The sequence below is a fragment of the Leucopleurus acutus genome (genome assembly GCF_964270905.1).
Source record: "Leucopleurus acutus genome assembly, chromosome: 8".
NCBI classification, from domain to species: Eukaryota; Metazoa; Chordata; class Mammalia; order Artiodactyla; family Delphinidae; genus Leucopleurus; species Leucopleurus acutus.
Genome location: NC_139151.1, coordinates 14,551,509 through 14,621,648, shown reverse-complemented (window position 1 = coordinate 14,621,648; position 70,140 = coordinate 14,551,509). Strand labels below are relative to the sequence as shown.

The window sequence follows — 70,140 nt, the reverse complement described above, 5'->3', positions numbered from 1 at the left end:
TATTGCTGATCCCTGCAGGGAAAGAGAAACGGGGGTCAGGAACCGCGTGCACCCAGCTGGGGGAGGGTGCAGAACTCAGTCCTTCCCCACTCCCCAGCCAGGCTGGTACCAGGGCTGAGGGCTTTCACCGTTGTCCTGCCCTAGCTGTGAGGGAAGGGACTCCAGGCACTTAGGTGAGAAGCCAAGAGGCCCAAGCTCTGGCCCAGCTGGCCAGGGACACATCAGTAGGTGGAAAGACCACTCCAGCTTTCCAGGCTTGGCTTCACTGAGCGACAACGAATGGGAACTGTGTCCTGGGACACCCCCCCCACCCCCTGCCCCGACGCCCAGGGCTCTTTGGAAGCACAAAAAAGCCAGCAGGACCGCAGGGGCAGCCGCTGGCCGTGGCAGCTCTTCCCACTCCCAGTGCCTGCATCAGCTCTTCTCCCCGCGGCCCCTCCCTGTCCCCGCACCTGGCCCAGAGCCCTGCGGTGGTGGTGGCGGGGGGAGCAGGGGCCGGTCGGGCAGCAGCTCGTCGTCTGAGGTGGCGATGGTCTTGATGGCATTGTGGTAGAGCGGGGTGGAGCTGGGCATGGCGTACTTGGACATCTGGGACATCATCAGTGACAGGGGGTTCTGGGAAGGCGTGGGGTCTGGGGAGGAAGTGAATGGCAGGCTGGGGTTCATGAGGCCGCTGGGAGGGTTGGCGGGAGGCGCTGAGGAGCTGCTCCGGGGGCCGCTAGGCGGGAGGGCACCTACAGAAGCGGGGAGACAGAAAGAGCAGGGGGTGACTGGGGAGGGGAAGATGAATTTGGCTGCCCACACTGGGGGCTTAGGAAGAGGTCAGCTCCCAAATCTCCACCTGACCCCTCCAGGCACAGACGTCCCACTCAACACAGGCCCCCCACTGTCACTACAGCCCACCTGTCTCCAAGAAGTTCCTGCAGCCTCATGGCCCCAGGCAGTGGGGAGATCCCCAATATGACCCCCTTGACATGCCTGGGAGATGAACATTGTGCTCCCTGTGAAAGCGCACACACAGCTGCCAGCGTCTGCCCCTCGAGCAGAGCCGTCTACCCCTGGGCCCTGGCACAGATGCCTTAACTCACTCCCCTGGCCCAGCAAGAACACCCCCACCGGGGAGGCTCCCTGCGCCAGAGGCCAGAGCCCACTTGCCCGGCCCCGTTGACTCACTCTGTTCCACGTTGCCCAGGGTGCTGGAAGAGTTCATGTTCAGAGGCGGCTGCTTGTTCTGGGGGACTCCGGGGCTGGGCATGGCTGTCTTGGGCGAGGCGACCCAGCCTGGAGAAGGCACCGCCATGGAGGGAGACTTAAGCCTGCTGGGCGAGCCGGTGGGCGAACGGACGCTGAGAGAGGAGCTGAGGACCTGGGGTGACTTGAGAGGTCCTGGAGGGTTGGCCGAAGGCAAGGGCACCATCTGTGAGGGAGTCTGGGGTGACTTGAGGTTGGCGGAGGGCGAGGTGACCAGGGGTGAGTGTACCTGGCTAAGGGTGGGCGACTTCAGATGCCCCATGCCCGGCGAGCCCATCTGATTAATACTGATGGTGAGGTCTGAAGGCCGTCTGCCCAGCCCCCGGTTTGGGGCTGAATGCACAGAGCCGGAAGGATTGGACGCAGGAGGCAGGGGCATGTGGCTGAGCCGGGTGGTACCCACGTTGGCCATGGGCATTGAGCTCTGGTCGGGGCTGAACATGTCTTGAGTATTGCCCATTTCCTGGGGCATGGCTTGGTAGGGTCCCTGGCCCCCAGAGAACCCCTGCTGGCCCTGGCTGGGAAACTGCGAGGGCATCAGCATCTTCTGCGGGCCGCCCATCATGCCGCTGCCGCTCTGGGCCCGTACCCGGGCCATCTCCTCGGGACTGAGGCCCTGCGGCCCCATCATGTCCCCGGGGCCCCGCATCTTCTGCGACATCAGCATCTGCTGCTGTGGGGTCATCTGCACATTCAGGTTCATGTTCATGTTCATGTTCACATTCATGTTCATGTTGAGGTTGCCTGGCCCCATGGGTGGGTCCACCTCCCTCAGCCCAGACTGCCCCATGGGGGGACTCAGGAGGCCCCGACCTCCACCAAACTCCATGCCCATGGGAGTGCCCGCCAGGCCCTCGCCGCCAGCTATCTGCCCGGGAAACATGGCCGGATCCATCTGCCGGTGCGCCTGCATCATCCGTTCCACCTCCATGCCCTGCCCCATGCCGCTGCCGGCCATGCCCAGGGGGCGCTGCATGCCCATCGACCGCTTCTCCAGCAGCTGGTGTCGCAGCAGCTCCTCACGAACCCGAGGGGTCATAAATCGCTCGGCTTCACCCTGCCCGCCTGGGTAGGGCACCGCGTTCTGGGCAAAATTGCCAGGCCCCCCCATAGGGGGCAAGTCTTCAGTCCAGCCCATACCCGGCCTCACAGGCCTCTGCATGGCATTCATGGGCACCTCCATGGGCATACCCTGTATGCCCCCAAACCCAGACACCCGTTGCATCTGGTTGCCTGGGAAACGGGGACCGGGGAAGGGTGGTCCACCCCGGAGCTGCATGGGATCTTGGACATCCATGGGCCCCCGCAGCTGGGCTCCCATCCCGGGGGGCCACTGATCGCCAGGCTTGCTGTGGTAGGGAGGCGGTGGTCCCCTCACCATCATGCCCCCCATGCCCATCATGTCCTGCAGTGGGCGGCCCCCATGCAGCCCGATCTGCTCCTCCTTCCGCCGTTTCTCCTCGTAGTACTCTTCCTGCAGCTTGCGCCAGGCCACCTGCTCAGGTGTCAAGCTGTCCTGGCCCAGCCTCTGCATCATCATGTTCATCTGCTGCCCCATGTCCCCACCCGGGGGGTGCCCAGGCACTTCATGCTCCAGCGGGGGGCCCCCGAGGCTCTGTGTCTGCGAAATCATGGACTGCAAGGGCTCCTCGTACTTCTTCAGCCCGCTGGTCGGGGCCGTGGGTGGCTGCTGGGGGGCGGGAGGGGCTTGTGCTGGTGGTCCCCCCTCGCCCGCTCCTCCAGGGGGCCCCTTGAGGAAGGGCTCAGTCTCCCCGCTGCGGAGCAGCAGCCGTTCAATGTCTCGCAGCGTCTGGAGGGAGCGCTCCCGATGCTCCAGCTGCTCCTTGGACAGGCCCTCTGAGCCCACCAGGCTCCGCTGCCCATTGCCAGTGGGGGCCTCCCCAAGCAGGGCAGGGCCGGGAGCGCTGCTGGGCTCTCCTCCAGGAGGCAGCGGGTTGTTGGCGGTGGAAGCTGTAGGGGTATTAGGGTGGGTACCCCCAGTGCCACCACCCGTGCTGGCAGCTCCCACCGAGTTGGGTGTCAGGTCCTGACTGGTGTCCTCAGGAGGCCCCTCGGAAGGCAGAGCAGGGGGGGCGCTGCCTGGGGCTGGGGGTGGCGGTGGCGGCAGTGGAGGAGGCTGGGACTGAGGGGTGCCTGTTGATGGCGTGCTCAGGGGTAGCGGTTCTGGGGTGGGTGGCACTTTGGGGGTCTGCAAGAGGACAAAGGCAGAGCACATGACAGGTAAGGGGATGCACTGGCCAATCCGCTGCTCACAGAGCACCACGCCCAGGCCAGGTGACACACTCACCTGGTCCAGCTTGGCACGGGGCACGTTCTGCTGGTGGTAGGCGAGGATGGAGTCGGCCCGGCCCTGCAGCACTGCCTCCGCAGCCCTACACAGGAGGGTCGGGCACAGACAGCTCAGAGAGGCGGGCAGGAAGGAGCCCTCAACCTCACCCAGCCCAACCCAAGCCAACCCTGGCCCCCTGCAGGCACTCACTCAGAACCCCAGGCTGAGGGGTGCTAGGCAAACAAGGGCTGAGGCACTTACGTGTTGGCCAGGTGGGTGGTGAAGACATACACAAACTGTGAGGGAGGCTTTCCCGGGACACCCCCGCCTCCACCCCCGGGGGCGTCGGGCCGGAGGCCTGGCGGGGGCCCATGCGGGGGGCCTGGTGCGCTGCTCTCACTGAGGGGCAGTTGGGCGGCTTGGCCAGGACCCAGCTGTGGGGCCGCCATGGCTGGGTCTGCTACATTACAATCTGCACAGGAGAGGAGAGGGAAAGAGGCCCAGATTTAGAGAGGAGATCCAGTGGGGGGACAGCCGCCCACCCCCCTGCCGCTACCGTACGATCCCAGAGATGCCCAGGGACAGAGAGGCTCACTGCTTCATAGCTCGTGTCCACAGGGTCATCTGGGGCCCCAATCGGGCATTTTCACTAGTCTAGTTTCTATACTTGCCCTAGACCTTTGAAAAGGATGGAAATTGTGCAGACCATGTGGAGAGGAGGGAGAGGGAAAATGTGACCCTTATGAATAGGCTCCCGCATGCTTGGCACCCTGACGGATGCTTATGGATGTGATTCCATCTAATCGTCACATCCCTGGGAGGAAGCTGTCGTACACTCCACTTGTCGTATACTCCACTTGACAGCCTCAGAGGGATGACGTTACTCACCCAAGGTGACACAGCCAGGCAGTGCAGAGCCAGGGTCTGCACCAGGCAGGGGCTGCAGAGCCCCGAGCGTGGCCCTGCTCCGACCCCTCGCCGTGGTCTGTGCGTGTGTATGCACGTTGGCCAGGTGAGGGGAGAAGGCAAAGAGCTTGTACAGCTGATGATTCAAACGCTGAATGGTTTTCATTCTAGCCCTACCACTAACTGTTCTGCAACCTATGAACAAGATGTTTCCTCCTTCTAAGCCTCAGTTCCTTCATCTGTAAAATGGAAACACTAACTCCAGCCCTGCAGGAGGGGGAGGGGCTGGTCAAAGAAATCTATTTTTACAGCAAGTTCACAACCATGTCACAAACTAAAAAACTGTTTAGAAAACAGAGAGTTACAAAAGCCTGACATACTGGGTTCACTGCCAGGGTAGACTGGCCATCCTCGGCACCGAGCGAGGTTTTGTTCCATGGTCACAGCCCTGACTGTAAGTCCTCGCCTACAAAAGATCTACGCTTGGTCATTCATAGGTCTAGCGAGTGGGTGGAACTTTGCCACCATCAAGTGCCTGGCCTGCAGACAGTAAGTGAGAGCACCTACTGCCCCAAGTTGTCTCCCTTGAGCTGGGGCAGCAGCCACCTTCCCGCAGGCCCACTGGCAGGCTCCTCTTCTTGAAGAAATCTTCTCTAACACTCCTACCTCGTTAACGGCCCTGCTCTGGACCCTGTCTCTCCAGTTTTACATAGAATAACAAAGCCAGAAGTTTGTGGGGGGAGGGGAACTTGAGAGCTGATTTCAATGTGTGAGGGCTGCCCTGGGGAAGAGGAAGGTACACATTCAATACACAGAACTAGGACTCCTGAGGATGAGTTATGGGGAGAGAGGCAGGCTTTATTTCAATAAAATAACTTCTAGTACAATGATAACAATAAAAGCTAAACACTGGGGACTTCCCTGGTGGCGCAGTGGTTAAGAATCTGCCTGCCAATGCAGGGGACACGGGTTCGAGCCCCGGTCCGGGAAGATCCCACATGCCGCGGAGCAACTGAGCCCGTGCACCACAACTACTGAGCCTGTGCTCTAGAGCCCGCGAGCCACAACTACTGAAGCCCATGAGCCTAGAGCCCACGCTCCGCAACAAGAGAAGCCACCACAATGAGAAGCCCACGCACCGCAGCGAACAGTAGCCCCTGCTCACCTCAACTAGAGAAAGCCCACGTGCAGCAACAAAGACCCACTGCAGCCAGAAAAAAAAAAAGCTAACACTGTTCTAAGTGTGCTACATGTCTCAACTCATTGACTCCTCACAACAACGCTAAGAGAAAAAGATTATTTTTATAGATGAGGAAACTGAGGCCCTTTCCCAAATTTACACAGATAATAAGTGGAAGGCCCAGGATATAAACCCAGGCAGTCTGATTGCAGAGTCTGTGCTCTTAACCTCTACATTATACTGCCCTGCCATCAAGAGCCCTTCGAGAATCTAATGGCAATGTAACTAAAACGGTAAGTGCTTGCCTTGGTATCGGGTATGGGGTGTTAACGATTTCTTCTTTGATTTCCCTGTGTTTTCATGTTTCTACAACAGTACAGTCTAGTGTTATAAAAGTGAATTGAGGAGGGTCTGTCCTGGGAAGCAGTGACCACCCCCATCTATCACTGAAGGGTTTGGCCAGGGGCTTGTGGACCACCAGTGAGTCCCCTGGGGTGGGGGTGGGGGGTGGCTGGGACCAGATGACCTTTAAAGTGCCAGCCAGCTGCAGAGGCTTCCGTATTTGATCCCATACGCCACCTCCACGGACATGATCTGCTCTTTCCACAAACATCTGCTGAGCCTGTTTCCTCCTCTGCATCATAGTAACACCTACCTCACAAGGCTGTTATAAGGATTAAATAAAACAAAGTAGCAAAAAGTATCCTGCGTATTTTTTTCTTCCTTCTTTCTACAGTCTGGTTTTCGACAAGTTCACAATTTAACATCCTCTGGTTAGTTTCTTACGCATTAAGTTGTTTCTCCCCACACACAGACATAAGCTTGGAGGGAAAGCATCAAATCAATGCATATGGGCTTCCCAAGGGCAGGAGTATGTCCGTTTCTCCCCCATCCCTAGTGCCAGGCCCAAATAAATGCTGATCAATGCAAGAATGAGAGGGGGGGCGTCCACCCACACCCACTCCTTGTCCTGGTGATGCGCTCCGGGCACTTGCCAGGAGTCAATTAGAGGGTAGGGAAGGGCACCAGACACACAGGCAATGTCAGCTCACACCCAGGCTTAGCACAGCTTTGCGCAGCCGAGCCAGCTGTCCAGCTCCCAGTGATGCTGGACCCTCACCGCCCTCCCTCTAATAACCAGTAGGTGGCAGCATAGGCCAGGAATTCACGGGAGGAGGTGTAGATGTGGCCAGGAGAGGCCACCTGAGGTTCAACCTACCCCACCCTGGTCCCCAGGCAGAGGGGGCCACTGAGCACCTGGAAGGCAGCAACTGAGCTGTCACAGTGCAGGGAGGGACTGAGTCAGAGATGTGAGATGGGAGAGGAGGAGCCTGGGCTCCTGACCCTTTGCTCCCTCTTCCCAGGCTGGGCCTTCTGAAGCCCTAGATGAGGAGAGGGAAGTTCCCTTAGGGCAGCTATCCTCTGGGGGCACCAGGGGCCACAGCATCGTGGCAATGATGGGCACTCACTGTGGGTGGCCCCAATGGGCTTGTCATCCTCCTCGCTGTCCGGTCCTGAGCACCATTCGTCTCCACTGTATGGCTGCTTCCGCTCCAGCACACAACGCCGCTTACTCCGGGGTGCCACTTCTGCCCAGGCAGGCAGGGGTCAGAGTGAGTACCCCGGGATCCTTCCCAAGCCCCGTCTCCCAGATGCCCCACCCCAGGGGGCACTGCCCCAGCCATGGTGGGCACTTTGCCAGCCCTTGGCCCCCACCACGACACCATTTGTTTCTGATTTCTCTCTACAGCCCTGCTGCCTGCCTCCCCTCCCCCACCCAGCACCAAGCCCAGCATAATCCCCAACCACAACTGGTTCTAATTAGGGCTGGGGGGGGGAGGGGGAAACTGCTGCTACTCCTCCAGGCCCCAGTGCCTACACCATAGCTCCCACCAGCCAGGATACCAGGAGGTTCCTGGGAAGTGTGAGGGTCTGCTCCTCACCCCAGAGCACCTCCCTCTCCCGCTCTGGGGGCTCTGGTGGGAAAGCAGGAGAGGCATGAGACTGGCCGACCAGAGGCCCCATCACTCTGTGTGGCCCCTCCATGGGTGGCACCTAAGGATGAGACATCTCCATCCAATCCTGAGAGAATGACCAGATGGGTGGGTATAATGGGGGTAAGAGAAACGTGTCCCCGGCATAAATGCTGGAGAGGAGTGGGGGTTGAGCATTAGGCAAGGGGGCTAGAAGGATGGTCTCCCAGCAAGTGTGAGTCTAGGGCTGTGGAAGATGCTGGGGTCTTGGGGATCAGGAAATGGGATACCTTTGGCCTCCGAATCCAGGGACGGTGTCCCAGCCTCTCGCTGCTCTCCGGAGTCCACAGACACGCTCCGCTCCCTCTTCACTTTGCCCTTGAGCGAGCTGAAAGGGGGCACCCCTGCCTGGGGGTTCTTCAGACTTGAGTTGCTAGGTGAGATCTGGTTGGCCTTGGCCCCATGGTTCCCCGCCCCCACGCCCTTCGAGCCCAGGTTGCAGGTGGGTCCTTGGTTCACATTCTGGTGCTGGGATTGGGCCCCGCCATTCCCTGTCTTGCCATGATTGGTCAACTTATTTTCTGGGTGCATTGGCTTGGCTGGGGCAGGGGGGCAGTGGCCGCGGGGGGACAGCGGCGGGCTCCCTGGAGCTTCTCTCCTCCTAGGGTGGGGTAACCTGGAGAAGGTGGAAGAGACATGAAAAGTTAATCCTGCTAGGGGTGTAGCATGCCTGGATTTTAATCGCCCCATCCTGCCTCACCTAGTGGTAGGGGAGGTGGGGGCTGAGTGGCATCTTAAGACCACCAGCTATCCCCTACCCCCCTCCATGGCTCCTCAGAGAAGGGCTGATTCCCCTCTCCACCTTGGGCAGTGAAGATGGGGCAACCCCCTCCACCCTCCAATCCCCACAATTCAAACAAAAACCAGGGCCTCACATTGGCAGAATCCAACCCACCCCCAGCCCCCGGCATCCAACAGACTGCAAGCCTCCATGGCAACCCCCCTCCACTAGCACCTGGCCAACACTTAAGCATCCTCTTGTCAAGGGTTTGCTGTCTTCAGACTCCTTCCAAGGTCCCCAACCTCAACTGCCATGTGTCCCTACACCAGCATGGAAGGGGCACAGGACCTGAGGGTCACTGCTCCTGCCCCAGCCCCATTCCCCTGGGGAAGTGGGGAAAAGCACACCAGAGAGTGGTACCCACTGGTCCAGACAGCTCCCCAGAGCAGGAGGGGAATGCCTCAAGGGAGTCTACTAGTATGCCTGGCCGGCAGGCAGGAGCAGGAAAAAAAATGGGGAGGGGACTGGTGTGCAAAGCAGACTGAAGCCAAGGATTCCTGCAGCCTAGGCTGCGGGCCCTTTAAGCTCCAGCCCGCTCCCCCCACCGCCTCCCCCTCCCCGGAGACCTATTAATAGCCGCTGGAAAGATCACATCACGGGAGAGGATATTTATCCCCCCTCATTCCACACCAGCTCAGATTTATTTCAGCTCTGCTGTCCTGCTGCTGCCGCCTGGCCCTGTCTGCCGGCTTCTCCTGGAGAAGGGGAGGGAGGCAGGCACCGCCCCTCCCTCCAGCTCCCACCCCCAGCTAGACTGAGGCCAGAGGGCGCCATCGGACCCGACAGTGGGGTGGGCAGGGGTCTGCTCAAACCGTTTTTAAGAGGAAAGGGCTGGAAGGGACTAGAACAGCAGGCTTAGCTGGTTGCCATTCCCCTCTGTCCCCTGGGCCCAGGCACTAAAGCTGTGGGCTCCTGCCTCGGGGCAGGCCTTCCCATTCTGAATCCCCTTTAGCCCGCCGGTGGCCTGGAAGCCAAGTACTCAGGGGGTCTCGCTCTCCAAGCCTGCACAGTTCAGTCCCATCACCACTGGGCCCTTCCCTTCCCCTCACTCCACACACATATCCCGCCCTCCGCGACACCCACACACCTTGTCTTGTTAGCCAGGATCCTCATGGTTCCCACACACAGTGGGGCTACGGCCCCTGTGCGTGCCCAGGGCCCAGCCAGGTACTCGGTACTGGAGCAGGGACTGCAGCAACAAGCCCCAAAGAGAAAACTTGTGACTTGGGGAGGGGGTGTGAGAAGGGGAGGGGAGACGGGAGGACCCAACAGCCCTGGGACTAGGGAACTGGGTAGGGTAGGGTGTGAATGGCAAGGAAGGATTACTAGTCGGGGTCTGGATCCTAGTGGCCGCTCCTATCCCCATTCCTCCCGCACCTTACCCTCAGGGAGCTTGCAGTCTCTAGCAAGGCCCCCCCACCCGGGCCACAGGGGCAGAATTCACTAAAAGGATGGGTTGCAAAAGTGCCCACTTGGGGCGGCCGCGAGGTCTGTCAGGCCCCAGGGGGTGGGGGGGACTCCCGCCCCCAGGCACGCCCCTCACCCGGGGGGCGGGGGACCCCCTGGCGCCCCGCCCCCAGCTCTGAGCCCTGCCCCTGGGCGCCCAGGCGGGAAGGGGGCCGCGGGTAGGGGCGATGCCCCGCCCCCAGCTCGAGGCCTAGCCCGTGCCCATCCCAGCAGGCCCGGGCGGGCAGCGAGAGGCCTGGCGGGGCCCCGGGGCTGCAGCTGGGCTCTTCTGGAGACCAGTAACGCTGGCTCAGATTCCTCCCCGACCGCAAGAATGCAGGAGCCTCCCCTCCCCCCGCCCCAGCACCCCACCCCGCCCCCTTCGGCAGAGCCAGAGCGGAGAGGCCGAGCGAGCGAGCGAGCGAGCGAGAGAGCCAGCGAGCTGGGGAGCGGGCGACGGGCAGGACTGCAGCGTGCCTCTCCCGGCCCCGCACGCGCCGCCCGGACAGACCCACGGCCAAGTGCGGCGAGGAGCCTGGCGCGCGCCACGGCGGGGCCGAGGTTCGGTCCAGCGCTAGGCGCCGCCAGGCAGGGGCGCTGGGACCCACCAGCACCCAAACTCTGACTCACACACCCTCGCAGCTCACACATGGACGGGGAGACAAAGACACGCACGGAGCCCAGGAAACTAGAGGCGCGCTCACGCCGGCCCGCGGAGGTGTGCGGGAGGGCGAGGGAGGCGCTGGCCGAAGCAGGAGCACAGAAGCAGCCTAGGGCATGTTTCCAGAGGCGGCCAGAGGGCAGAGAGGGAGCGCATCGACTCACTGAACAGATGAAAAGACTGAGGCCCGGCCACAAGAGAGCCGTAGAAAGTTGAGCCCGGTAGTCACAAAGAAACACACACACGGGGCCATAGATACACCAACAAACAGACTTACACAAACACAGAAGCCTCACCCGACCGCCCCCAGCCCTGTCCCCCCCACTCCCCGCGCAGATCCCAGAAAGGGGTGGGGGGAGAGGAGTCGTCTTCGGCCAGAAGCTTTGTCCCGGTGACAGGCCCAGCCAGACACCGGCCCACTCCCTGCCCACATTCCCTGCCGAGCTGCCGGAGGCTGGGCTGGGACCTGGGGGTGGGGGGCACACCAGTGACCCTGTGGGAGTCTAACCCTAACTTAACCCCAGGGCACATTGGCCTTCCCCACCCCAGCTCGGTCTCTAGGGAGGGAGGCTCCTCAGGGGAAGATTCCAAAGTCCAGGGCCTGGCTGGGAAGCAGCCTGCTGCCAGCCCCCATCTCCTGCATCACGCGGGTTCGGGTGCGGTGGGGGGGTGGTTGGGGGGACTGAGGTGGGGAGAGCTGGAGGGCACCTGGGCTTAGGGGCAGGCCTATGGGGCTGACCTGGGTCCCAGGCTTCCACCTTCACCACCTTGCTGATCCTCAAAACTACCCATCATCTGCCACAACAGCATTATTATCCCCATTTCACTGTGAGGAAACTGAGATGGGGAAAAGGAAGTGACAGGCCCCTGGGCCACATGACCGTTACATGGCAGCACCAAGACCCCATTCCCCTGGTGTTTCCTCTACACTGCAGTGTCCTCCCCTCAAGTCATGACAGCTCATCTGAGCCTGCACCAGACAGATGGGCTTCCCACACGCCGGAGGTCACCGGACCCAGCCTCCCGGGGTTGGGGCAGGGCAAAGGCCACCCACTTTCCTCTGTTTACAGCTTCAAATATCGGGACATCTAATAATTTGGGAAGGGGCTGTTAGAAAATTAGTCTTCTCCAGGGTACCCTGTCAGGCGAGCCTCCTCTCTAGAAGAATCTTGGAGTTGCCCTCCCCTCTAGGACTCCACCCCCTCGCTCCCACCCAGCAGCAGGACGAGCTGAGTCAAGTACAGATGAGTCAGGACTTTCCCATCTCACACCTCCCCCCTTTGCCCCTCAGGGGTCTGCCCCAGATCCCAGAGATCCCCGTCCTCCTCTAGCACTCACAGTTCCCGGAAGAGACCTGGAAAACCTTGGGGATGGGAGGCAGGAGAACTGATTCCTGGTGGGTGCAGTTTTTAAACCAACAGTGAAGGGGCTTCCTGGCACCAGGCCAGGAGCCCCCGAGATGGGTGAAAGGACAGGGATGGAGCTCTGGGAACACAGTGCTGTGGTTGCCTCTTAGGGGGTAGGGTGGGGAGCAGTGACATGTGCTCACAAACAGGGAGCAGGTGCCAGTCACCTGAGTGAAGAGGCCAGGGGCAGACCTATGAGAATGGAGCCCAGGAGGCTGCTGAGACGAAGCCTGCCTGAGATATTGCCCTCCTGGTGCAACGTGGGGTGCGGGGTGGAGGGTGGGGGGCAGTGACCTAAGGGTTAAAGTGCGCCTGACCTCAGCTGGGAGAGGGAGACCAGGAAGGCTTCGACGGGGCAACCTGCCTATTTCCAGCTGCCCCCACCTTGGGAGCCTCTCCTTGGTTCACCAGCCAGCCCACCAGTCTTATTGCCCAGCTCGGAACCATCCCAAAGAGGCAGTGAGAACACGCTTGGAGGGTCCATGCTTCCACACGCAGTGGGCAGACACGTCTAGAGAGGAAATGGGCAGCTAGGACCCTGCGGTAGCTGAAAGAACAGGAACCTGCTGGGAGTATTGGTGGTGGGGTCCTCAGCCACTGACTCAGGGAGAGGCAGCACTCAAGACAACAAGGTCCCAAGTCCCCTTTCTCTTGGGTGTCAGGACTCCTTGGTCCCTAGAAGCTCTCCTCTACCACCCAGGTCACTTCCTCTTCCTGAGGTGGTGACTCAGCCGGGTGGGGAGGTCAAGGATTCAGAGCCCAGCAGGAAATCTGCTCAAGAACCAAGGTGTTGCTCTGGCACCCTCTGCGTGGGGACTTCCAGGCTTGGGGGGCCTTCCCCTCACCCTGGTTCCTAGCAGCTCTCCCCACTTCCGCCCACCTCCTGCCAAAGGAGACCATGCAAATCAACCATTTTGTCTGGGAGTTTCCAGCCCTACCCCACCTGCAGCCCCAGGGTGATGTCAAGGCAACCCTAACCCTGCTGGGACATGGAAACTCCTGGCCCCAGACCTTGCAGTCTGGGGTCTTGGAACAGGGTGCTTCTGGTGGGGATTCTGCCCTTCTGGAAACCACCAGACTAAGTGGCATTGCCTAGACAAGCCGGAGGTCACCTCACTTGGCTCCCGTAGCCAGTGCCCAAGTGGCCAGGCCTTGGGAAGCAGTCACGGCCTGGCAGTAGGGTGCCCCCAAATGCTACTGCCCAATCTCTGGCTGCTGCCTTCCCCGGGGGGAGGGGGAGGGGGAGGGGAGGGGGGGCACAAGGAAACAAGACAGGGCAGGAAGCCCAGGCAGGCAGCGGGCACTCTGGGCCAGGCACAAACAGCCAACACAGGAAACCACAGCCCACCCCCGCCCACCCCACCCACCCAAAGCTCTGGGAGAAGGGAGTGCCAAAAGCCTGGTGCCCCTGCAGGGGCAAGGGCTAGGGGTAGCCCGGGGCAAGGGAGGAACAAGCAGCCCTCCTGTCCTCTCTCCGCCCCAGACCCTACCTCGGGAAGGGGAGAGGAAGCCAGGCTGGCAGGGGTGGTGCTGCCTCTTTAAATCCACCGAAATCCTGAGCTAGGCCCAGCCCAGCTCTGGTTTCACAGGAAGGAAAGGAGCTCAGGAGCCAGCAGGGCAGGCAGCAGTGACTGGAATTAGCCCCACCGGCCCAAATATATCTGGTCTCCGCCTGCCACCCCACTGGCACTTCCTGCCCCCTGGCACCTACACCACCCTGGGGGTGGGAGAGGGTCTAGGTGCTACTCCCCACCCTGTGGGAAACCCCGATCTCCCCAGATGCCCTGTCGCTGGGTACACGTGTTGGGAGGTGGCGTCCCAAGCCTGGATTCCCAGAAGGGAGGAGTGAGCAGGGTAGCTCCCTGTGGGCCCTCACCTGGCCTCTATCCTCCAAGGGGTTAATCTGGCCCTTTTTTTGGGGGGGGGGGGATTAGGGGTGGCCCAGGAACCTCCTCCAAACTGCCTGACTGCCTGGCGGCTGGGAACAATGGGGCCATTGTGGGAGTTGCGAGTGCGGGCAGACTGCTGGCACAGGCAGTGCACCATGGGGCGCGGGACCTCACCCAGAGCCCGCCTGCCCGCTCTGCTCTCTCCCCCAGGTACTGCCAGCGTCAGAGGCATCCTCCCAGCCCTCACCTCAAAGGCCTGGCCCAAACTCTTGGCACCAGCAGCAGCTGGAGGGCCCTCGGGCTCTGCCCACATTGACATCCAGACTGCTGTGACCCTACAGGAAGCAGGGGCATGTGGGCCAGGACGGGTGGGGGTGGGGGCTGATGAGACAGGATGTATGCCTGTGATCCTCCCGCAGGGAAGACAGGAAGGCCAAATGGGGTTTCTGGTGTCAGTCCTGGCACCCTCAGGCAAGAAGGGCTTAAGGGATTGTGAGAGCAGTGACAGGCAGGGTCCCCTGACCCCAGGCCTCCGTTCCTACACTCATTGCATAGACCTGCTCCCTGAGGAGGCCCAGTCCTGTCAGCCTCGCCCTCTGGGGCTGGGACACTGGCAGTGTGAGTGATGCAGTGGAATGAGAACCGGGTTTGCAGTCAGGCCAACAAGGATGCCAATCACATCCCACCCCTTCTGAGCGACGGGACCTTGTCCATCCCTTCAGCCCTCTGAGCCTCAGTTTCCTCATCTGCAAAATGAGGATCAATACATCGAGTGAGATACCAATAGTGAAACCATCCAACAGAATGCCTGTGACATACTCGGCCCTCAACAAACCACCTCTGGCCATGATGTCCCCTTCTTTACACCCTACATGGCACCCAAATCCGTGGGCATTTGGTGAAGATGGGCACTCTCGAGATATTTGCTCTTGAGTATCCAAGGGATCGGGGCCCATGGGCATCATCCCAGGGGTATCAAGTACAAAAACTTGGCTTTTTCTCTGTCCTCACAGAGGCCAGCTCCCTCAGCTAGCACTCCCCTGGGCATGACTGGGTTTATCGACATACACTCAAACCCAGAGCATGAACCCAGAGAGCAGTTATCCACTCTCTTAGCCTCAGGGCTGTCTCAAAAGCCCAGGAGAAAAGCAAAGGGGAGTTTCCTTTCAACAGTGGCCCAAGTCCCATCCCCTCCACCAGCCACCCCCTCCCCGACCTACTCCTTGGCAGTCTCCGTGCAGGGTCTGGGCTGGGAGGAAGCTGGAGCCTACTTTCTTGCCCTGGGCCTCTTTAAAGAGTGGAGGGTCTGAGAGGAAAAGAAGAGCAACTGGGACAAGCAGTTCTGAAAGTAGAGGTCCAGAGAGAAGACCTGTGCTCTTCTCAACTAGAGAGGGCTGTCCCTCTCAGGGTGGCTCCACAGCCCCCAAAGGGTTAACAAGGCCCTAAAAATAACCTGCTCCCAGCAGGACCTGCTGATTGGAACCCTCCAGCCATCTGTTCCCATTTTCTCCTGTTCACATTGGAACATCTGAAACCAGCCCCAGAGCCCCAGCCCGATCCCAAAAATAGCCCCAGCCTGCCCAAGGAACAGGCCCCAGGGGCTGGGCAAAAGCGGCATGGCCAGCCCAGCAGTGAGGCATGGCCCAGGCCAACACGGAGCCCTCACTCCCAGGCCCATGGAAGGGAGGTGTTCCCTCTGTTCCCAGAAGGAGGTGGTCAGTAGACCCAGGGGCTCCAGCCCACCCACCTTGGTACCAGGCCAGAGAAGGTACCCAAGAGCCCTGGTATCCCAGGCACTCTGCCATATCTGAATCCACTTTCTCCAGAGATTTGGACACGCACTTCCCAGAAGACCAAACCACTTATCTGCAGAGCTTCCCTCTTTGTGGGCACACCATCCCTGCTGCCCAGTGCTGGGCTCCTCACCCAGAAGTTCCCAAGCCTTAGCCCCTCCATCATCCGACTCTCATCCCGGGGCCTTTCAGAGCCTTGCTCACCCAGAGTCACTCAGCATTCTCCCCTGGCCTGCCCCAGGGCACACAGGGTTGAAACAGAACTTTACCCAGCCCTGCCCACACTCACCCACGCCGCAGAGGAAAGGATTCTGGGGGTGTCCTCTGGATGCTGATATGACCCCACCCCTCCTCTGGGCTTCAGGATGGGCTTCTGCCCATCTGTGTGCAGCAGGTGCCAGGCATGCCCATCTGGGCTTCTATACATATCACAGGCCTGGGCACTGCCCTGCCACGCTCAGAGAAGATGCCCAGGCAGGGTACAGGGAATCCAGTGGACCCTGGGCCCCAAGGCAGGCCTAACAGCTGCCATCCATATAACAGCCCCACACTGCTACTTTTCTCCCTGAAGAAGGTCCCTGACCCCTTAGGCCAGGAAAGAGAGGAGGTGGCCATCTAAGCCATTTAAGAACAGAGTGTCTTAATGGCTGTTCAGCCTGGTGAAGGAACAGAGCATCAGGGGATGGGATGGTAGGAGGGGTGTTGAAGCTGATCTGAGCTAATAGCATGGGGGAGGGAGGGCTCAGCCCTGAGAAGTGCTGGGAGATGTGGAGGGAGACAGGCCCTAAGACCTCAGACCCCTCTCCAGGCGCATGGCTATTGGGCAAACTTGAAACCAAGATGTTAGTTTCCCCTCAGTGGGGAAACTGAGGCAGCAAGAAGGTGGGTCTGGATGGGTATTAGAATCTAGGAGTCTGAAGTGTTGGAAAGGCTGTCTCTTCCCCACCGTCCATACTCTCCCCACCCCCATCAATTCTTCCCCTGCTAAAGCCCCCGGGGGGACCATGAGTTCCTATGAAGAGCTGTGACTAATAATAACGAGGAGGATCTCTAATGTTTATTGAGCATTTACTCTGTAACATCAAGCTGTCCTGAAGGCTTCACGTGCATTATTTAATTTAATCCTCTAATTTAGTACTCTACAAGAAAGTTCTCTTGTTATTCCCACTTTACAGATAAGAAAACTGAGGCCCAGGGAAGTTGAGTAATTTGCCTGAGGCACACAGTCCAAAATTAGAAGAGTCAGGATTTGAACTCAGACACTGCAGCAGCTGGGCTATTAACCATTTCACAATACATGTTCACCCTGGTAGCAGTCCTGTGTGCTATGATGAAAGAATGGTGCCTCACCCCCTCATTCCATACTCCCTCCAACCCCAATGCACACCAGGTCCTAGCTAGAGGCCACAGTTCCTGCCCAGGGAAGAGATCAAAGAGAGGCCACCACTCCCCACCCCCTCAACACAGGTGCCTGGCCCACTGGGGTTCTGAGAGCAGAGTTCTTGGGCCACCCCAGCCCCATCTACCCGCAATCTGTTACATCGTCACCCATCCTGGTCCCTAAGAGTCTGGGGAAGGAGCAAGGCAAGTTACCATGACAACAGCACAGGCCCCTGCTGAGAGGCCCAGAGGCAGGAAGAGTCTCCGCAGGTGGGGGTCAAAGGTCAAGTGGGACTCACTAGTGACGAGTGGAGTCCCAGCCCTGCCCCCCCCACCCCGCACCTGCTCAGCCACACCTGGCACTGCCCCCCACTTTTTTCATTGCCTGAGTTGGGAGCAGGACCACTTCCTCTGTGTCCCTGAGGGGTGGTGGCCTCCAGCAGGGAGGGTGGGGGGACTCGAAGCCCCTCCCTCCTGGGGACAGTCTAGGAGAAGGGCCTCCTCGCAGTCCTCCGCTTTCTCCAGCTTTCCCTAGTCAGACCAGGAGCCTACAGGCAGGCGTGTTTGTTGTGAATTCAGGGAGTTGTTGCTAAGTAAGGAAGGGGGGGGGGAGGGAGGGAGGGAGGGAGGGAGGGGGTGGGGGTGGCAGTAGGGAGAAAGCGTGTGTGCCTCTGTGTGTGCGTGTGTGTGCGTGTGTGTGCGTGTGTGTGTGTGTGTGTCTAGGGGCCAGGGCAGAAACCACATTACTGTGGCCGGTAGCCTCCCTGGCTTTGACTCAGCCAGCTGAGGCCAAAGCCAGCAGGCGAAGGGGAGCAAGAACTTGGGACGCCCGGGAAGGAAACCGTACCTTGCCCTCCAGGGGTGACCAGGCTGGGGCTCCCCACCACCCACCCCGGCTGGTACTTTCACTGGAGCAGCAGCTGTGGCGCTTTAACCCTTCCTGCCCCGGCCCCGCCCCCATCCCCTACCGGGTTCCAGGTTGTAGGCAGTCAGCACCCTCTCCTCCGGGGGGAGGAGAATGAAAGGAGAAGTGGGGGCAGAGAGCCAGGAGGAGGGCACCCGAGACAAAAAGCCAAGCAAGAGGCAACGGCAGAGGCAGACAGAGCTGAGCGAGGAGGCTGTGAGGACACACATAAGCACACAGACCTCTCACCTCAGGATAATGCGTGTCGGGCTCAGGCTCAAGGGTGTGATCTGGGCTGGGGCTCCCTGTGGAGAGAGGGTCACAGCTAGAAGCCCCAGGCCAGCAATCTCTACCCCTGCTCCTCCCAGAGCCCCAGCCCCACCCCCAGCACGCACACCACTAAGCTTGTACACACAGACGGGCCTGCAGCTCCAGGAAGTCCCTGAGCTACTTGGACACCACCCCCCCTCCACGACTTCTGTGGATTGGCTGGGAGCCAGGCCTGACCCAGCGGCCCCACCGCACAGCTCCCCCTCCCTCCCCTGCAAGCAGGAAAGGAGAAGGCGCTGGAGATGCCTTAGAGCTCCCTCAGAGCTCAGCCCACAGGGAGAGGGGGGAGGACTCCCACGGCCTGGCCTGAGGACCCGGGTGGAGGGATGGATGGGGAGGCCTGAGGACCCCAGCTTCCAGCACCAGCCACCCCGGGGTTATCCTGTGTCAAGGAGAAGAATGGTGTGGGTCCTGTGTCCCCATGTGGTCTCTCTTGTCCCCTGAAGATGCCCCTGGGGACCGGGCTTGGCTGGGAGGGCCTAGGGTGAGAGAATCAGGCTTAGCAGTTCAGTAGGAGGGGGCTGGGTGAAGCTCCCACAGGCAGGCGGGAGGGAGGCTGGTGGCTGGGCTCAGTTTGTACTGGGGGTCAAAGGGGAGTTCTTTTCCGAAGAATTCTGGGAGAGACGCCAACTAGAGCAAGCTGCTAACCACCCCTCCCTCTCTCTCACTGCACTGGGTGGGGGGGTGTCCCTGCCAACCAGACTTAACCCTCTCCAGCCTGTGGTGCTCCCAGGCACATGACAGGGGAGCTGGGGAAGGTCCCGCTGGGCTCAACTTCCAGTTCTAGGGGGCAAGCACAGGGTGTCTGCCAGAACACGGTACCATGTGGCCCCATCTGGTACGGCCCCGCCCTGCCACCACCTGGGTGACTTTCCTGGGCTCATCTCCTGAAGGTGTCTGCAGTGATGTGTGCGCGCGTGTCTCAGAGACAGAGATTGAGAAACAAACTAAAAATTCCTTGCCAAGGCCCCCCTGGGCCCCTGAGCACTGTGCCAACCTGTGCCTCTACCCCCCTTCCTCCCACTGAGTCCTGGGACCAGAGACCATGGGAAGGGGCTTTATAAACAGACAACTTTTCTCTCTGCCCCCCACATGCTGCTGTCTCCATAGGCCCTTGACTCCGACAAACAGCCCCTGCCCCAACCCTCTTCTTCACTGATTTGCTACAAGTGCTTCAAGTATTCAATTATAGCCTGAGATCCCAGGATGGGAAACTGAGTCATAGCGAGGCATCAGGGATTCCAAGGGCCCGCATCCCACGCAGACATAACTCTACTAACACAACTCTTGCTTTGGCAAAAAAAGAAAGAAAGCTCCCCTTAGCAATCCCCACCCCCCTCCTGTAAAACACGATTAAGGTCAGACATCAAGAAGGACTTCCCAGGGTCAAGGCTACAATGGTAGCCGGCCTTGCATCCAACGCTTCATATTTCTGGGGTGGCACATCACCACCCACCCCCGCCCCAGCGTTCCAGGCCCCTCTGTCTTCTGCTCAGGCTGGAAATATGAGTGTCTTGTCTTGTTTTGCTGTCTGCCCCTAGCTAGCAAAGTCAGCTTTTCTGAACTTTAGCCACTAAGCTCCCAGGTCTGATGTCGCTGGCTGTTTCTTGTCCCCAATGAAGCAAGTGACCCCAAGGGTAGATGGTTAACTCCCTTTCCCCAGCCCTTTCTGGAGAGCACTGGGCTGCCCTGTGACAGCCCCCACGATATCACTAGGACAAGAAGAGGATGGACTGGGAGTATTGGGATCCCTTAAGGTGCCGGGTGTCCGTGAAGGGCAGAGGAAGAGAGCCCAGCCTTGGGGACAGTTTATCCCAAAGTCTCCCCACTGCACAATTTCTCTCCAAGGACCACAGAACTGCCAGAAGCCTTGGCCTCACTCCAAGAAACCTCCCTATCAAAGGACAGAGGACTCCATGTCCCAGGGAGCTATGGGGAGACCTGTGGCTACGCACCCCAGACATGTTCTGAGGGAGGAGGATAGAGGCGGCAACAGAAGCGGAGCGCACTGAGTGTGCGCACATACGCACACACGCACGTGCATCAGAGACACAATCCCGAGCACACATACTTCTCAGATACTCCCAGACGTGTACCTGAGAGAGAAACAGACACAACCCCCAAAGACACACACCCAGGATACCTCTTTAAAATAACCCAAACTCCCCAAAAATGACTCCTTAAGACCCATAGAGGCTCCCATACTCAGAGAAGGCCAAAGAGAGCTCGGGAAACACAAATGACATCAGCCAGTCACACAGAACTACTGACACAGAGTAGTATGCACATGGCCATGTGCTAGCACACAAACTCTCTCTCTCTCTCTCTCACACACACACACACACACACACACACACACACACACACACACACACACACACACACGCAATGCACAGCATGAAGTCAGATTAGAGGACTAAATTCTGGGCTAGTGGGGAGGAGGGGAGTCAGAGCAGTGGGGTGGAGAAGTACTCAGGGATTTCAAAACAATCCTGGTTTCGAAATGCTGGAAATGCTGGATTCAGGGCCATTCTCAGTTGAGGCTGGAGGGTGGAGAGTGAAGGGGAGGGGGAAGACAGGCCAGCGCAGGGCCACCAGCCCATTGGAAGAGGGACTTGGACAGAGGGCATCCCAGCCCCTGGGCATGGGGACTAGGCTAGACACCAAGGTTAGGAGGGGCAGGTGGCCCAGGGCCAAGCAGGGAGGGCCTGGGGTGGAAAGGAGGCAGAGAAGGAGAGGTCTCCACTTTAGCCACTGACTAGAGAAGAAAGAAGGCGAAGGAACCTACCTGGGCCCTTCCCCGACCCGTGGGTGGGTGGTGGTGGCCACCTTCCCCCCTACAGAGCGGCAGCTGGCTCCCCTTCCCCGCCAGCTAGCAGAGTCCCAAGGCAGGCCTAAAGCTAGGGGTCAGAGGGTGTGGGAGGACAGCAAGGGCCTTCCAGGGGACCCAGGACCACCCACACTCACGGCAGGGTGGGGGACATCTCCCTGGGAAGCCAGAGCTTCCTACCTAGGTTTCCAGAGAGGGGAGCTCTTCGGGAGGCTGAGGCACTACAACAGACCCCCACATCCAGGAAGTCACCCCTCTCCTCCCAGGGCACCAGGATGCCCTTACTGCCCCTCCCCCAACCTCCAGGGAAAGTTGGCAGCTCTCTCCCAGGGAGGGGAGGTCAAGCCAGGCTGGGGGTGGGGCTCTGGAGGCCTGGCCCTGGCACCCAGCAGAGGAAATGCCAGGCCTTAACTCCAGGCTGCCTTCAGGGAGGCCCATCCAAGTGACGTGCGGCACCTCTAGTGCTGCAGTTTTCTTCCCCTTGCCCCTCAGCTCCTAGCCTCTGGCTACCTGGCCCTCCAGCTGGCTCCAGCCCAAGCTCTGGTAGTTAGAGGGTGGGACCTGGGGAAACTTAGCGCCCCTGGAGGTGCCTCTACCAGCTTCATCCTGGCCCCTTGGCCAGTCAGAGTCTCCTCGCCCCAGATCCCTGGGGGCAGCCCCCACAGTGTGGCTTACAGGTGGGCAGCTGGTGGGGCTGGCAGGCAGGGGCACAGATGCCAAGCTAGAGCAGCCAGGTGCTCAACAGGTTGAGCCAGTCCCTGGAACAGCCAGCCCCACCCCAGGGAGAGCAGGCCTGGCAGAGGCTCCCTGCCCGCGGCACCCAGCCTGTACCCGCTTGGCTCCCACGGCTGCCCACTTTCCCACGGTGCCATCCCCTCTGCCCCCTCCCCCGAGGTCAGCAAGCAAGCAGTGCCCAGCGTTCCTGGCACAGGGAAAGGATGCCGTTTCCCCGTCACCCCTGGGTGCCCAGGCTCTTGGAGTGCCTCACTACCAGCAACCAAGGAGCCCCCAGAAAAGTAAACATGGCATCAGCCCAAAAAGGACCCCAAAGTGCCCCCTACCTCCTTGCAGGCCTCCTCCAGTCCTGGGCAGACTGGACACTCAGACACCCTGGCTCCCCGCAGCTGCCCCCCCAGGGCACTGGGACAGAACTTCAGCCGGCGGCGCCAGAGGCAGTGTGGCGGCCCCCAGCTCCTGTCTTGGACTCCCTGGAGGAGGGGCTGCTGAGCTGGGGGACTGCTGGCTCCCTCCACTCCTGCCAGAGCTGCTGCTGCCTGCAACCCTGCTCCTTTCCTTCCACCCCACTCCTGGGCTCCACGCAGCTCCATCCCGGCCCCTCCCCCTACAGGCAGGCAGCCCCCTTTGCAGGCATCTCCTTTAATCTAAAGCAGGTGCCAGGCATTCCAGCCCTTGCTGAGTCGACACTGCCACCCACTAGGCCTCTGCCCAGAAGGCTATTGCCCTGCCTCTTCATGGAAGTTGAGTCTACGGCCCAGGGCTCCTGCTTAACTGAAATACCCAAAAGTTGGGAGGCAGACACTACCCAAAGGGAATCACGGGTGCCCAACACAGACTCAATAAGCAAGTTCACTAGGTCGCACATTACCACTGCTGTGATCGATTGTGGACCACCAACACTAATCCTTCTCCAGGACTCTGTAATCTCTTCCCACCTGGACCCTCAACCTCAGTAATTAGAGACTTGGAGCCTCCATACGGACCTCCAGAAACCATCTCTAGCGTGAGGCCCCTGCTACCCCGAGCACAAGAGTCACACTGGATCCAAGGTTATATAGGTATTCTCCCCTTCAGGAGCACCCCTTCCAGCATTAACCCCTGCCCCACCCCAATCAGAAGCAACACAGGTAAGCAGAACACCTCCAGAGGCAAGTGGCCAGAAGGGTGAGCTTCCAGGCCTGGTTCTCCAAGGCCACGGAGCCTGATCAGCTGAGGGAGGGCAGCACCTTCCGTCCTGATCCCAGAACCCCACCCCCACCCCAATTCCCTTACCTTCCTTTCTCTCCCATTCTCATCCTGTCCTGAAGCTCCTATCAGCAGGCACCTCAGAGCTGATACCAGAAAGACAGGGCCTGAACATGCTCTTCCCCTGGGGCCATGAAATCATGGTCCTGACCCAGAGAAGGCAGCCAAGCTAGTGCTGGGGGGCAGCAGACAAGCCAGGCAGCCCCAGCCCAGAAAAAGTAGCTGCACCTTGGAGAGGCTGAGGAGGGAGGAGAGCAAGGGGAGTGGAAGCCCACCCACCCTGCGGGTCTCATTCAGAGAGCTGCCCAGAGGCATCAATCAGTAGGGTTACAGCAGATACTGTGCGAAGACAGCTTTCCTAGGTAAAACAGGAAACCAAGGCCAAAGATCAAGGGGGCCTCCAAGCCCCTTTCCCGGGACTCAGTCACATGCCCAGCTCACCTCTCCCAGAGCAACACTTTTCCTCCCTGTAGCAGAGGCCCCCAGACACAGACACAGACCCACACCCCAAGCAGCAGACAGACAGAAGGAGGAGGGAGGAGGGGGTGTCAGAAAAACCCGGAAGGAAGGAAGCTGGACAGACAGAAGCCAATCCTGGCTTCACTGCTCCAGAGGGACACCCTCCAGACTCCCAGACTGTAAGGGACACTCTCCTCAGCTCCCAAGAGGCAGAAGGGGAGAGTAGACCTCGGTGTCCCCTGAAACCAAATTCCAGCAGCCCTGGGACAGGGCATAGTCCAGCCAAGCAAGAAGCCCTGAGCCTCCCCTCTCTTCCTCACATTCCTCCCCCAGGAGCTCCCCCAGACCAAGGCAGGGGCTGTCTCCGCTTAGCAAGGCAGAGACACCTCCAAGGAACTGTGTGACTGCCCCCCCACCCCCCCACCCCCTGCCAAGCCCACATCACTAAGAATCCTAGGCAGGGGAGACTCCTCCAGTCACAGCCCCCGCTGCTCCTAGGCAGTGCTTGGGGGCAGAGGGTGACCCCCAGCAATCTCCAGTCCCCACGCACCTCCTTATGGAAGCTCCTATAAGCCAGGAGAGGAGTGCTGGGGTGCTGAGACCCAAGGGGTTGGTGAGCCTGTGAGGGGGACTACATCTCCCAGAAGCCCCCAGGGCAGAGTTGCTGCTCCAGCTGGCCCAAGGCCGGCCTTGTTCTCTGTGCTAGGGTGGCAGGGTCCCCTGGCTGCCCCTAAGCCCTCCCCTCTGTGCGCTGGGGCTGCCAACCTGATTGGGGGCCCAAGAGTGGCCTCCACTAATCCTGGGGGCGTCCCCGACCCCTTAAACAGCCTGGGGGTGCGTGCCAGAGGGCCAGAGACAATCAGATTGTGTTCCCCCTCCCCAATTCGAACTGGATCTCCCTCCTCACGCTTCTGCTGGCCTGGCATGACTTTCGCCCTCGGCCCCAGCCCTCCCCTCACCTCGCGCGGGTCGGGGGTCCTCACGCCAGGCCGGAGTTGGACGCCATGACCAGGTCAGGGCCGGTGGGTGGATTGGGGTCCTCCTGCTCGCCAGTTGGAGGTGAGGAGGAGGGCGGGCAGGTGGTGATCTTTTGATCCTGGACGCCTTGATCTCAATACCAGCCCGGCCCGGGAGTGGGTATCCGGGGGTCGCTGGGCGCCTGGGTTCCTGCTTTCCAACCGCGGAGCATGGTCTTGGGCGCCGGGCAGCGGCGGGAGAGCGCGCACACCCGCCCGGCCCTGGGCTCAGGGCTGGGGTCTCAGCCCCGAACCTCACGGCTCCGGCTCCTGCTCCTCCTCCCTTCCTTCCTTCCTTCCTTCCTTCCTTCGCCTCCTCCTTTCACTTTTCCCGAGGCCCGCGGGGACGGCGGGCGCGGGGCGGGGAGGGGGCTGTCTGGGCGCTTATTGTTGGTCGGACGCCGAGGGTCCGGGTTGCAGTCCCCGGGCGGCGCGGCGCCGGGGGACCCAGGCGTGCGGGCGTCCGGCCGGCTGGCTCCGGGCAGCGGCGGTGGTGCAGCGGCCCCGAGTCCGGGGCATGTCCGGCCACTGGCTCCGCCGTTCGCCGCCGCCTCCCCGGGGTCCCCTGCGCTGCCGGAGCCTCGCTCGCCCCTCCACTCGGCTCCGCTCCCCAGCCTGAATAAGCATCGGGGCTCTCTGGCTGCCTCCTTCTGCCTTCATACCAGAGCCCGGAGAGGCCCCTGTCAAAATAAGAGCTCCCCCATCTCGCTCGCCTCCTCGCCCAACCCGGCTCCCCCAGCCTCCCAGTGGTCTGACTCGGTAAGGCGCCCGGCCGGCTAGCGGGAGGCAGGTTGGCCCGGGGGCGGGGAGGGGGCTTCTATGCCACTCTCCACCCCATTCCCGAGGACTGGGGAGGAGACGGGCTAACACCATCTCAGGCTGGGGAGAGGTTTGACAAACCTACCCTCCTATCTACGCTGATTGGAAGCAGTGGGAGTTGACTCCCCCCAACCCCCAACACTCACTCACACTCTCTCTCCCTCCCTCTCTCTCTCTCTCCCTCTCTCTCTCTCTCCCTCTCTCTCTCTCTCCCTCTCCCTCTCCCTCTCCCTCTCCCTCTCCCTCTCCCTCTCCCTCTCCCTCTCTCTCTCTCTCTCTCTACTGGGTCCCCTCTTCATTGTATCCACCCACATTCATTATGCACTGAACATCTCTTTATTCACTTTATTCATCTCTCTTTCCTAGTAGACCCTGAGGATGTAGACTGAACTTTTTCACTTCAATCCTCAGCAGCGCAAAGTGGATACTAAGAAAATGTTTGTGGAAGTAAAACCTTTGTTCTCCCAAAAGAACTCTATCCTAAGCTCAAAGTGCCACACACACACACACACACACACACACACACACACACACAAGACCCTATAGGAGAATAGATCCAATGGAAAAAAAATTGTAAAGTGTTTTAAAAAGCATTTCACATGTTATTTCAGTGTTTGCCACAAACCTGTGAGAAAGATGTTATGGCCCCATGACACTGATGAGGAAACAAAGGCTTGCACTAGTTAAGGACTTCCTCAGGGTTACACAGCTAGAAAGTGGTAAGCCCAGGACTAGAGTTTGGGTCTCCTTATCCCAGGGCACTTTCCCTGTATCCCACGACCCCCACCCACCCAGGATTAATACCAACAAGTAACAACCATTGAAGGGCACTAGCAAGCCCCTTTGCTCATGCTATTTGGTTCCTCTGAGCTCTCCCCTGCCCCTCCTCACAGATGGTCCCCAGATAGCTCTAGCTCTCACTGACCTCCCTCTCTTTTGACACCTACTACATCTATTCCACCCAACTGAGTACCTAATTGTATGTTTTATCTTGATTCTCCTGTGCGTGTGTCTGGTTGCCCCAAAAGATTCTTGAGGGCCCAAACCATGTCTCCTATGCCTCTATATTCCCCACAGCACTCAAGGGCTAGGTTCATAGTAGGGATTCAGTAAACACTCACTTGATGGATTGATGGTGTCTGCAGCTGGGCACTGGGCAAGGTCTGGGGAGGCACAGGTGAAAAAGGGGGAGAAACCCTGAAAGAAGATAACATAACAACCTCTATGGGTGCCTAACATAGAAGTTTACAAAGCATTTTCATACACACTATCTCTTGATCGTGCTTTGAGCCAATCAACAAAACTTCCCCAATTGCCTATTAACTGCTATGCCAAGACCAAGCTGGGTTAGGGACTGAATCATCACAACCCTGTGAGATAGGTATTACCCTCACTTAAAGGAAAAGAAAACTGAAGCCCAGAGAGGCTGAGCTCTGGTGTGAAAGATCTCAGAGCCTAGGATAGTCCCTGACCCGTGGAAGTAGGGTTTAATCTCCTCTCCCCTCCCCAGGGTCCTGCTATAAGATGAGCCACAAGACAAGAAGGCCATTTCTCAAACAGGATTGCTTGTTGAAAGGAAGGGTCCACCCAGTTATGTGGGTCAGTTTCCCGTTACATACATGACACAAACCGCATGGGCTTGTGATGATCCGTTTGGCACGATGCCCAGTTCATAGCAGGTCCAGAAAACAATGTTTGTAGGGGTGAGTGATGGCTGTGTTGCAAGAGGTCTGTTAATTGTGGCACACAACCAAGTGTATTCGGCATGTCCTGTGGAGCAGCCATGTAGAGCACTCCCCTGGGTGGAGCTGTGACTCATTCCCCCAGGTTGGGATGCGGAGCCCGAGCTCTGGGCAGCCACGAGTTCTGGGTGGAACGCTGGAGTGAGCGAGGGGGAGAGGAGAGAGGCCGGTGGCCCATTGCTGGAATGGAGTGGCTCCCTCTACTGGCGAACTCGGGGAATCACCGTGTGTTGCCGCGTATCTGTGTGTCACTGTGTCACGAGGAGTGTCACAGGTGTGTCAGCGAGTGTCGAGTGTCGGTGGAAGTTCGGGCATGGGTATAGCCTGTTCGTGGTGCAGTGTGGGTGTGCCAGCGTTACGTGGGCCTGTTTCTGGAACCACAGAGTGTACACACACAACCACATTTTGTAATACAGTTTACTTTTGGGGTGGGGGTAGGGGGGTCGGAGGAGCTAGGGCTGCAGATTATCTGAGATTACTACCTGGGGTGACTAGGACGAAAGGATCTTCCGGCTGGTACTCATCACCGACCTCGTGCAGGTGGGATTCAGGACTAGAGAACAGTTCCTGGGAAGGCACTCTATCCCCAAAAGCAAACAAGGACCCAAGAAAGGGTTAACGTTGAGCCTCACAGTGACTTCAATCATTGGCTCAGGGCACTGTCAGTCAGCTTCGCGGCGGGGCTTGTGGGGCCGCCTTCGGACTGCCCAGCGACCCTCACTTGCCCCTCGACCCCCACTTCATTTCACTCCTGGGCTGCTGCCACGCCCCCCGTCTTGAAGGAGACACCTTCCTGGGCCCTGGAAAAGGAGCGGATCTGGGCATCCTGGCTTCCCCACTCACTCCAGCTGCCTGGCTTCCTGATAGATGGTGATTATTACATAATAGACCTGCTGGACAGAACCGTGCCAGCCCTCGGAACACTTTGCCCCTCCTCGAAGCCTGCCCCAGGGCCTGGCACCAGCAGCACAGAGCCTGCCGCGCTGCTCTGCCGGCTCCCCCAGCACCGCCTCCATTCCAGGGCGGGAGACCCCGGGGCCACCCTCCCTGGTGTCCCTGGGGCCACTTTCTGGGATGGGGCGGGCGCCAGGCTGGGAGTACGGCCGGCGCCCCGCAGGTCTCGGGGTTGGCCTGCGGAGTATGGTTTTACCAGCGCCTCGCCAGAATTGTGCGACCCAGCTGGCCCCTTCCAACCTGAACTTGGAACTTGGGAGCCAGTAGAGGTGGGGATAGGGGGCGCAGGGGCCAGGGTCGGACAGCGAAAGGAGTTTGGAAAAGATGCGGGGGCAGGAAAAGGGAGGCTGGGAGAGGGGGCCGACAGGGGCAGTGGGGGAGGGACTCTTATCCTGACAGGGCTCCCGCCTTCCCCGACTGGAGGGTTTGGAAAAACTGAGCAGGCAGCCAAGGCTTGGCTGGAAATCCTGCAGCCCACCCTCCTGGGGACACAAAGCTGGAGGGCGGGGGCAGGGCGGGGGGAGAGAGCACGACCCCAGGGAGGGCAGGGCCTCTTTTGGGGCTGGGGGCCCTGGGGCCAGGTCCCTGGGGAGGGGGTTCCTGGCGCTGTCTCCCCGCAGTCTGCTTCCCCCTTCTCCTTCTCTACCCCCTCCTTTTCCCCCTCCTCCCCCTCCCCGGCTCCAGTCTTGCAGATTGCGGGCAGACTTAACTCCTTGCGCGCCAGCCCGGTGGACTCCTAGGTGGTGACGCTAGGAGGGAGGGAAGAAGGGAGGGACTCCCGACCTTACGCCCACCCACAGTTTAACACCTTGTGGCCCAGAACGCAGTCTCGGAACTTGGGCTTGTCAGAGCCCTAGAAGGCTGCCTGGTGCTCGAAGAACGACACACAAAACCCGGCACCTGAGAGCTGCGTAATCCAGTCCGCTCTCCTGCCACATCTTAACTGTCTACCCTCCCCTGTCACCCCAACCCTCTGTGCCTCTTCCTCCACCCTTTGGCCACCCTCCCGCTACCACCCCCACTAGTTGCTGCAAAGAGCCCTGACAGACAGAAGGATGCAGGGAACCCGGAAACCTGGGTTCTGTGGCTGCTTCTGCATTCTCCTCCGCATCCCGCCTGGGAGGCCCGCGCAGGTGACCGCAGCCCGGGCCTCTTTGGCCTCCAGGGGGCTCCTTCACACATCTGTGGGGGTAGCTACCCAACCAAGGCAGAGAATGCTAGCCTCCCCCAGCTCCAGCTAGGACAAGGGCCCGAGTAGCCGGAAACCCTGACTTCACTTCCACCCTAGCCCCTCTCCTAGGCAGCACTTCCTCCACCATCAGATTTGCCCCCCGTTCGGCCGTGAAAGACTATGCCTGAGGGCAGTACCTCAGTCTAGGCAGGAAGGGGTTAATGGAGCTCCCCGGCTCCCTGTGAGAGCCAGGTGAGGCACCGCCCATCTTGGCCTTCAGGTGTACGGGTGGGGAAGTGGAGGGACGCCGACCACAGGACTGCTCTTTTGCCACCTGGTGGTTAGATCTGGCTTAGCAGCCTCTGGCAAAAGCTACGCTCAGGTGGGGATTGGTGAAAGAAAAACTTTGGAGGCAGCTAGAGTACTCCTGCAGGAATAGCACCTTTGGAGAGAAAGAGAATCCTATGGGGAGGCTGGTGGAGCTCCCACAATCCCTGCCATGCCATCCCCACTTATCAGGCTGCCACAGTCACTTCCAGATCTTTGTCCTAGGGACCCTACTTGTGGGTTCCAGGTGCCCAGACACCTGGAGGAGGAATAGAAGATATAGGCTCTATCCTGCCAGGGTCTCAACCAAATGAAGGGGAGCAATAGAAGGAAGCTGTCCTCACCTTCTTTTCTCTCTGTGTCCAGCCTTCCCAGAACTCCCATTCCCTCCGGACCCCAGCAGCAAATGCAAACCTCTAGCCCGGCTTCAACGCTCCTACCAGCTACCCGGTCCCCCATCAGTTTCCCTCCCCTCTAGCCAAGCTGCCTTCTGAGTTTCTCCCCCATAAAGAGGGCCTCTTGAGGGATTCTAGGTGCTCACAACCATTTCCTCCTATCCCAGGCAGGGCTGAGACCCTTCCTCCCCTCTACCCAGAAGCCTTCCCAGGTTAGCAAAGGCCATGACCTTCAAGGGTTCCTTTCTCTTTTTTCCCAGTTGCCTCACTTCCTTCCCTCTCCCCATTTACAATTATCTTCTATCTAAGGCTTCCTTTCGCATAAGCAGCTCACCCAAGCAAGAACAATCCTGTCCTTGGATTCCTTGACTCCTCCAAGAATCCTTTTCTGACCAACCTCACCCACTTATTCACTAAAAAAAAATCTATTGAGGACCTACTATGTACCAGGCACTGGACTAGACAATAGGTATATGTTGGTGAATGAGACAGACGTAGTTCTTGACTTCACAGAGGTCACTTGACCTCACTCTAGTTGGGGATAGACACATGAACAGGCCAATTCAATTCAGTGTCACGAAGGCTTGCAAAGCACTTTGGAGAGACATCTATCTGGGACTTGGGAGTCTGGGAAAGTTTCCTGCAGTGAGCACCATCTGAGCTGAGACATTCCAGCCTAAGGTGTGGTTCTGTCCAGGCAGACAGTACATCTAACTGGAGGTCTAAGTATAGAACAGGATTCCAGCAAGGGGTCTCACCAGATGTTACAAGAGATCGCTAAGTCTGCATTCCCAAACAATCCATATCTAATAAGTTCTCCAAGTCTCCAAAGAAAGGAGACTGGGGACTTCCCTGGTGGTCCAGTGGGTAAGACTCTGCGCTCCCAATGCAGGGGGCCTGGGTTCAATCCCTGATCAGGGAACTAGATCCCACATGCGTGCCACAACTAAGAAGTCCGCATGCCGCAATGAACATCCTGTATGCCGCAGCTAAGACCCAGCACAGCCAAAATAAATAAATAAGTAAAAATGTTGTTTAAAAAGAAAAAGAAAAAAAGAAAGGAGACTGGCCAAGAGTATGTGACCTTGGCCTAGTCAGCCTCATCTCTGGGCCTTAGTTTCTTCAAAGAACAAGGGGGTTGGATGAGTTTATCTCCAGGCTCTTTTTTATCAAGAGGATAGCAATTAAATAGAAGGCTTGGTTTGTTGAGAGAAAAACAATCACATGGCTTGGGGATGGAAGGCAGAGTTCATAAGCCCCTGAGAGGCTGTCAGAGGCAGGGCCCGGAGAAGGCCACACAAGTCACCTCCTACTCCTCACTGCCTGGGTTGCCTGCCAGTTCTGAGTCCTGGGAACATTTAATTCTTGCCGTCAACTGAAGGCAAAAGCCTTTCTGAGATTTTGCTGGGAGGGCTGAGCATTGGGGGACAGCACCCCCAGAATATATTAATGCAACTTCATTAACTTGCTCTTGTATGTAGCACTAGAAAGCTTTTATTTTGAAGAGACGGAATGTTCAGAGGTAAGGAAACTGAGGCACAGAGTGGTGAAAGGACTGGCCTAAAATCACATGGCTGGTGAGTGATGGCTGGAAGAGGTGCCAGGTCTCCTAATTCCCAGTCCAGACACTTTCCACGACACCACTGCAGCACTCACTTCCAAATTTCCATTGGACTTCTTCCTGCGTCTGGCTCATTTCCCTGGGAGGCCATAAGATCTGGGAAGGCAGGCTTGGCCTTCTTATCTGGACGTCCCCCAGAGCCTGGTGCAGGGCTCTGAACAGAGGGAGGGGTGCTCAGAACCCCCAGTCTCCCAGCCCCCCTTTCCTCTCCTTCCATGACCTTATTTACATGCACGTAGGTCTCTGGCTCAACCTAAAAAGGCATCCCTGGATTGTGGACAGAGCCTTGGGCCAGGCATATTCCCAGTCCCAACCAGGCCTAAAACCTGCTCTGTGACTTTGAGCAAGCTGATTAACTTCCCCGGGCTTCATTTTCTCCATCTGTCAAGACCCGTAACCGATTCTAACTCCTGGGGCATTTGTAACTTGAAATCCCAGATTAGGAAGTGTTTTTAAAAGCTCTAACTCTGAAGTAAGGGAGTAAGCTTAACGTTTCTGCCTTTTTGCAGGATTCCACAGCCTCAGGACCATGTCTGCTCTATCTGCAAGGACTGGGTACTGCTTGGGGTTCCTTCACCCTGATACCATGCTGGGTCCTATGAAAGTTACAGGATGTATAACCTGAATATATTCTGGGGTCCCACAGCCCAAATATCAAAAGTAATTTCGAAAAGGAATCCTAATTTTTACTTGTATCTCTTGAAAGTGATCCAATTCTTAACCTACAGCACATCTTATTCAAATTCCCTTTCCTCTTCTATTCTGCTGCACCTTGCAACAGTTAAATCGCTCTCTGCGAACTCTAAATCAGCCCCTCTCTCTGCCTCTCTCTGTTCTCTGTAGTCAAGAAAGCTTTTCTGTCTCTCTTTGCCCACCATCTTCTCCTTATTACAAAGATTAGCTTAGCCTCTTATGTTTCATTATTTTCTTTTTTCCTTCACCCATTACCCAGATTCTCCCTAACACAAAAATAATGTTACCTGTCTCCCGCCTCTAGGTCTTATCTCTCACCTCTTGTTCTCCCAGTTTCATGTTACGAAAGCCCTGGAACTGAGCAGGCCACGACAAGATTTCCAACAACAGGTGAGGGATAAAATTATCTTGGGGCTGAGGGGAGGCAAGGCAGAGGGAGGCTGCGAACAGTCAGTGGTTAGTAAGTTTTTAATCCTGTAACAGATAATAAAGGCACCTGCCCTCAAGGAGCTTATAAAATGGGGACAATTAAAGAACAATAAAAGATGCTAAATCATTAAAAGATGTGGAGCTGATGCACCCAGTGCAGGTTGCATCCTCAGGCAGACCTGGAAGAGAAACAGGAAACTGACCTCAGGTACAGGGGAGCGCAGAGGCCCCAGTGAGGGGCGCAGATGGAGCAGAAACAGGAGAAGTCATAGATCTTGGCGGGAAGGGGTCTCAAAGACCAACTACCTAGGTCCAATTCTTTCTGATGCTCAACTCTCTGATAACATCCCTGGCAAGCAGTGTTTCAACATCTTTACAAACACCTCCAGTAATGGGGAGCTTCCTATCTCCCAAGGCAACTCATTCCATTTACGAACATCTGTTTTTCCTTCCTTGGAGCTGAATTTTTATCTCCTTGTGGTCTCTACTCATTAGTCCATAAACTACCTCCTGGCCCTTCACATATCTGAGCTTTAATGACTCCAGACTCTTCTCCTCTTCTCTAGCCTAAACATTCCCCGTTCACTAAAGTTATGCCCACGAAGACAAGTGGCCAACTTAGAGTAAAGCAGGACTATCAATCCTATCCTTTATTCCAAAAACTATATCTCTAGTAATATGGCTTAAAATTGGATGCACTTTTGGCAACCATGTTATGCTGATGACTCAGACTGAACTTACTAATACCCCAATTCTATTTTACCTGAACTGCTTCTAAGACATGTCTAGTCTGTGTGTGTTGCTGAGATCTTACACAGATCTCTGACCATTTCATCTTCTTAGGTTTTCCTACCATTCTATATACATGGAGCTGATTTTTGGATCCTTACCCTGTCTTTCAAAGTGTTTACTAACCCTCCAGGCTTATATCTGTGAAATGTGATACTATATTTTCATATACACTATTAATAGAAATATTTAAGAGGACAGAGATGAGGGCAAACCCTAAAGCACACGAATGTTCCTGGTTGATACCAATCCATGACATATTGAGAAGTAGCAAGATACATGGTGTTGTAGGTGGAATGGGTCAGATCATAATGAACCTCAAAAGCCTAGTGGAAGAATAAGAAAGTCAGAAGGCTCAGAACCAGAATGTTTTTGAGTAGAAGGGTCACATGGAAGCAGACTAGTATAGCAACAAAATAAGACAAAGCACTGACTGTGGAACTCCACAGATCTGGACTTGAGTCCTAGCTCTATTGCTTACTAGTTGTAGAACTTGGACAACTTACTTTAACCACTCTGAGCATCAATTCCTTCTCCTCCTACTTCATAGATTACTGTGAAAATTCAATGAGATGACGTATATGAAGAGCCTAATACATAATGGGTGCTCAATAAATCAAGTAGAAAAAGAGGGTGAGAAGAAAATCATGTTTCAGATGGGTTTGTTTTCTTAGAGGAGACTACCTTTCTAGGAGGCCCAGGTGAGGATGGGACTATAGTGTGAGCCTCAAATGACTTGCTGGGCACTCAGTCTCAGGTGGTATAGATGAAAGGGCAAAGGGATAAAAGCATATTCTCCTCTTCAAAAGAAGAGTTGATACCCCTTGGACTCTAGCTACATATGGAGAATGACAGAGAGAGAGGAGTCGCAGGTGGCACTGAGGTTTTTACCCTGGGTAGTGACAGGGAAGTACTGTAAAGAGGGGTGATGCTTTGCGGAAGATGGGTTCATGTTTAGAGTTGTTGAAGTAGGCAGGATGGTAGGCATCCCCATGGTTATGACCAGTGAGGAGGTAGAGAGACTTGACTGGAATTTGGAGAGAGAGAAGTCAGAGCAAATGTATGTTTGCCAGTGGGAGCTGTAGGCATGCAGCAAGTTCTCTGAGGGTGAGTTGGGAAGTGAACCAAGGACAGTGCCATGCAGGACCCCCCAGAGCCATGCTGATCCTTCTTCTTCTTTTTTTAAAAAAAAATTATTTATTTTATTTATTTATTTTGGCTGTGTTAGGTCTTCGTTGCTGCGCACTGGCTTTCTCTAGTTGCAGTGAGCAGGGGCTACTCTTCGTTGAGGTGCGCAGGCTTCTCATTGTGGTGGCTTCTCTTGTTGTGGAGCACGGGCTCTAGGCATGCGGGCTTCAGTAGTTGTGGCACGTGGGCTCAGGAGTTGTGGCTCACGGGATCTAGAGCGCAGGCTCAGTAGTTGTGGCGCAGGGGCTTAGTTGCTCCGCGGCATGTGGGATCTTCCCGGACCAGAGCTCGAACCCATGTCCCCTGCATTGGCAGGCAGATTCTTAACCACTACGCCACCAGGGAAGCCTAGCCATGCTGATTCTGACTTGGGACTAGAGAAGAAACTGCCCAATCCTGCTTTCCCTCTCCGCCCCCCATTCCCTGCTTCCTGATCAGAGTTGAATAGATAGACCAGACCTTAAATCCACTCTCGCATCACTGACCTCTGTGCAGAGCCCACTGGGACCCAAACTGTGTCCCTCCATGACTCTCCACTTTTCTGCCCTGACGTGAGAAGGAACTCAAGCTCTTATCCAGCCAATAGACTCTAGCTTGTTGCTACGATCTTGGACTTCAGAAAGGAGAGATGAGGGGGGAAGGTGTAGAAAGAGAGCTTTGAACAGAAGCAGGCAGGGACAAAGGGAGTGCAAGAGAGAAACAGAGAAGTTGAGTAGGAAAGGTGAGCACCATGGGTATGGAGAAAGGCAGACTGATAGAGGAGAAAAAGAGAGACGGACAGGGAAGAAAAAAAGATTTGCCGAGAAACTGATGAAGTGCAACTGAGAAAACTGTTGCCATGGCGACGGGTCCAGAGGAGGGAGTAGGAATATAAATCGGATTATGAGTTGGGGGAGCGGGGAGGGGTGTTGCTCAAGACCCAGAGGCAGTGCCCCCACTCCAGGTCCTCCCCACCAGACCTCCTTCACCCACAAGGAATGCCTTTCCCAGGGGTGTCCCAAGGCCAATCCAAGGAGTGCAGTGAGGACAGAAGCACTGGAGGGCCTAGGGCTCTGGCACTCCCTCTCCTCCCCTCACCCTGGGTGAAGCAGAGCTGTACTCCCACCCCAGTGTGCCTCCTTGATTCTGGGAGAGCTCTCTCCATCGACCCTAATTTCTTTCATTCTACCTCTTCATCAGAGCCCCGAAGTGAAGACAGGGGAGGGAACTTGTTTTAAACACCTACTATGTGCCCAACACTGTGTTGGGCATCTCAGGACTTGTTTCATTTCATCCTCAGCACGGCCCTTAGAGGTAGGTTTATCGCCTCCATGGACAGGCAGGAAACTGAGATCAAGGTCCCAAGCTGGTGAGCAACAGCCAGAGTGGGGTGCAGCCAGGCCCATCTGCTCCAAAGCTGTTTCCTCTCCTCCTAGCCCTCTGCCTACCTGGCAGAGCCTGTGTCCCATTCCCCGGCTTTTTCCTGTGCCCTCGGAACAGGTCGGGGCAGGCTGGGGGCTTCGGGGGATGGACGAGTTTGAGGCTCTCATTCTATTCTGAGAGATACAGAGAGTTGGGGAGACTTGAGGCAAATACGCCACAGCGGCCAGACTCTGGGCTAAGTGGGAGGCGAAGGGGTGCTCTGAGCTCAGGGCTGGGGGAGTGGGGAGGAAGGGCTGAGGTGGAGAGGACCGTGGGAGTGTGGGAAGCTCAGAGGCCAGGCCATTTCCGGGCGATGCTGCGAGACACAGTGCGGCCACATGGGGAGCTGGGGAACCCGCAGCTCTCGGTTTGCAAGTCTCTGAGCTAGTGAGCCAGAGGGACTGGGGGTTGGTATTTGACTGCAGGTCTCTTCTCTGCAAGTAAAGTGGCTGGAGGGGGGAAGAGGAGGGCGTGGCTTCCCTCCCCCTCCCTAAGGCTTCTATACAAATAAGAGTTTTGCAAAGCGCACCACATTTGATGCATCATTAAACAGGACCTGGGGAGGTGGGAGAAGGCAGAGGTTATGGCCTGGGCATTTATGCCAAGACCACCCCTCCCCGCCACGAGGGTGCAAGGAGATTCGAGAGGATGCTGGTGCCCTTCCATCACACCTTGCTGTTCCTCCTAGTGGCTACCTGGTTACTTTGAAACAGCTCCCTGTTCTCTCTGGGGACTGGCTTGAGCCACTCCCTAACCAGGAAGTCCATGTGTGTGTAAGAGATGGCTGGCCCCAAGAGGGGCAAAACGGCCCTTGTCACCAAGCTGGCCCTGCCCCACACCCCTGTAGAGAGGGATTGGAGGATAGAGCTCCTTCCTCCTCAGGCCTGAAGGGAAGGCTGATCCAGATCAGCTCACTTCTACCGCTTCAGTTCACACCATCTCCTCCACGTGCCACCAACATCCAGGACACCCCTCCTGACCCCCTTCCCTGTTCCTGTCATAGGTTCCGGACCCAAGAGGGTCTAAGGAACTGCCCGGGGGTGAGAAGAAGAGCATCTTCCTTGTCCTCCGCCTTCACACCTGCCCTCCCCAGGCTGTCCAGTCTCCCACCCCTTCACCGAATCCCAGGCCCAACTACACCCGGAGCTGCAGGCCTTCAGCACCCTCTTGCCAGCCCAGTCCCGCTCAGTCACCTGTTCCCCTAGTCTGCAGCAATCTCCACGACTCCTACTTGCCACATCCAAGGAGTATGCGTCATGGCTCTTTATTCCCTGAGCACCAGTTTGCTACGGAACAAACTGAAAGTATTCTTCTTTGGGTACCTGGGACACCACTCCCTCCTGGCGCTTTTTTTTTCTTTTAGGGAAGATTCTCATTCTCCTTTGCAGGCTCCTCTTTTCCTCTGCCCATAGTGTTGCTGTTCCCCAGGCTCTGTTCTTGACCTTGTCTTCTTACTTGGCTTGTACGTCTCTCCAAGGCTGCAGCTGTCACACCTAGCTGACAACCTCCCTGAGCTCCAGATCAGGCATCCGACCACCTTCCATACACCTCCACCTGGGTGTCCTCCAGGCACCTCAACTCAGCAAGTTCAGTGATCTCCATCCCCTTCCCACAAATTTGCTCCTCCCACCCCCACTCATGCTCAGCTAGTGACAGTGCCATCATCCACCCAGCTGCCCCAGTCAGGACGCACCCTTAACGCTGCTCTCCACCCCCCTCCACAGCCCTCCCAGCCAAACCATCACCCCCAAATCTCCTCTTCTGTCATCTTTTGCCTGGAATCTTATCTCAACAGCATGTCAGAGACATCCAAAATACCTCCCAGCTGTTCACCCAGCACAATCTCTGCATTGCAGCAAAAACCATCTTTATAAGATACAAATTTGATCACGACACTCTCCAGTTTAAAACCCTTCAAGGGCTTCCTTTTAGCCTTAGGATAAAAATTAAAGTGCTTAAAGGGGCTTACAAGACTTTTCATCTGGTCCCAGCTACTTCTCCAGTGACTCCCTCAAAATCCACTCTAACCTTCCGATGGGCCCATTCTCTAATCTTGGTCCCTTACAGCCTAGAACAATTTCCCCTCTCCACCCTCACCCCCATCCCCACCCCCCTGCCTTCACACTGCTAACTCCTACTCAAAGTTCAGGTCTTCACTTATTCACCACTTCCTCCAGGAAGCCCTTAGGGACTACCCAAGCCCATGTAAGTTGCCACTTCTGTGAGGAGCCTCTTTGGCGAGTCTGATCTTAGTTTCCTCATTAATAAAATGAGGACAATAATAACAGTACTCACATCACAGAGGTTGTCATGAGGATCAAGCAAGAAAATATACATAAAGGATTTAGCACAGCATCTGGCATGTTGTAAGCACTCAGTAAATAACAGCTGTTATTATTACATCTTCTACTAAAATCCTGATGCAATGAGTAGTGGCCTCTTCAGTATCTCCCACTGGACCATAATTTCAGGGAGAACAATGTCTCGTTCACATCAATGTCCAGCACTTAGCACAGTGACTGATGCAAAGGCATTTAATAAACATTTATTGAATAAATTAATTCGGGCCATCATGATTTCTTGTACGGATTAGCTCTCCTTCAGCCTAAGGAGAGGCTTAATTACCCCGCAGTCAAGCCTCCACCTACTCTTTCAGTAATTTTTCTACAACTAGATTGAATTATGCGACTTCCCTACTCAAACCCTGTCGGAGATTCCTCCTGTCTGTGGAAATCACAGGGCGATTGCTCCTTCACTTCTGTACCCCACCCCTTCCACAGCAAACCCTCCTGCCCAGGGTCCTGGCTGTGCTGAACCCCTTGCTGCTTCCACACCCTCCAGCCTCTATGCCCTCAGCCTCAAATATCCTTCCAACACCGTGTCCCAGATGACACACCTGGGGATCCGAGGGCAAAGCTGGCCTCGAAGATGTATATTGTTTGGCTCACAAAGTGCATTTTCCTAATATATATTTAGTTTAAAATTTGAAAATAAGATCATTTTACCAAAAAATTCAGAGTTTTGGCTTCTCGTGAAAAAGCGAGGAGGCGTGGCCATACTAGGTCCCCACCTTCCACAAGGCAACTCTTCCAGAACTGCATGGGGTGGCCCGGTAGATGGAACTCGTGCTGCTACAGCCTTTCTAGTTGGCCCAGTCTCACTCACCTTGTTTTACTACTTTTGTTATCTGCCTGGACCCTGGAGACACCGGGGTCTTCAGCCCCTGCCGGCCTCACAACTTTTTTTTTTTTTTTTTTGGCTACACCGCGAGGCTTGTGGGATCTTAGTTCCCCGACCAGGGAATGAACCCAGGCCCTCCGCAGTGAAAGTGCCAAGTCCTAACCACTGGACCACCAGGGAATTCCCAGCAACATTTTGATCCCATCCAGCTGCAGTGAGGATCTTGGCTTTGTCTCCTTAGCAGCCACCTAGATGGCCCCCACTCCTGCTCCTCTACCTCTCCCACACCTTTGCTCTACCTTGACCTCATTGAACACCCGCTCGCTCAGTCCTCTTTCCTGTCACATCTATCACTCCTCAAAACTAGCCTAGACCTTATTCTCCATCCCTTGAATCTTGTCAATACCCTCAACTTTCCCTACCTTGGAAACCCTGAGTCAGTACAATGTGACAGTTTTATCATTTCTATGCTCTAGCTGTTGAGTAATTTGAACAGTTCCCAAAATGTCAAGGTCAGTAGGATGGTTAATTTTATGTGTCAACCTGACTGGGCCATGTTGTCCAGATATCTGATCAAACTTTATTCTGGATGTTTCTGTGAAGGTGTTTTTTGGATGAGATTAACATTTAAATCAGCAGATTTTGAGTAAAGCAGATTACCCCATAATATGGGTGGGTCTCATCCAATCAGTTGAAGGCCCTAATGGAACAAAGATGACCTCCACCCTCTCCCCATGAGAAGGAAGGAATTCAGCCAACAGACTGCCTTTGGACTCAGAAACTGCAACTCTTTTCCTGAGTCTCCAGCCTGCCGGCCTCCCCCATCAGATTTTGGATTTGCCAAGCCTCCACAATTGCATGAGCCAATTCCTTAAAATAAATCTGTCTATATATACACATCCTGTTGGTGCTGTTTCTCTGGAGAACCCTAACTAATACAGTCCGTGCCCCTGAAGACCAGTAGTCCTCACGCTGAGCTGGGCTGTCACCTCCAAACACAGCCTTCCTCAGGGCTGTTTGTAGCCGTGTCTTCCTCTCCCACAACAGCTAGGCCCCAAACCCTTCTCCCCACCGAGTATCCTACTTCCCAGGGAAAGCAGAGACATTCAGGAGGGAGCTCCCTTAACTTATTTCTCTCATCCCCCAACCTTTCCCAACACAATCCCCCCCCCACGCAAAGTATAAGATTTCTCTGCACCATTGCCCCCATTCTTCTCTATCTGGAAAGTGTCATTCCTACGGCCAAAGGCTAATGCCTCCACCTCTGATCTGAGTCCCATCTTCTCCCTCCTCCAGGAGCCTCCCCATAAATTATACCTCCCTCTCTCCTGTATCTTTAACTTTAAAAACAAAACAGGTGAGACTTTTCTGTACCCCCAATTCCCTCCAGTTATGTCTCCTTCCCTTCCCAGCCAAGCTTCTTCAAAGAGCAGTCTACACAGTTCTAACTCTCCCTCCTCCCACTTATCCCTGGACTCTCACAGTCTGGCTTCTGCCCCCCTCACCTGCAGGAACCTGCCCTGAAGGACACACACACTCCTCAAGATGCTAGGCTCAGGGACATTTATCAGTCCTTGCCTTCAATCCTGACCTTCATACCGTTTGACACCTCCTTTGCAAAACCTTCCATCCACTTTCTACTGGTTCTCCTCCTAATGCTCATTCCTCCTTCATCAGCTCCTCGCCCTCCATCTGTCCTCTAGACACTGTGTTTCCCAGAATCCTGTCCTTGGTTGTCTTGTCCTTCCCTTCCACTACTCTCTTCAAGGACTCTTTTCTACATTTATGATTTTAACCATCGCCTGCCTTCCCTCTCTTCATCCCAGACCTCCCCGCTGTGCTGGAGCAAATGTCATTTTCATCTGACTTGCCCAAGATATTGGTATTAGTTATCTATTACTGCATAACAGCTTATACCCAAATTTAGTGGCTTATAAAAGTAAACATTTATTCTGAGAATCAGGAATCTGGGAAAGACTTAGCCGGGTGTCTCATGAAGTTGCAGTGAAGATGCCAACCTGGGCCACTGTCATCTGAAGGACTGACTGGAGCTGCAGGCTCTGTCTCCAAGCTCGCTCATTCACTGGCTGTCGGTTGGAGGCCTCAATTCCTCTCTGGGTCTTGGCAGGAGGCCTCAATCCCTTGCCACGTGGACCTCCCCATGGAGGTGCTCCCATGCCCTCCAGGGTGAGCAATCCATGAGAGCAAGGAGGAAGATGCAATGCCTTTTAGGACCTACTCTGAGAAGTGACCTACCATCACTTCTGTCATATGCTATTGGCCACATAGACCAACGCTGACACAACGTACCAGTATTTCACCCACTGCCAATTCATTCTCCACACTGTTTCTAGAATGATCTTTAAGCAAGTAAAACACCTCAAAGGCTTTCTGTTTTCTTCAGCATAAAAACCAAGCTCTTTAGCATAGCATACAAAGCCATTGGTGACCCAACCGGGTAGCTAGTGCTCTCACCAGGTCCATCCTTTAATACTTCTTTCTAGCCAAGATGTATGGTTCACAGTTCCCAGGAGGTGTCAGGATAATTCACTTCTGAGCCTTTTCATGTGCTGTTCCCTCTTTTTGGAATATCCCACTTAGGAAGGTTAACTCTGAAACTCTCCAAAATTCAGCAACTTGAGAACAGGAATTGTGTCTTGTTATCTCTGTATCTCATCACCTAGCATAGTACCCACCATAGAGGAGTTGTTCAACAAATGTTTACTGAATGAATAAGTGTGTGAGAAGGCAGTTCCTGCATGCCTAGTACCCCTGTGGCATTTGTGGTATCCAAGAAACAGCTTGTCCACCTCTCAGTCACTCTCCCCTCTCAGACTAACTTTCCTGCCCAACCATCTCCCTTTGCTTCAATGACATGGTTGGTAAACACATTCTGAATTCTAACCCACCTCATTTCTTGCTCACTCTGTGACCTTGGGAACATTATTTATTGCCTCTGAGCCTCTAGTCTTCATCTGCACCAAGGGTTAATAAAAAGGAGAGGATAAGATAAATTACTTAAATTAATATTAATTGAACTAGATACTGTGCTAGGCACTCTTAAATAAATTAGCTTGAGCGATAGTCATAGTATCCTGGTGAGACAGACTTTATACCCTTTCTACAGAAGAGGAAACTGCAGCTCAGAGTAGTTAGGTAGGTAACTCAGCCAAGGTCAGAAAACTGGAAGATTTGAGGCAAGTGGTTGTATCATAGGCAACATTAGAAAAAAATAAAGAAGCATCCAGTTGTCTTCCACCACTGAACAACTGAGATTTTCTTACTCTCACAGCTTTTTCCAGCCTAGTATCTCAAGGATAGAGGCTCTGACATTTCCCACCAGAACAACATTTGGTGAGCACTGCATCTTACCCCAGGTCCAAGTCGCCAGGGTTTCCCCCAGTCTGCTCCTACAGATTCTGACAATGATCTCAACATTCCTTCTGCACCTTTATTTTAGAGCATATTTACACCTGTCATATCTTACTAGATAGATGGGAAAGAATGAGTCTTCCCATTTTACAGGTGAGAAAATTAAGGTTCAAAATAACTCACCTAAAGTCATATGGTATCACTCCTCAACAGGAGGACAGTAGTCCCCATCAGAAGTTGACATGCCCATGGAACCAAGGGGACATGTTCTTCTAATTGACTGGGAAGCAGAAGAGTGGCATTAGGGAAGGAGAACCATTAAGTATATCAGACAGACCTGAGCTCTGATCTGAGCTCTTTTGGTTGAAAAACTACCATAGTTCAATTTAAAAAGAAAGAAGGAAGGAAGGAAGGAAGAAAGGAAGAACCGCAGTTTAGAAAGAGTAGTTCTGTTTTAGGAGCTAATCTTTGTGGCAGAATAGAGAGAACAGGAGCTCCTTGAGGGCAAAATTTTATCTTACCTTCATAACCCTGGTGCTTAGCACAGTTCCAGGGACATAACTGGTATTTGATAAATGTCTGTTGTCTTGACTAGGGGATTTGGAAGGAAGGAGGCAGGGGAGGGAACTTGAGTGAGTTGAGAATCAAGAATCCAAGGGGGAGACAGCCTAGAAAGAGTGGGTCCAAGAGAGAGACTCCAGGCATTTGTGGCCCTGGTTCCCTTTCTCCAAGCCATGAGGAAATCCTCCAGAGGAAGAGGGTGCTGTGGCTTTAAATGACTTCAGCGTTGTCAATGAATCTGCTCTGCTAAAAGAGTTATCCTCTTGCTCCTGTGCTTGAGCTCCCCCTTCTCTCAGCTCCCCAAACCCTTCTCGGCTGCTATGATGGGATAATTAGATGCGAGCGTTCAGCACAGATGATGCTCCAGTTGCTTAGCAACTAATGGTTTCCATGGAGACCGCAAAGCACAGCCTCCAGAGCAGCCAGTGAGCAGCTCGGCAGGGCAGGGAGAAGACGCAACTCTCAGCTCCTCCAGAAACCTGGGGAGGGCCAGGGGTGGGGAAGGGGGGCGGATTGGAGGGAGAAAGGAGGGTTTAAAGGCACAGGCCCCTCTTATCCTTTTAAAATCTGGTCAGAGCTCTGCCCTCCCCTACCCAACTCCATCCCCCTCATAATTTCAGATGGGGATGGGGGCTTAGGAGTGGACCCAACACGACGCACTCTGCAATAAACCCAACCTCTTCTCCTTTCTCCTCCTGGTTTGTGACTGAAATGGGAAGGAGTCTCTTCCAAGCCCAAGTGTAAACATCCTCCCAGTTGGTGATGGGATTTGAAGAGTACTAAGAAGATCCTTCACCCCTGGAATTCCACCATTTAGTCTGTTCCGGCTCTCCAAAGTTCTCAATGTGCAAAAGATCCTCTTTCAGTTTGTAGAACGATAAGATCTGATCTAAAAGGGGACAAAAGCCAAGGTGCAGGAAAAGCAGGATTCAGTTCTTCACCCAAAGGCAGCCTGTCCTGGGAGACTGGGGAAAAACACCTGCTCCTGATCTCCATCACAGGATCCAGAGCGTGTGTGTGGGAGGGGGGAGGCAATACAGAGCATCTGGCGACTCAAAGTGTGGGTCTCCCAGACTAGCATCAATCAACGTTACCTGGAAGCTCGTTAGAAATGCAGAATTTCAGGCTCCATCTCAGACCCACTGAATCAGAAACTGCATCTTAACAAGATCCCCGGTGATTCATATGCACATTAAATTTGGAGAAGCGCTGGTCTGAGGCCCTCCTACTCTGCTTGGGTCCATGAGTCCTATCTTTATTGTCACCGCCTGCTCATACCCCAGGCCTTGAGCCTACCTTCCCACCGTGGGGGTAAGGACACAACCCCACCGGCCCCTTACTTCCCTACCAGGACCCCGGCCCTCTTCCAGGACTGGGGAAGCTAGAGTGGCTCCTGGAGCAGAAAGACACACATAACACTCTCTGAGGAGGTCTACGACCTCTCCTGACAAAGTATTCCATGTTCCACAAGTGGTTCTACGGCTGAGTCTCAGTTCCACATCCACAAAAGGTAGCCAATGACATCTACCACCCAGGATGGCTGTGAGGGTAAGTGTGGAGCAACCAAAGACCCTGCCTGGGGCTCAGGGTAGGTGCCTTCTCCTCTTGTCTTCTCTCCACTCACAATTCCTCCTTCACGTCTCTCTAACGCTGATGGTGCCATCAGAGAAGTTGTGTCTCTTTTTCATTTTCTCCTACCAGGTCTCTCTTCTTTTATATTTATTTAATTAATTTATTTATTTATTATTATTATTATTTTTGTGGTACGCGGGCCTCTCACTGTTGTGGCCTCTCCCGTTGCGGAGCACAGGCTCCGGACGCGCAGGCTCAGCGGTCGTGGTTCATGGGCCCAGCCGCTCTGCGGCATGTGGGATCCTCCCGGACCGGGGCACGAACCCGTGTCCCCTGCATCGGCAGGCGGACTCTCAACCACTGCGCCACCAGGGAAGCCCCTATTTATTTATTTTTAATTTATTTATTTTATTTATTTTTGGCTGCATTGGGTCTTCGTTGCTGTGTGGGGGCTTTCTCTAGTGGCGGTGAGCAGGGTCTACTCTTTGTTGTGGTGTGCGGGCTTCTCAGTGCGGTAGCTTCTCTTGTCGCAGAGCATGGGCTCTAGGCATGCGGGCTTCAGTAGTTGTGGCGCACGGGCCTAGTTGCTCCGCGGCATGTGGGATCTTCCCGGACCGGGGCTCGAACCCGTGTGCCCTGCATTGGCAGGCGGATTCTTAACCACTGCGCCACCAGGGAAGCCCCTCTCTCTCTTCTTTATTCTCAAACAGTTCACAAAGGTTGCTGACCAAGGCTGACTGTGCCCACCCCCACCCCCACTGGGTGGGTCAGTGCCCACTTCTCCGAACACTGGAAGTCCTCCCCGGCATCCTTGGTCCCACTCTCCAGAAGAATGGGAAGCCCTGTGCGCTCCCGGGCACCCACACCCCTCTGCCTCTCGCAGAGCTCAGGGCCTGGGCCTCAGTGGATGCCAAGAACTGGAACACCTGGCTCTGCCGCCCCCACCCCCTACTACCTGTTTCTCTCAGCTTCTCTCCCATTCCTGCCCAACCAAGGCCCTTTCAGGAGCCCCTCAGGGTTATTCTCCTCTCCCTGCACACCAGGGCAAACTCAGAACTTGTCGCCCTCCTAGGAAGAGCCCCGCACCACCTGAGGGGAACGGTCCTCTACAGGCTGGGCTCCAGATGCACGTGAGGCAGGGACACTCATGCCCTTACACGTGGGTGCCCCAGAAGAAGGGGTTTTCCTCCCCCCACCTTAGTGACCCTGCCCCTCTGCAGGTGACTAAACCACCAAGATCCAGCCAGGGCCTCCCCCTTCTTGGCCTGAAGGTTAGCTCCCCATCCTGAAAAACCTGTCTGGGGGCCTCCCCTGAGGCTGTAGGGCCCAAGGGGCAGGTTGGACAGGATTCCCCTCTAGCCCCTCCTACCCCCAGGACAAAATCAGACACCCCCGGGGGAGGGCCGCACTTTCCTTAGGAAGCCGCAGCCTGCCAGCACCCACCCCAGCTCCCAGCTATGGCATCTCCGCTGCCTGTCCGGACCTTGTCCTTGATCCTGGTTCTGCTGGCTGTCCTGGCCCCCAGGGCTGCAGGTTTCTACCATCTCTGGCCGGGGTGGGGAGGGGCTCAGGGGTCTGGAGAAGAGGGACTGTGCCTTCCAGGGCTCTCAAAGAGGGCTGGTCTGGCCAGTTGGGCTTGGGGGACTGGTGATGGCAGTGACCAGGCATCAGTCACTGGGGCCCAGGGCACACTCCTGGTCCCAGATCCAGGAGGCAGGGAGGTGTGGGGAAGAGTCCAAGGCTACGGATATGGGTGGGGTTGGGCTCTGCCCGCTCCTGGCACCCAGGGTCTAGCGGCTTGGTGGAGCACGTAGCTTCTGCAGCTCAAGCCTGCCACCTGGTGGTCGCACAGGCAAAAGACTCGTGTTCTGCAAACGCACTGCAGAATAGGATTCTTCATCCTTAGAGAGGACCCCCAGGGGTGGGGGGCAGATCTATTGATGAGAGGGGGATTGATCCTCACCTGTATCCCCTCCTTGCCCCCCAGCCGACTTCAACATCTCAAGCCTCTCTGGTCTGCTGTCCCCAGCGCTGACGGAAAGCCTGCTAGTTGCCCTGCCCCCCTGTCACCTCACAGGGGGCAATGCCACACTGATGGTTCGGAGAGCCAATGACAGCAAAGGTCTGCTACCCCCTCCCAGGCATACCCTAGTCCCCAGAGATCCCTTCCCAGGACACCCGGCATCCTTCCTCCCACTCATCCCTTCCTATTGACCCCCTTCTTGGGCCATCCATACTCTAAATACTGCCCTTCTCCTTGGGGTCTCCAGAAACTTGACCCTGCCTCACACCCCCAATTTCCTGCCCAGTGGTGAAATCTAGCTTCGTGATGCCTCCATGCCGCAGACGCAGGGAGCTGGTGAGCGTGCTGGACAGTGGGTCTGGCTTCACAGTCACCCGGCTCAGTGCATACCAGATGACAAACCTAGTACCAGGAACCAAATACTAGTAAGTACCGGACCCTGGCCTGGGGCATCTGTGGGAGGGCCTACAGGAAGAGAAGCTGGGTCCTGACTTTGGTGTTGGTTGTGGGAGGTGGTCAGCATGGGGGAGAGTGAGGGCACAGCTAAAGGGGTCAAGAATGCACCTCTCCTGGGCACAACAGGAGGCATAGCTGTGAAGGGGGAGGCCTGGGCTCCCTCTTACCCTAAGTCCCAGATACTCACTGAGGATTCTCTCCTCTCTACCCCAAATCTCACCACAAAAGCATTTCCTACCTAGTGACGAAGGGGGCATCCACTGAGTCCAGTAGAGAGGTCCCAATGTCCACACTTCCTCGTAAGTAACATCTCAGGGCCCCCAAAGGCTTTCCAGGCCCCTCCCACCCCATCCTGCAGCTGCCCCTCCCTGTGCTCCCTTAGCTCCTTTGCTTACCTCTATCTTCACACTGAGCCCTTGGCATTTTAAGTGGCTGTTGACTCATCTGGCCGCACCGCTAAACTTTGTGGGTAGCGATTGTGTCTGATTAATTTCTGTATCCTCAGTGCCTGACACAGGAGATGCTTCGTAAATGTGTTTTTGATGGATGTCTGGATCCCTCCAACGAGTCGTTGGTTGGTTGGGTGAATAAATGAGTGAAGGGATGGCTGGTTGGATGAATGGATGAGGGACTAGGCTGGGAGCCTTGGGAAGGATGGGGGCCGCTCCTGACCACAACAGCCTCCCTCCTCTCTTCTGACAGGAAGGAAGGCAGAATCTATTGGGCTGGGAATGGCCCGGACCGGGGGCATGGTGGTCATCACGGTGCTGCTCTCTGTAGCCATGTTCCTGCTGGTTCTGGGCTTCATCATCGCCCTGGCACTGGGTGCCCAAAAGTGAGGAGGACAGCACCAGGCAGCAGGCTCCTCCAGGAAGTCCAAGTCCATTCCCCCAGCTCAGGGCCCTGCTTTTGCCCCTGTCTCCTCTGCTGAAAAGACTGCTTGCTCCCAGGCCACAGGTGCCAGGCTCTGGCTCCTCTGGTGCCATCAACTCCCCTCCCTGCCCCCTCTCCACTGCAGCCCTTTCCTCCCTCTGTCCCCCTCCTTGTCCCCTAAGGCCTCACCTTGGCCCAACATTCCCTATTATTCCCCTCATCCCACTCGTGTCAGAATTGGTTTTCCTCCCATTTCACCTCTTTAACCAATCCCTACCCCTGACAGACAGGAATTTTTCCTTCCCTCAGTGAATTTAGTTCCTACAATAAAACCTGATGCCATGTTGCTGTGTGTGTTTCTCTTCAACGTGCTCCACTTTGGGGTGAACCTACAGAATCTGTGTCCAGGCTGCAGCTGCTCCCAGTCCTCTCTCTGCCCTGGAACCCCAAAGCTGCTTTTCCCAGGAGGCAGGAAGGGGTGGATGGGATAAGAATCCAAGAGTCAGGGACTCCCCTGGTGGTGCAGTGGTTAAGAATCTTCCTGCCAATGCAGGGGACACGGGTTTGAGCCCTGGTCCGGGAGGATCCCACATGCCGCGGAGCCACTAAGCCTGTGAGCCACAACTAATGGGCCCGCGAGCCACAACTAATGGGCCCGCATGCCACAACTACTGAGCCCGCGAGCCACAACTACTGATGCCCGTGTGCCTAGAGCCCGTGCTCCACAACGAGAGAAGCCACTGCAATGAGAAGCCCGCGCACCACAATGAAGAGTAGCCCCCGCTCGACACAACTAGAGAAAGCCCGTGAGCAGCAACGAAGACACAACACAGCCATAAATAAATTAATTAATTAAAAATAAAAAAGAATCCAAGAGTCAGGGTTCTCAGACTCATACCTGGGCTGTGGGTTTTGCACCTTCCAGAGCAGGCCACCCAAGCAGGGGCCTGGGGTGGGGGTGAGGCCGAGGCTGGTGCATCACGTGGGGCCCTGAGGGCCTTTGTGGGGACCAGCAGGGCAAGGGGAAGCGCTGGGGGAAAGAGAGGCTCTGACCAGGAAAAGACAGAGGGCCACTAGGGTGAGACCCAAGGACAGGGTGCTGGGGCAAGGGGAGTGGAAAATAGGCGAAAGAGTCTCTAGGAGGAGAGAGCAGAGGTGGAAGAACCCTGCCGGAGGGGGCAAGAGTGGTACTGTGGGGTAACGGAGGGAAAAGACGGGGAGGGCTCATCCTCATTCACTTGTGTCCTTGCCAATATATATTCCTTCTAAGGATCTTTCCCTTGCTCTTAGGGTAAAGACCAAAATCTTCGAGGTGACCTTCAAAGACAGCCCTGGGTCTCTCCCCTAACTGCCCCTCTGGCTCTCACCGTGTGCCTTCTAATGTCCTGTGTTTCCTCTTGCCTCAGCGCCTTTGCACAGACTATTCCTTAAGCCCAGGCTGCTCTGAAGACTGCCCCCACGCCCACTCCATTCTATTTGCATAGTTAAGCCAGCTTCCCCAGGGAAGCCTTCTCTGACCTCCACCCCCCATTAGGTTGGGTTCTCCTATCCCATCTTTCATAGCATTACTATGTTTATTATTATGTTTATGTGATTATTCACTTTTCTCCCCACCAGACTTTATGTTCCCTGGGAGTTGTCGCTTTGCTCCCAAGGGCCTATAGTACCTTTGCGGTGCCTGGAACACAGTGGATACTCAATAAATATTGTTGAATAAGGGAACGAAAGAATGAATTAACAAGCCCCTGAAGAGAAGGCGGGGGCTAGGAAAGTGCCAAAAATTCTGCAAAAACAATAAGAAATGACACAGAGTTAGAAGATGCTGGAACAATGGTCTAATGATCCCTTTCTAGAGTAATCCAGGAGCCCGGGAGAGGGAGGCAATGGAAGAGAAGAACAACAATATCTATTAATTCCACGAACACTAACTTAGTTTTTTTTTTTTTTTTTGTGCTGTATGTGGGCCTCTCACTGCTGTGGCCTCTCCCGTTGCGGAGCACAGGCTCCGGACGCGCAGGCTCAACGGCCATGGCTCACGGGCCCAGCCGCTCTGCGGCATGTGGGATCTTCCCGGACCGGGGCACGAACCCGCGTCCCCTGCATCGGCAGGCGGACTCTCAACCACTGCGCCACCAAGGAAGCCCGATACACTAATTTTAAAAGGGCTATGGGGGTGGGGGTGTGATGAACTGGGAGATTGGGATTGACATATATACACTAATATGTATAAAATAGATAACTAATAAGAACCTGCCATACAAAAAATAAATAAATAAAATAAAATTCAACAACAACCAAAAAAGGGCTATAGGGGACTTACTTCCCTGGCACTCCAGTGGTTAAGACTCTGTGCTCCCAACGCAGGCGGCATAGGTTCGATCCCTGGTTGGGGAATTAAGATACCGCATGCCACACAGTATAGCCTAAAAAATAAATAAAAGGAAAACTAAATAAAAATAAAAAATAAATAAAAAGGGCTACAAAAGGGTGGATGCATTACAATAACATTTTTTATAAGACAAAAATGAAACACTCATAAGGAAAAAGATTGGAATAATATACATCAGAATGTAATTAATTATTATCTCTGATAACAAGAATGATTTTTATTTCATTGTTTTTTCTTTGTGCTTTCTATACTTCCAAGTTTTATGTATCAAACATGTATTATTTTTATAATTAGGTAAATTGTTATAAAAGTTATTGTTATTATTGATATTAAAGGTAGAGTCCCACTAAGTTTTTTTTTTTTTTTTTTTTTTTTGCGGTACGCGGGCCTCTCACTGTTGTGGCCTCTCCCGTGTGGAGCACAGGCTCTGGACGCGCAGGCCCAGCGGCCATGGCTCACGGGCCCAGCCGCTCCGCGGCATGTGGGATCTTCCCGAACCGGGGCACGAACCCGCGTCCCCTGCATCGGCAGGCGGACTCTCAACCACTGCGCCACCAGGGAAGCCCCCCACTAAGTTTTTTAAAAGAAAGCTGTTGTTTTCACCATAGTTAAAACAATATTTATTGAGGGTCTCCTATGCACCAGGTACTACTCTCAAAATTTCTGGTTGGGACTTTCCTGGTGGCTTGGTGGGTAAGAATCCACCTGCCAGTGCAGGGGACACAGGTTCGAGCCTTGGTCCAGGAAGATCCCACATGCCACAGAGCAACTAAGCCCGTGTGCTGCAACTACTGAAGCCCGCAGGCCTAGAGCCTGTGCTCCGCAACAAGAGAAGCCACTGCAATGAGAAGCCCGCGCACCACAACGAAGAGTAGCCCCCGCTCACCACAACTAGAGAAAGCCCATGTGCAGAAACAAAGACCCAACGAAGCCAAAGATAAATAAATAAATTATTTTTTAAAAAATCTGGTCTAGTAGACAAGCAACAGGCAACACAGTATAGGGTGGATGAGCTCTGATGGGAAAACCCAGTATGCACAAAGGAACCAGAGGGGGCTGCCCCACCCTCTGGCCAAATCTGAACAATTTAAGAATTAAAACAAATAATTACAGTACTGAATTATGATCCACTCTGTAAAATAAGAATCAATCCTTTGAAAAAAAAAAAAAAGAATCAATCCTTTGAGTCCATACTGATAACAAATAAACAAAATGAGATAAGGAAAAGCTCTTCTTTACAATAGAATGCCAACTAAATAAATGGAGATGGAATGATTGATTTAGAAAAATCAGGGAATTCCCTGGTGGTCCAGTGGTTAGGACTCAGTGCTTTCGTTATGGTGGCCCCGGGTTCAATCCCTGGTTGGGGAACTAAGACCCCACAGTCAAAAAAAAAAATAAAAATAAAAATCCTCATTTCAAGTCCATGATAGTAATGATTGATTTAGGCAAGAATCGTAAATAGACACTAGAATCTGTGGGTCCAAACTTGATGAGAAACAGGATTTTAGATCACTTTAAAGTATCTCCCCACAAATTGCTTACTAATTACAAAAGAAAAAAAAGGTAACTTCACAGTTGAGAAACATGATGGATACCACAAATAATGAGTCAAACTGACATCATGGGCCTCTTGATGTGATGTACTAAGAAGGAAACAACATCACTTCTCTGGTATTGTTGCCAAAAACACATAATCTAATTATGGGGAAATTAGGGACATTCTACAAAATAAATGGCCTGTACTCTTCAAAAATGTAAATGTTATGAAAGATTTAAAAGTCTGGTGGGAGGGTGGTGGGATGAATTGGGAGATTGGAATTGACATGTATACTCTAATATGTATAAAATAGATAACTAATAAGAACCTGCTGTACAAAAACTAAATAAATAAAATTCAAAAAAAAATTAAAAATAAATAAATAAATAAAAGTCTGAGAAACTGCTCCAGATTAGAGACTAAAGAGACATAAATATTAAATGCCCTGCATGATCCTGAATTGGATTCTAGACCAGAAAACAAATTAAATAAAGGACACTATTGGGACAATTGGTGAAATCTGAATAGAATGTGTATATTAAACATAGTATTGAATCATTGTTAAATTTTGATGATTTTCTTGTTTCTGATTATGTAAACCAATATGTTTTTAGGAAATACACACTGAAGTATTTGTGGGTAAAGGGACATGACGTCTGCAAATTACTCTCAAACAGTTCAGAAAAAAATAATGTATGTCTTACATACATGGAGACAAAAGCAAACATGTGATGAAATGTTAGTAATTGGTGAGTTACAGGAGTTAGGTGTACTGGATTCTTTTATAGTATTCTTGGGACTTTTCTGTAAATTTGAAATTATGAAAAACAAAATTTAAATATCACCATTCAAAAAAATAAAATTATAAAAAAAATCACCATTTAATCCTATCTCCACCATGTACTTACAGATGTAACCTTGGATAAACCATGAAATCTTCCACACTTCTAGAAAGTAGCTATGAATACCACCACGGGATCATTCTTCAATGGTATACTGATTTACTAAATAAAAGAGCTTGGTGCAAATGTAGAGGGGAAAGAGGGCCTGGGGTACCTCCCTTCTGGACCCCCAAGGTTCCCAAATGAAAGCGGCGTGGGGGGGGGGGCTTGCAGAAAGACGTGGCAAGAAGCACTCCGTGGAGGCTCGAGAGCAAGGGTGTCAGCTGGACTAGGCACACCTGAGCGGGCTCCGACCCAAGTCAATCAGACCGCGGGTATTTGAGGAAGTGCTTCCCAGGCCTCAGCCTCAGTCTCTCCAGACTCTCCCATCCTGTGCCGGCTCTCCCTCCTCTAGCTAATCGTGGACCTGAAGCTCCAGCACCTAGACTTCTGGGCCAGCCTCCATGGCCAGGTCCCGGGATTGCTGGACTGGGACATGGGGAACGAGTGCTTTCTGGCCTTCACCACTACGCACCTGCCCTTAGCGGAACAAAACCGTGAGTGTCCGAGAGGGGGGTCGTGGGGGATGGGCGCGCCGCGGAGGGTCGGAGGCTCGTGGGCGCGCCGGGCCGGAAGCTCCCCGGCCTTTGACTTGCTCGCCACTCTCCCCCGCGAGCCCCGTGACTATGTCGCGTTCGGGGCCCCGCGCCCCCTTTGTTGAGCTCTGGAGCTCCCACCCCACCCCAACTTTTTCCGGGCAATGGAGTCCCCGCCTCGATGGAAAGCCCAGGGAGGGCAGGGGTCCTGCCTGAACACGGCCTTTCAATCCTACCCCACCCGCCCCGGCTAAATCCCAGAACTTTCTAGGCCTCTTCTCGGCCTTTTCTCCGTGGCGCCTACGCCATCGGGGCACACTACGTTTTCGTTCATCTTTCTCTTAAAATCTTTTTAAAATCGGTTTTGTTCGTGGCTGTATACCACCTCTTAATACATTGTCTGAGACCTAGAGGTGCTCAATATTTGCTGAATGGATAGTTGACCGTTGTCTTTTAAAAACTTTTTTTGTTTGGTCCTCAAGTGTTGAGATTTGAGGTAATCACCTCCTACATTCATGGTACATGATTGCCATCTGTTTGGGCAAAGTACTTGGATTAACTCATTCAATCCCCACCCACTTTTGTCACCTCCCACACTCCCATGTATCAACCCTAATCCATTTAATGTCTTTAGATAGGTGTATCTTTGAAAACTGTTTAGCATTATTTTGCTTTTATAGGTGACCTTAATTTACATAAACTCATTGCTTTTTTTTTCCTCATTCAAATTGTTTTTGAGAGTTATTTCAGTTGCTAAATGCAAATCTGGTTCATCATTTTTTTTTGTTTTTTGCGGTACGCGGGCCTCTCACTGTTGTGGCCTCTCCCGCTGCGGAGCACAGGCTCCGGTTGCGCAAGCTCAGCGGCCATGGCTCACGGGCCCAGCCGCTCCGCGGCATGTGGGGTCTTCCCGGACCGGGGCACGAACCCGTGTCCCCTGCATCGGCAGGCAGACTCCCAACCACTGCGCCACGAGGGAAGCCCGGATTCATCATTTCTGATTGCTGTGTGGTAATCTATCATCTGCATACATTACTTTTTGCATTTTAATTCTCCTTACTGATGGAGACAAAACTCCATTGGAACTCTTTGCAACCATAAGTAATGCTGACAAACATTCTTGTATCTTCACTGATTCAAGAACTATTTATTGAGCACCTCCAATTTGCCAGGCACTGTTCTGGACACTCATGTGATACATCATGAACAAAACAGACAAGTCTTCATGGAGCTGACATTCTACTGGGGCCACACAGGCAATCCACATCAAAATAAATAAATAAACAAACAAACAAATAAATAAATGGTATGTTATAAGGTGATAACTGAGATGGGGGAAAAAGGACATGGTAAGAGGGCTCAGGAATGGGGGCTGGGAGGTGGTGGCAGCTACAGTTTTAAATAGGGTTGGTCTTCATTGGGAACATTGTATATGAGGGTTGGTCTTCATTGGGAACATATGAGAAGAGCAGAGTTGAAGGAGGTGAGATAGTGAGCCGGACGATACTTAGAGGAAAAGTTTCCCAGGCAGAAAAAATAGCCAGTGTAGAAACCCTCAGGAATATGTCTGGAGGAACCGGTAAAGAGGCCAGTGAGGCTGGATCAAAGTAAATGAAGAGGAGAGTTCAGAGGGTGTGGGTCGTGGAGCGGAGATCAGGAAGAGCCGTCTTCCCCTTTGAGGGCGTTAGGGTTGATTCCAAGTAAGATGCAGCATGGTTGAAAGGTTTGGAACAGAGGAGTGACATGATCGCCAGCTTAGTGAGTGACCTGTGCTATTGCATAGCGTGCCTACACTTGGTTTAACGTCCTGCTATCACTGTCTTAAGATTTTTAATAATTTTTGAACAAGGAGGCCCCCATTTTCCTTTTGCACTGGGCCCTGCAAATTATGTAGCTGATCCTGAATGATCTATAGTCTGAAAAGATCACTGTGGCTGCTGGGTTGAGGGTACACTGTAAATGTAGAGCGACTGGGAAGCCAGGAGACTAGTTAGGAGGCTACTGTAGTAATCCAGACAAGAGCTGATGGCAGACTGCACCACCAGGGTGGTGGCAGAGGATGTGGTGAGAAGGTAGAACCAGGTGGATTCGCTTGATGGATTGGATGTGTGGTGTAAAAAAGAGAGATTAGAGGATGACTCCTCCAGAGTTTTTGGCTGGTCAAGTGCAAGGGTGGAGTTTTCTTGTAGTGAGATGGGGTAAGCTCCTGATAGGATATTTAGGGAGGAAAATCAGGAGTTCTGTTCTGAACATGCTGAGTTTGAGATATTTTTTAGATATCCAAGCAGAAATGTTGAGTAAGCTGGTGGATATATAAGTCTGCAATTCTGGAGAGAGGTATGCAGATATAAATCTTGAGAGTCTTTGGTACACGCCTGGCATTTAAGGGGTGAGAATAGAGAAGAACCAAGGATGAGCCCTGGGGGGATTCCATTCTAAAGAGATTGGAGAGGAGATAAACCAAAAAAAAACTGAGGAAATGACCATTAAGAATCAAAACTGGTATTGTGGTTTCCTGGAAACCAAGTGAAGAAAGTGTTTCAAAGAAGGAGTGGTCACAGGACAGGAACACCGCTGTGAGAGATCAGGTCAGAGGTGGGCTGACTATTGGATTTAGCAAAGCAGAGCCTTGATTTTGGTGGAGTGCAGCCTTGATCATAGTGGTTTTGGTGGAGTGGTGGAGAAGAAAGACTGATTGGCAAGGGTTTAAGTGTGGAAGGGAGAGGAAGTGTGGAAGGGAGAGGAAGTGGAGACAAAGTATAGGCAATTCTTTCCTCAAAGGAAAGCAAAAATATGGAGTAGTGGCCTGGCACAGAAAGTGGGGACAAAAGAAGTTCTTGTTTTTAACAAGATGAGAGAATTAACAGCATATTTGAATGATGATAATGGTCCAGAGACAGAAATTTATAACAGAAAAGAGAGGAGACAGGAATTCCCTGGCCGTCCAATGATTAGGACTTGGCGCTTTCACTGCTCCCTGGTTAGGAAACTAAGATCCCACAAGCCTCCCGAGGCCAAAATAAATTTCAAACACTGTCCTTGAGGAGGCATGGGGCCACCTGTGTCAGAGAGAGCAGGGGAGGGAGATGGACAGAGGCACTATCCTTTGATCCCACTGAGATCACCCATCTGTTGATCCCATCACCCTTCCCCTGCTCTCAAAGAGCAGAGTTAGAGGGGATGTCCTCTCTGTAACTAACCTGGAATCCCCCAAACAGGCTCACTCTCTTGCATACACCGTTGACTCCTTTGGCTCTCTATGGTTTTGGAACACTTGCTTGGCCAAACCACACCCTGATTAAATCCAACCAAACAAGTGCTCCAAAGCCATAGATCAATGGATTGGGGTTATCAGTTGGTATCAAAAGAGATGGCTGGAAAGAGGAGGTGGTGCATTTTTACATGGTGCAAAAATGAGGTTATGGAGAGGTTGCAGTTATTGGTTTAGGTTATGACAGTGAGGACTGTCTACATTAGGAGGGAAGGTAGAATTCTGGGAGGAGAAGAGTTCACGAAACTAGAGCCCAGGTTATTAGGATAATCATCTATGTATCTATTGAAATAGCCAAGATTTAAGGCAGGAGTAGCACTAGTGACAGTGAGCCAGGAACTAAATTCCTCTAAATGAGGGGGAGTGGCCGAGAATTTGGTAGATGATAGTAGCAATGAAAATTAGTATATAAATTCTTCTATTAACTTGAATAGACACACCCACAATTAGACAGTAAATTGTAGTGCTGCCTGATTATTCTTCACCAGCACCAGTTGCTATTCAGATGTAATAAAGGATCCTATTTCACTGCATCTTTGCCAACACTTGGTATTACCTCTTTTTATAATTCTTGTCAGTTTGATGTAAAGTATTATATCATTCTTTTATTGTGTTCCTTCCTATTACTAGTAAGGCTCAGCATCTTCAGGTAGCCCCTCCTTCTGAATACTGATTCGTATCTTACCCATGTATAGATTTGTCTTAGCCTTTTATTTTTTGATTTGTAGGAGCTGTCTATCAGAGAATTGAGAGTTCTGGAAATGATTTTTTTTTCTGGTTTATTGTCTATTGATTTTTTTTTCCCTTGTGAGTTTTACTGTGCAGAACCTTTCAATCTTTTTTTTTTTTGCGGTACGCGGGCCCCTCCCTGTTGTGGCCTCTCCTGTTGCGGAGCACAGGCTCTGGATGCGCAGGCTCAGCGGCCATGGCTCACGGACCCAGCTGCTCTGCGGCATATGGGATCTTCCCGGACAGGGGCACGAACCCGTGTCCCCTGCATCGGCAGGCAGACTCTCAACCACTGCGCCACCAGGGAAGCTCACCTTTCAATCTTTATGTGTTATAATATCTGCATTAAATGTATAGGTTAATTTGAGGATAATTGGCATCTTTATAGTATGTATTATATGTCTTTGTTTATTGAAGTTTTTTAGGTCCTTAAGTAGTAGGTACATCTTTTTCACATAAAGGTCCATTCTTTGATGAGTTAACCCCTAGATACATTATAACTTTGGTTGCTATTGTGAACAGCACCTTTTTGAAAAAAAAAATTATTTTCCAGTTTCTTAATGCTGGTATAGAGGAACAGTGGTGATTAGTATGTTGGTCTTATATCCAGCAAACTTGCTGGACTCTTATTGGTTCTAATAATTTATATATCGATTTTGTATGGTTTTCTGTTAATCTATGTTTTTCTCTGTAAATAATTATAGTTTTGCCTTTTTCTTTCTTATATCTCTTACTACTTTTTCCTTTTTAGAATACTGTGTTGAACATTAACGATGTAATGGGCATCCTTTCTAACTACTGAGCTCTCTAATAAGTATATCATCATTTTCCAGACAAAAACCTAGATTCATCTGTAATATGATGACACTCATGGGGACAATGATAGTTCCCCCTAACTGGACCAGAAGCCAGCTTCATGTTGAGCAGCTAGCTCTAATATATACCTGATTTACTCTAAGCCCACCATGTATTCATTCATCCAGTTAAGTTGAGCTCCTCCCATGCGCCAGGCAGTGAAGGAGACAGACCTGGAGATAGACACTAAGCAGGTAGTTACAATAAAATGTGTGCTATGGGAGTGTTTGGACAGGTAGTCAGAGAAGGCCTGCTTCAGAGAGAGGTTTAAACAGAGACCTGATGGGTGAGTAGCAATTAACTAGGCAAGCAGGAAGAGGGAAGAGTGTTTCCAGCAAAGGGAACAGCTTATGGGAAGGCAGAGGATCTAGATGTGGTCTGTTGGAGATGGGTGGAGAGCCTGGGAGGAATGACTCAACACTGATGAGGAGCCAGGGCCTTGTAGACTATCTCAGGAATTTAGATTTGGCCCAAAGGCAATGGAAAGCCATCAAAAGGTTTTGCACTGAAGGGTGGCATGATTGGATTAACATTTTGGGAAGATCACTCAAACTGCAATACGGTAAGTTAAAGAAAAGAAGATAAGCAGACCTTTTAGGTTATAGGCTCGGACTAGGATGGTAGAACTTGGTGATTGATTGGGTGTGGCTGTACGGGAAAGAGGAGTCAAGAATGATTTCCACTCACGGACACAGAAAACAAACTTATGGTGACCAAAGGGGAAGTGGTGGGGGGGCATGGGGGGGATAAATTAGGAGTTTGGGATTAACAGATACACACTACTGTACATAAAATAGATAACCAGCAAGGGCCTACTGTAGAGCACAGGGAACTATGTTCAATATCTTGTAATAACCTACAATGGAAAAGAATCTGAAAAAGAATCTGTGTATATATATGCTTGTGTGTGTGTGTGTGTGTATAAAACTGAATCACTTTGCTGTACACCTGAAACGAACACATTGTAAATCAACTATACTTCAATTAAAAAATGGAGAAAAGCTTCTCTGGTGGCACAGTGGTTAAGAGTCCGCCTGCCAATGCAGGGGACGCGGGTTCGTGCCCCGGTCCGGGAAGATCCCACATGCGTGGAGCGGCTGGGCCCGTGATCCATGGCCGCTGCGCCTGCGCGTCCGGAGCCTGTGCTCCACAACGGGAGAGGCCACAACAGTGAGAGGCCCGCGTACCGCAAAAAAAAAAAAAAAAAAAAGAATGATTTCCAAGTATCTAGCCTGGACAGCTGGCTAGATGGGGCCATATGCTGAAACAAGGAATGCAGGAGCAAGAGCAGGAAAATGGGGTTGAGTTTTAGAAATGTTGTTCAAAATGCCTGTGGGTTATCCCATGGGCAGTTCTAGTTAAGGGCTAGCAGAGAAGTCTGGGCTAGAGATAAAGATTTGTAAGCCTTGAGTTTATAGATGGTGACTGACTAAAGTAACAGGCATTAATGAGATGGTTTAGGGGCCGTAATGTGGGGTGAGAAGAGAAGAATGCAGAGGAGAATGAAAAGGTCAGAGAGGTAAGGGGAAACCAGTAGAATATGGCATCGTAACTTCCCAGGCAGGGCCCATAGCCACCTCCCAGGGAAGCTTCAAGGGGCCGAAATGAAAATCCTAGGATGTTTTGACTCTCTTCTTTTCTTTTTGCTAGTTGCCAGATATAAACTCCGAATAGTTGAGCCACCAAAACTACCTCTGGAAAAAAAACCCAACCCTGATAAAGATGGTGAGTAGATGGGAGTGAGTTCTCTGACACGGCCCTGTGGCCTGGGCGGGACACCCAAAGCCCATGACCTATGGCCCTCAATCTCCTTTTTCTCTGCACAGGTCCAGATTTCGAGCCCAACCTGTGGATGTGGGTAGACCCAAACATCGTGTTCCCCCCTGGAAAGCTGGAGGTCCGAGAACCCAGTAAGGGGAAGAATCTGACAAGCATAGTCCCTTCCCCTCAGCCACCCCCAAAAGAAGAGGACTTTGCCAAATGCCCACAGGCCACAGTGGTGGAGTCGCCATCACTTTCTGGAGACCAGTATCCCCCTCGGAAGCGGTTTGCCTCTTCCCCCAGCAACTGGGAGGTAGGGATTTCTGGGCTGTGGGATGGACTTGGGATGTAGGCAGGGTGGGCACAGGGATGATGCAGCAGAGAGTTCTGTTTTCTTAGGGTTAACGAAGGGTTAATGGGTTTAGAAATTAGCTGTGCCCCTGGGTTGGGGAGAAGCCCAGATGGTGGCCCTAGACCACCACCCCTTCCTGCCACTGCACCCCTGGAGTAGAGGCTGTGGAGTCAGGACCAGTTCCTACTCTGTACTCCTCTAGCTCACAGAAGAGAAGGAGGCTGAGGACCAGGATGACAGCTCCTCTGTGGCTCTCCAGTCCCCTCACAAAAGGGCCCCCCTCCAGAGTCGGAGGCTTCGGCAAGCCAACAGCCAGGAGGGGGGGCTGTGGTCCCGGCCCCCTCTCAATTACTTCCACCTAATTGCACTGGCATTAAGAAACAGTTCCCCCTGTGGCCTCAACGTGCAACAGATCTACAGTTTCACTCGGTATGTGCCGGGGGGGCCCTGTGAGGAGGGCGAAGGGAGGGGGCAGGGCCCTGCTCTGATACCTTCCAGGCCCTGGGCTGCTGCTTCAGTTCCCCCATCTGGGTCTGAGAGGATGCTTCTCCTTTCCCAGGCACTGGTTCTGGGTTGCCCCCGACTGTGTGTCCACACCTCACATAGACAGAAAGATAGCCACCCCACCCCCTTTCACATCTAAGAAACTCCACCCTTTTTATACCTTAGTTCCTTAACATATAAAGTCACCCGGGTCATAAATTCTCCCATCTTCCCTCTCAAGAACACCCAGTATAAAATCTGGTTTCCCCAACAGTTTCTCACATGCCTTCCCTTTGGACTGAACTGCCTGGCACAGCCTGTTCCCCAAGGACCCGGGGAAGCCGGGCTGAGAAGGGATTTACGTTGAGCTTTGAGAGTCGGGTACCCATGAGCATGACGAGTTTCTCGGACCTTTTCCCTCTATTATCAGAAGAGTCGCAGAGTATTAATCCTCAAGAGGCGTCCTCCTTGACCAGGATTCCTCTGACAGGAGCTTGTTGGCCTGATTTCTGCTCTGTTCCTGTTGCAAGTCAAACTCCTGAGCCCTCGGAGGGAGGGAGGAAAGCGAGCCAGGGAGTGGGGGCAGTGAACTGGGTCTGTAAGGTGAGGCTCTGCACAAGCACTGCGCCAGGTGGAGGTCTGACACATGCTTAGTCGGCAGAGTGCGTCGTGGGCCAGCTTGCCCTTCTCCGACGTGAGAGAAGGGCTGAGGCTCCTGGCCCCCGGGGAGAACATTCTCCAGGGTAAGGCATCTCCCAGAGAGACCACACCTCTCCTTACCATTCCTCCCTGTCTGCAGACAGCATTTCCCCTTTTTCCGGACGGCTCCTGAAGGCTGGAAGAATACCGTGCGTCACAATCTCTGTTTCCGAGACAGCTTTGAGAAAGTGCCGGTCAGCATGCAGGGTGGCGTCAGCACACGGCCCCGATCCTGCCTCTGGAAGCTGACCGATGAGGGACACCGGCGCTTTGCAGAGGAGGCCCGCGCCTTGGCCTCCACTAAGCTGGAAACTATCCAACAGTGTATGAGCCAGCCAGGTGTGAGGCCTCGTCACACGTGAGGCCGAGGGGAGGGGCCCAGAAGATCCTGACCCAAGGCCGAGCGTGCAGGGAAGGAGCCAGGGTCACACGGGGGGCGAGGGTCGCGGGGAGAGGGTGGCACCTTCTGTAGGAAGGGGAGAGGACAGCAGTGCTCTGAGACCCTGGGGTGGTACCTGCCTCAGGGGTCCCCCCACGCACAAGCACGGAACCTGAGGTGCTGGGAGCTGATGGAGAAACAGCTAAGGTGTAGCTGGCCCTACTCACAGCCCCGCAGCCTGGGGAAATGGTAACCACACAATGTGAGAAGCATGGTATAAAAGGTTCTCTGCAAAGGGGGCTTTTTCTTCTCCTGGAGACCAGGTGGCATTTGGGCCTTGAGAGAGGAAAAGTAGATCATTTGCCGTGAGAGAGCTTTCCAGGCTTAGGGAACAGCGTCTGCAAACGGCAGATAGATCCCTTTGACTTCTTTCCTTACAGATGTGATGCCCTCCCTCTTCGACCTTTAGTTCCACAAACCATCCGTCAGCCCATCCCTTATTAAAGTTATCTGCAGCATCCTGGTGTGTCTGTGGTCCGAGGGTGGGGCAGGAGTGGGGGCGGAGGCGGGCTCTGAGGTTGGAAATGGGATGCCCTCAGAGCTGATGGGTGGGGCAGTTGCCTGGTGCATAGCAAAGGGAGCCCATGCTCTTCTTTCTTCAAAGGAACAAAACACTCAACCCTCTTTAGGTCCCATTTTTCTTGGGAGATGCTAGCATAAAGCAGCCAGGCCCGCAAAAGGCCCCCCCAAATCACCACCCACTCAAACGAGTGGATGTAATCAGCTGGGGACAAAGAGGAGAGGCCTAGGGAAGCACATCATCTATGGAACAGTTGAAGGAAAGACCCTTGGAGGAGGCCATGAAGGAGCAGTGAGGAAGGTGAAAGGAAAGAATTTCTTGAGAAAAGGAGTAGCCAGGCTTAAGTCTCATTTCCCTCATTTAAGCATTGGGGGTGAGGGGTGGGAACTCAGAGCTGAGAGGCATGGCCCTTCCATACTTCCGGTTTCAGTAGAAACCAGAGCACTTGTCCTTAGAGGCTGCAGATCACAGCTGGGCTGCTGTGGCTTCCCTGGTTGCAGGAGACCGTGTCCAGGGCAAGGCCAGCTGCCAGCCTCAAACCTGAGGGATAGGGAGAAGCCAGGGGGACAAGTAAGGAAGGAACGAGATTCAGAGCTGTGTCGGGATGCCACGGCCATTTCCACAGTGCTTGAAGTTCCTTCCTGCTGTGTTTCCCACAGGGCTGAGATGACCCTTCTCATTCCCTCTCCTGCTCTTCCCTCACCCCACGACAGGCCTGTACAGAAACATGGCTCCAGCCTCACTGTCTCAGGGGACTGGGCATTGCTACTCCCCAGAGGTAGCAGTGGGTGGTGTGTGAGTCTCAAGAAGGGCACTGGCTCTCAGCTCTGATGTCGCTGCTCCTGCATCCTCGTTCTAGGAGAACCTGCCTCAGGCAGCCACTTGCTCTTCAAGCTTGAGTGTCTTGATCAGGAAAATGAGTTAATGATGGCTCTTTCTTTTTTAAATTTTTATTTTTATTGTTTTTGGACACACAGCATGGCATGTGGGATCTTAGTACCCCTACCAGGGATTGAACCCGCGTCCTCTGCGGTGGAAGCGTGGAGTCTTAACCACTGGACTGCCAGGGAAGTCCCTGATGGCTCGCTCTTAGTACTGTACCAGCATGGAGATGGGGGGGGGATGGAGTACAGTGCTTCATACCAAACCTGGCTCTCAGTTCTAAATAAATGGTAGCTGTGTTTTTGCTTCTTGTGATGTCTAGTTAGGACCCGCCTCCTTCCTCCAGGATGCTGGTGGACTAGTAATGGCCTGGATTTACTTTCAGCACCTGGCAACTCTCAGTGGGAGCCGGGACCTTGCTCCATCTCTGACTCTCCGCTCTGCTCCCACTCAGCAGATGACCTGTCATCTCTCACTGTATCTTCTTTAGCACAGTTTTCTTAACATTTCTAAACTTGTTTCTTTTGCATGCAAATTGGGGATAATAAAAGTACACACAGATTTGATTTGGGAACTAAATAGGACAATGGAAAGTGTGTAGTCCTGTGTCTGGCATATTAACATTGAGTGCTTACAATTGGACCAGACATCATTCTAAGTGCATTTGCAGGTTTAATCCATATAGAGGCCTTAAGGAGTAGGTACTGTTATTCTTCTCAGGTAGTTGAGTGTGATAGCTATTTAAGGAGTTGCCTTCATTTCTGTCCACTTATTCAGCCCTTAATCCCTTGCAGTCTATAGCACTATAAAATCAGACTGCCTCCTCCCTAGTCTCTGAAACATGGTATTCCTGAAAAGCATGGCCCATGCCCTATCTGACCAAAATCTTTACCTTTGAAGAAAGGCCCCGGTTCATCTGCTTGGTTTGCACGTTTTTGGTAACAGACATGCAGTCTCGCCCTGGTCACTTGTCCATCACCACAGCCACCTCTGCTCTACCGGCTCCAGCTTTGCATTCATTCTGGAATATGCACCCAAAGCAGTGCTAGGCCAGGGGCTCTCACTGGCCCTGTGGTTGCCGCAAGGATGTGGGGGATTGGCAGGCCCAGGAGTGTCAAGTGTCAGTGCAGGAGGCAGTGTCTCACCTTAAAGAGCTGAGCCTCATACCAAAGGCCATTGAGAATGAGCTGAGCCAAGAACCTAACCCGGTTTTACACCTAAGCAGAAAGTATTTGTTGTGTTGTTTTATTATATACTAAATTTTCCAGGAATGCAACTCTTATGTAAAGTGAAGGAAGACTGTACTTTTTTTAGTTTGGAAGTTTTCTGAGAGTTGTTTGCCATTTCGGAAAATCACTTCACTGACAGCAAAGTTGCTCTGGTATTTAACTCACCAATACCACATGCCTGTATTGGTCTGTTTGTATTTGTTGTAATCATCGGGATTCTGCATGTATAAACAAATATTTAGCTATTTCAAGGTAGCCAATATACAGAAAAAAGTATTTTCAGGACTGCCCTGGTGGCACAGTGGTTAAGACTCTGCACTCACAATGCAGGGGGCCTGGGTTTGATCCCTGGTCAGGGAACTAGATCCCACATGCATGCTACAACTAAGGAGCCAGCGAGCCACAGCTAAAACCTGGCGCAAACTAATTAACTAATAAATTAAAAAATCAGAATAGCTCTATATCTATTTTTTTAAGTATTTCAATAATCATTTGAATGATATCTCTTTAAGTTATTCACAATAAGTATCTACAAATTTTTAACTGTCTCATATTTTCAAATATAGTTTATCGGACTTCCCTGGCAGCGCAGTGGTTAAAAATCCACCTGCCAATGCAGGGGACATGGATTTGAGCCCTGGTCTGGGAAGATCCCACATGCCATGGAGCAACTAAGCCTGTGTGCCACAACTACTGAGCCTGTGCACTACAGCCCGTGAGCCACAACTACTGAAGCCCGCGTGCCTAAAGCCCGTGCTCCACAACAAGAGAAGCCACCTCAATGAGAAGCCCGCGCACCGCAACGAAGAGTAGACCCCGCTCGATGCAACCACAGCCATGGGCAGCAACGAAGACCCGACACAGCCAAAAATAAATAAATAAATTTATAAAAAAGAATATATGTAGTTTATCCACTAGAATACATTTTTATACATTTCTCTCCCTTTATTTTTCTGTTGTATTACCGTTAGAGCATTACAGTTTGATTTTTTTTTTTAATTGTATGTGTAGGTAGGTTATTTTATCAGTATGGTTCATTTCAGGATGGTAAAGATGGTCTTACAGAGTATTTGCTCCATTCCTAGGGTGTTAAGGCTGATGAAGTAGAAAACCACCAAACCAAGCAACGTATAAGATATAGTCCCTGGGGCTTCCCTGGTGGCGCAGTGGTTGAGAGTCCGCCTGCCGATGCAGGGGATACGGGCTTGTGCCCCGGTCCGGGAAGATCCCACATGCCGCGGAGCGGCTGGGCCCGTGAGCCATGGCCACTGAGCCTGCGCATCCGGAGCCTATGCTCTGCAACAGGAGAGGCCACAACAGTGAGAGGCCCGTGTACCACAGAAAAAAAAAAAGAAAAGATATAGTCCCTGTCCCAGAGGCGCTCATCCTCAGTGACCTTGGCAACCAGTGAGGACAATACAATGGAATAAGTCCCGTTCATGTCCAAACCCCAGAGCCTAACATGGGGCCCATTAGGTAGTTAGAATGCTCTGTTTGCTAGGACTTGTCACTAGTAACTTCCCTAACAGGCAGATTCCTTGTTCTCTGGAAGCACAGAAGAGGGCAATTAGCATGAGAGGAACTGGGGAAGACTTCTCACAGGAGAAGTTAGTACGGGGTCTTTTTTCCAGGTCTGGAAAACAACAGCTAGCTCTTCTCCGGAAGTGATGTCCCCTGCATTGGCAAGCGGATTCTTAACCACTGTGCCACCAGGGAAGTCCAACTCCCTTTTATTTTTTAAATGATGCTTAGCCACCCATTGAAAGTGGCTTGGAGGGGGCAAACATGGAAGCAGGAAGGCCTGTAAGGAGGTGACTGCAGAATCCAGGTGGCAGTAGAAATGGAGAGAAGCAGCCTGATTTGATGATATAGCTTGGAGGCAGAATCAACACGTCAACAGTATTGACTAGATGCAGGAGGAGAAAATAATGACTCTGAGGTTTTTGGTTTGAATGATTGGATGAATGATGAGGAGGGGAAGCCTGTGTAGGAGCAGCAGGTTTGAGCAGTTTTGTGTTTAGAATGTGTGAGACATCAGGGTGGTTACGTCAAGTTGATAATTGTTGTAAGTCTGGAGTTCAGAAGATAAGCCTGAGCTGAAGACGTAAATACATTTGAGAATCAGGGGTATATAGACAGTATTTAAATCATACTCAAAGTACTGGTGTAGAAAGATATTCATAATACATTTTTAGGGCTAAAAAAACAAACAGTAGCAGAACAGTATGTTCGATATGATTCCAAATGTGACAGAAACTATGTTTATATATATATAAGTATGTTGTCTACACACAGAAAATGTCTTAAAGAAAACAGGTATCAGTAATAGTCATCTTTGGGGATTGGCGGGTGGCAAAAAGATATGGAGGCCAATCCCTTTTTATTTATTTACTTTAAAAATATGTATTTATTTGGCTGTGCTGGGCCTTAGTTGCAGCACGTAGGATCTTTAGTTGCGGCATGCAGACTCTTAGTTGCAGCATGTGGGATATAGTTCCCTGACCAGAGATCGAACCTGGGCCCCAGGCATTGGGAGTGCAGAGTCTTAGCCACTGGGCCACCAAGGAAGTCCCCCTTTTTATTTATAGCTTTGGTACAGGTTTTTTTTTTCTTTTTTAATAAGAAATTACTTTTTAGAATTTTTAAATAAATAAAGCTATCCACTAGTCTCTTTTGTAGTTTGATACTCTAATTGTTAGGGAACCATTGACTGATACCACCCACCTTGGCCAGGCACAATGATAACCACTTGCATGAGTTGTCTCACAACAGGAGTTCCCAATAAGGAACATGGTGCTGCCACCGAAAACTAACCAGGAGAATCTGGGAGGGGCCAAAAGGAGGGAGGAGACGCCAGCCCATAATATTGTCCTACCAAGCTCTCAGAATCCTTTGCACTGGAATCCATCTTGGCTGAGAGATGCATGCGCCACCAGGAAGGACCCTGAGTCAGAGCAAATATAGGCCAAGAAAGATGATTGTCCAGAGACAACCCTGAAAACTAACCCCATTACCATGAAACCTGAGACTGCGAGCCACATGGCAGAGCAGTTCTCCTGGGTTCCCTTACCCTGCTGCTCTCCACCCAGGTGCCCCTTCCCAATAATGTCTTTTGCTTCGTCAGTACATGTATCTCCTCAGACAATTCATTTCCGAGTGTTAGACAAGAGCCCACTCTTGGGCCCTGGAAGGGGTCCCCCTTCCTGCAACATAATTAGCAGGCTGTTAGCTGCACGCTTCTGAGGCTCCTTCCCAGCACAGACTCCCACCCCATGGGCATGTTAACACCAGGGTGCCTGGAGTTTTGATGATTTTAACTTAACTTGACAAATATTCATAGAAGATCCCTTTCTGCTAGTTCTACTGAGTCAGGTAGGATCAAGACACAGTCCCTGCACTTGAAGAGCTTTTTAACTATTGAGTTTTCAACTGACTAGACTACTAAACAAAACGACAAGAGGATGAGCAAAGGACCTTGGAATTGAAAATTTAATTCTGCAGGATCCACTCTGGTAGGCTTCACAAAAAGGGTGACATTTCATTCATTCAATCATGAATTGATCTAAGAGCTTATGAATAGATTGAGAGCTTACCATGTTCCAGACAAAGTCACCAGCCTTGTGGAAATTCCATTCTAGTTCATATTTCAGAGCCCTATATAATAGAAAGAACTTATCAGGCAGAGCTGGAAAGAAGTAAATTCTAGGCAGAGGGAACCAAGGGCTGGAGATGCTAAAGTGCATAGGAGCAACAGGACTGCAGGAATATTGCCTGGAGGAGCAATAGGTGGTGGGGGGGGGGGAGTGGGGGAGTGTGGGACACAAGACTGAAAAGGAGGTTAGGAAACTTAGTGTAAAATTCATGTTGTGAAATTTAGATATTTCCTGAAGGCAACTTAGAGACATTAAATTAATCAGGAAAGTCATTTTAGAGACTACCTTAAGACCAGCGTGTGGAGGATAAATGGAGGTGAAATACACCAGACACTTGGAAACCAGTCAGAAAGATTTTACATGAATCTAAGCAAGAAAGGTAGGGAAATGAAATAAGGTATGGTCTATGAGTATAAAAGGTGGAGAACAGATTTTAGACATCTCAGAAATCCAGTAAGACAGCTTGCACAGGGTGGATGTGGGGACTAAGTGAAAGGGAGAATCAAAGATAACTTACTGTAGGGACTTCCCTGATGGCGCAGTGGTTAAGAATCTGCCTGCCAATGCAGGGGACACCGATTCGAGCCCTTCCCTGGTCTGGGAGATCCCACGGGCCGCGGAGCAACAAAGCCCGTGCGCCACAACTACTGAGGCTGCACTCTAGAGCCCACGAGACACAATTAGTGAAGCCCGTGCACCTAGAGCCCATGCTCCGCAACAAGAGAAGCCACTGCAATGAGAAGCCCGCGCACCGCAACGAAGAGTAGCCCCCGCTCGCCGCAACTAGAGAAAGCCTGCACACAGCAACGAAGACCCCACACAGCCAAAAATAAATTAAAATAAGTTAAAAAAAAGATAACTTACCCCAAAACTCCAGGCTTTAGTTTAGTGGTTATCATTCACTGGGAGGATGAAAACGGGATGATCTGAGGAGGAAGAAATTGAGTTCCATTCACAGTCTAGTTCAGATGGCAGCCGAATGAATACTCAGTAACGGAAGACTTTAGGGAAACAGTTTCAAAAGCCAAATTGCAGAGGGCTGAAAAGTTAGGAGTTTAAGCAGATGGTATAGACTACTCTAAAGCAGCTTTGGGACAAATGACGGAAACAGATGGGATGGTTGGGGTGTGACAGAATGCGAGGTCTTGGTAGGTCAAGTGAAGTAATATGTTGCCGTGAGAGTGTGGTATTCCTGGGATCCAATGGGTAAAGCAAAGTCAAGAGGACCTCAGACCTAGACCAGTGATTCTCAAACTTGACTGAGCATCAGAATCACCTGAAGGGCTCATTAAACCACAGATTGCTGGGACCCACTCCGGAGTTTCCTATTCAGTAGGTCTGGGGTGGGGCCCAATAATTTGCATTTCTAACAAGCTCCCAGATGCTGATGCTGCTGACCAGGAGGCCACACTTTAAAGGTTTTTAAAATTTTAAACCTGGCCTAGAGCAAAGCATTCAGTAGCTGGCATACGATGAATAATTTTCCAAGTGAAATGGATAAGAGTACTCATATTCAGGAAAGGAGGTCTCCCTGCAGTTAAAGACCAGATGGAAGGTAAGTCCACACAGGAGGATGGAAGACGGTGGTCAGAGTAGAACTTCAGAGTTTGAATTCAGAGAAGGAGCAATTTTTGGTGGACAAGGTCCAGGATTACCCCTGCCAGGGGAGTGATGAGAGGTCAAGGAACTGAGAACTGCGAGGTCATCAAAATACATCACATCTGGCCAAGGCCTGAGTCTAAAGGGAAGCTCCGTCA

The 70,140-nt window shown here is 53.2% G+C and overlaps 3 protein-coding genes across 4 annotated transcripts in view; 2 read left to right on the top strand and 1 right to left on the bottom strand.

Annotated features, from left to right (window-relative positions):
• Nucleotides 1–25,132, bottom strand: part of BCL9L (BCL9 like) — a gene marked incomplete at its 3' end in the record, with an annotated part of 26,214 nt that extends 1,082 nt beyond the window's left edge. The window contains exons 1-10 of one of the 2 annotated variants that reach the window (XM_082845465.1): nt 24,482–25,132; nt 18,170–18,225; nt 9,529–9,630; nt 7,891–8,276; nt 7,097–7,216; nt 3,803–4,013; nt 3,560–3,644; nt 1,174–3,460; nt 453–734; nt 1–12 (exon numbers count right to left, since the gene is read on the bottom strand). The exon at nt 1–12 is cut by the window's left edge and continues 1,082 nt beyond it. In XM_082845465.1, coding sequence (XP_082701591.1) covers nt 1–12; nt 453–734; nt 1,174–3,460; nt 3,560–3,644; nt 3,803–4,013; nt 7,097–7,216; nt 7,891–8,276; nt 9,529–9,554 — 3,409 coding nt within the window. In that variant the 5' untranslated portion in view covers nt 9,555–9,630; nt 18,170–18,225; nt 24,482–25,132. Of the gene's footprint in view, nt 13–452; nt 735–1,173; nt 3,461–3,559; nt 3,645–3,802; nt 4,014–7,096; nt 7,217–7,890; nt 8,277–9,528; nt 9,631–18,169; nt 18,226–24,429; nt 24,443–24,481 lie in introns of those variants that run through there. The other variant, XM_082845466.1, reaches the window with a different exon arrangement.
• Nucleotides 25,133–46,209: 21,077 nt separating this feature from the next.
• Nucleotides 46,210–48,070, top strand: UPK2 (uroplakin 2; the record flags this gene model as incomplete). Its single annotated transcript, XM_082844412.1, has 5 exons — nt 46,210–46,285; nt 46,740–46,874; nt 47,062–47,200; nt 47,460–47,530; nt 47,934–48,070. The coding sequence occupies 5 exons, from the start codon at nt 46,210–46,212 to the stop codon at nt 48,068–48,070; spliced, it is 558 nt and encodes a 185-aa protein (XP_082700538.1).
• A 5,340-nt stretch (nt 48,071–53,410) lies between these two features.
• Nucleotides 53,411–62,508, top strand: FOXR1 (forkhead box R1; the record flags this gene model as incomplete). The annotated part of the gene is made up of 6 exons (XM_082843847.1): nt 53,411–53,471; nt 60,016–60,090; nt 60,192–60,439; nt 60,681–60,911; nt 61,765–61,999; nt 62,480–62,508. The coding sequence occupies 6 exons, from the start codon at nt 53,411–53,413 to the stop codon at nt 62,506–62,508; spliced, it is 879 nt and encodes a 292-aa protein (XP_082699973.1).
• Nucleotides 62,509–70,140: the final 7,632 nt, after the last annotated feature.